Source organism: Poeciliopsis prolifica, unplaced genomic scaffold (assembly GCF_027474105.1).
Source record: "Poeciliopsis prolifica strain line A6 unplaced genomic scaffold, Auburn_PproV2 SCAFFOLD014, whole genome shotgun sequence".
NCBI lineage: Eukaryota > Metazoa > Chordata > Actinopteri > Cyprinodontiformes > Poeciliidae > Poeciliopsis > Poeciliopsis prolifica.
The window spans coordinates 5,799,547-5,871,635 of NW_026562389.1; the positions used below are offsets into that span (position 1 = coordinate 5,799,547).

Genomic DNA, 72,089 nt, shown 5'->3' on the forward strand with positions numbered 1-72,089 from the left:
AGTCTAAGAAAATATACGTTAGAAGTCCAGACCTGAAGTTAGTTTAGAATATGTTGTTTGAAAACAGTTATCTCCATCCAGTCTGACTGAACTTGACTTAATTTGCAAATGGATGGCATTTAAGAGTCTAAGTGTGTAAAAGTGGCAGAGGCTTTCTCAATAACATTTGTAGTTGCTTTTGAGATTGAAGAAATCTAGTTTTGTGTTTTAGTGTCTAGATCCAAATGATTTGGTTGGCTTTACTCCAGCACATTTTATATCTTCATTTCACATCACTGTGAAGCAAGAAATGATTTGAATAAAAAGAGAAATAGAGCTCTGTACTTGCACCTAGATGAGAGAATTTCTTTCTTTTTTCTTCCTGAGAAAAAATAGTTTTTCCCCTGTTTATTGTGCTTTATTTGACTGCTGTCACGCTTCTTTCATGTGCATCAGCATTTGAATTTCAACTCAAAACGAGAACCTCTGTGTGAACCAGAGGCTCCGCAGGATGCTCAGCTCAGGGAGGCTGATGACCCAGAAACAAACCCCTATGTGTGAATGCGAATCCAATACTCTCGGTGTTGAGATGTAAGCAACATAAAGTTGATGGAGATCAGATGAACCGTCTTTCAGCATGTTATTTGCATTCATACTCGAATGAAGAACACCCAATAATTATCCAAAAGGTATTTAAAACAATGCACAGATGGGAGTACTTTTTTTTATAATAATATATATGTCACCTTGTCAACCTAATTGATCTACAGCTAAATATGAACTACATTTTTGTCAGCTAATAAGCATCTGTTTTTATATTTTAAATTATATTTTCTTTCTGTGTTATCGCATGTCTTTGATTTAAGAAAAAAAAAACAAGATTCACATGAATGCAGATAATTTTTATTCCCACTTCCAGATTTCTGAGTAGCATAAGGTTGCCAAGTACAGAAACTTTAGATTACTTGCCACTGAATAGATAGTTTTAAATGAAAAGGAAATCACGGTTTAAATGTTTTTTTTTAATTTTCTTGTAAGTGTGCAGAAAACATTTTAACTTATGTCAGGCTTAAAGCGATTCTGAAATTCAAAGCAAGGTAAGGCTGTGCTCTGCAGTGTATTATGCTTCTCTGAAGAGAGCAAGGAGAAACATTGTTGAATACATTATTTCATACCTTCATAGACTACATTAAAATTTTTATTCAGACCACAAAGTAGGTGATTCACTGAGTGCAGAGGAAACTTTAAATGACCAGACAGAGGAAAAACAAGGTTAAAAACTTTCCAAAACACATCAAATATCTTATAGACAGTGAAAGCACATTTAAGTTTGATACATGCAAGATCAATGGACTGGAAGAAACTGCTATAATTTTTGAAGATGCTACTATATCTATATATCTATAGAAATGTGTTTAATAATTTGAAAAACTAAAATACTTAAAAAAAAAAAAACCAACAGAATTAAGTTCTCAGGGGCAAAGTAGTTCTTCACTGTCAAATCATGTGACCTCTTCTTGGCCCTGTTACAAAGTAGACTATGATTTCACTATTGTAAATTACTTTCATTCTTTGATTGTCAGTGTGGGTACAAATTATCCCTTGTGTATTACATTTCCCAACTATTTTGATTACCCTAAAAACTCGGTACAAAATGAAGGCGCTCAAAACTACAAAGCCAAGAAGTAGCAAAGAGATCTAAATGATAAGCACAACAACAAACAAATCTTCCTAGTCAAGAGAATTATGAAAGAAAAGCACTTTCACTTCAACTTTCATAAAAGGATCCGGTTTATTTTTTAATGTTTAAAAGAAACATAAAAGGAATGGGTTTCTGAAAAACCACCATTTGATTCACCATTAAACAATTTCTCCTGGCAATGCTGGTTAACTTTTGCTGTTCATTAAGAAGGTCACATTGCTGCCAAGTTCGACATTAACATTAATGATTTGGCTAAACTAGCTAAAGCAGGTCTAAACTGTAATCCTTGCTCAAACACACTTTTTTAAGCAAAAGTCTTCTGATAGTTATTTGGTTTGTAGTCAAAATACTCATTCGTACTCACAAAGACAAAGAACAGGTTGACATTCTAATCAAAATGTTTAAATATGATATGATACCATGGAAGCAGTTTATGTTTTTTGGAATTATTGAAAATTACATTTTCCAAACTAATATACTTGACTACGATTAATAATTCATAAGGGCTAATACACAGCAGCATACCACTCTCTAAATATCCTTGTCTAATCCCCTACTGTCCTTGAAATCTTTGTGTCCAGTTTCGTTAATCAAAACTGAACAGAACCTTATGGACAGAGTGAACCAACTTAATTTAGGTTCTGGGTAAACACCAATGTGTACACAGTCAACAGTGTTTAGATAGTCACTGACAGAAACATAGCAGCTCTGAGAAGAAGCTTAGAGCAAGATCTCCTGTATTTTGGAGCAGATGGCTGTCTGCCTGTTTGGGGTGAGCTATGCGCCCTTGTCTTTGACCTGGTGTCATCATTTCCCATCACAGAGGCCAGTTGAATGCCAAGGATTTTCCATAGAGTAGTTTTCACTAGGAAGGCAGACACAGTTACTTCTTTGGTCTTGGCTGTTAGAATGCTATTATTTTCTGACTTCTGCTACTTTCAAAATTGCTTTGAGGCATTTTGTGATCCTAACAAGCTATCCTTCAATATCTGCTCCTTCCTCCAGCAGCCAATCTCATCACTTCCTTTTATTCTGTTCATCTCCAGATTTTACATCTTTCTTGCATCATCCACCCATTGTTTTGCAGATTGGACTACCCCTAAGTGAAAAATGAGAAAGGTTGCTGCACAAGGAATTCCCTAACCTCTACAAATCCCTTTCATTTGAAATATTGTTTCATGTAATACACACAATAACTGCAAATAATGGCTTCACAGACTGCACTTGAAAAAGGATGTGATCATTGTATAAAATATTCATGATGCATTTAGACCAAATCCCATCTTATATTTGCTTCTGTAAATTCCTCTGACTGTTGAGCGAGGAGAGAAGAGCTGGAGCTGCTGGCTGTTGTCTCCAGAGATGCTTGTTGACAAATTCTGCTGCTATCAAAACTTCTGTGAGGGAGGTGACAATGTCAGGTGCTGCATTGTGGGGGAGTGAAAACTGCAGGCTGAGGACCCTATTCTAGACCTGCTGTTGTTTGGTCTGCAGCTTCTTCACTGCAATAATCTCTACAGAAAGCAGAACGCAGGAAAGCAGTACATAAAACTTATACCTCTAAGCGTTGGGAATACATTCACTTTTGTGGAGTCTTTTATTGTGTTGGTTAGTTATTTATTTCTACTCCTGCTTTACCAGTGTGCATAAACAATTTTAGATTTCCTCACAGCCTTTTGTCCTCTCTGAGTGCTGCTTTATTTACATACTCAAAGTATTTTACATGCTATTTATGATATATATTTTAAACTAGAGACCTATTTTCTATTGAGTAGGTCTTATTTCCTTTAGTTTTTTTGTTTGTTTGTTTTAATTCATTTCAAAAGCAAATCTGAGCTGATTCTAGGTATCAGTGTTGATGCCTTAAAAACTAATATATTTTGAACTTTTAAATTTGTTCATGTTGTGTTACAGCTACAAATCTCTGTATTTTAGAAGCATTGACCATTATTATGAAGTGGATTGTGTTTATTTTTATATAAACAAAATTCAGAAAGAGTTTTCAAATGTCTATTGAAGATGTTCTCCACTAATGTTATAGTTTTAAACGGGCACATTTTTTACTATTTCAGGAGAAAGTGATGAAGCATGTATGCATACTGTAACATTTATTCATTATGTCAGGGTGATTGTTGTCTAGTTTTTCTTGCAAAATACCTTAAGCTCAGTCAATTGGGGTAAAGGGCATTGGTGAAAATCGATTTTAATTGAAGTGCCACAGATTCTCATTTGATTTAGATCAGGATTTTGACTCACTCCATGGCAGATTTGGCATAATGTTTGGGGTTGTTGTCTTAATGGAAGGCAAACATCAACCCTGTTTGAAATCTAACCTCCTGAACTGGTATCAAGCTGCATCCCCACAGCATCATACTGCCACCACCATGTTGTATTCCAGGTGACGTACTGTGCAAGATATCCTCCACACATTCCTTTTTGCAAGGTATGTTTGATTTCATTTGACTAGGCATAATTGTTTTCTGGCTTTTGATTTATTTATGATTCACTCCTTTTTAATATTTGGATAGCTTTTATGCATTTTTAAAATCTACACATGGTGGTTGCTCTAGATTTGAAGATTAAAAGGTCTTAACTAGAAAATATTTACTCATCCTCTATCTTTCACGTTAGAGCTTTATGTAACTTTATGTTGGTCTTTTGCATCAAGTGTCAAGGCCAAAAGAAGACGTTTATCAAAGTGAAAAATATGAAAAAGTTCAGAGTATGAAGGCCTTTGTAATGTAGAATTTTAGTATATTTTATGTAACTACTATTAAGTTTAGCATTTAAAAATACATACCCCTTCATTATTTATTATTCGTTGATCTATGATATATTGTTCATAATCTAGTGCTTGTTTGGCTTATCCGAAGAAACAGACACTCAGTAGTGTAAGTCAGCTATTTCAAAAGCAGGAGTCTTCTAAGACTAAACCACAGCCAAGAAATAAAATATGGTGCCTGACTTTTCGAGTGCTTGAAGGTTAATTATTCAAGACTTTTCTCGCCTCACAACAAGCCAAGAAACAGCAGGATAACGTGGCAAGCAGCAGGAGCTTCTTCTTTATTCCCTCTGAGAGTGCCACAAGTTTAAACCCAGCGTTCTGTTTTAATTGAGATGCACATATTGTCTGGAGTCTGGCCCTTTCGAGCGCGCCAGAATAAAATGTAGGACAGGCATGACCTCAGTTATTCTGTATACTCAGTGAAGCAATCAACGATATGATTTGATCCAACAAAAATAATAATAATGTATTACAATGATGAATTGTGAGTGTGAACTATTTGCTGCTACATCTGTTTAATGATTAAAAATGTGCCCTTGCTCTCCGTGATGAATGAGCAACACATGAATGCATGTTGGTATAATTAAAGTTTTACATAATTAGTTATCTATCATATTAAAAAGCAATTAAAAACACAAATTGGCTGGAAATAAATGCTTTTACATTGCATAATAACATAGCATAATAACTGGATATGGAGAAAACCCTAGAAGACAATGCAAACATTTGCTTAATAGTCTATTAAGGCAAATCCATTTTTGCAATAATGACATGTTTTTCATTTTCCATCATTGGCAGAGAAAATATGCAGTGCAAGTTCTTCTTTGACCTCTCCCAAATTCTCCCTAGTTTTAGAGATTTTGGACTAATTAGCCATATAAAACCAACACTTGTAGGTTACAGAATAAATATATTCATTTTCATGTCAAATCACAAAATTAATTAAAAAACAGCCAAAAACATGTAATATGCTCTCTTCACTGCATAAAAAGAACTTTACAAACATCAGTATGGAAAGACTTTCAGTTTAAATTAGGATAGAGACTCAATTCCCACACAGTGAGATGTCATATTTCCCATATTTCAGGTCATGTTTACACCAGGTTACACCCACTCATTTTGTAAGATGAAAAATAGCTTCAGGGAGAATTGATTGAACAACATTCTACTTGGAAAACAGCTGCCCTAAAGAATGAACCAGAAGCAGACTTTACTCTATATCTAATTTTAGAATTATATAATGCTGCTCCTATTGATATGTCTTCAAGGGTTTTGTTGGCAGCAGAAATTTTATGTAGGTCAATATGTAGTGCAACTTAACAGAAAAATTGGCTTTTTAAAAATATATATTTTTGTCATTTGTTGATATTAACATTAATAATAATTATTGTTTTCTGTCTTCTGTGGAAAATGGAAAATGTTCATGCAATGTTGACATTATTATGAAAGTACAGCACATATAAGTTTAAACATGCAATGGTGATTTCCTTACCTAGTATATTAAACAACTCAGCTATAAAAGTCAATGTCTCAATAACGTGTCTTGTCAGCTTGAAGGTGCAGAATATAACTTTAATAAATAATATGTTTCTTTACATATTTGTTAAAACTGTCACATATAAAACACATTTCCATATGTGTTTTTGGTTATTGTGTCTGGGCTGTAACTTTCTAATTCTTGATGTAAGGTCAGTTTGATCAATTTCCACATACACCTTGAGGCAAACACACATTTTCCAATTTTGGTTAAATACCCCAATTGTTGTCTTGTTATAACCTCAAACTTTCCAGGAGGGAATATTCACCTGTTCACATGGGCTTCCATTGATTTCTGGCATCTGCTCAGTGTGTTTTGATGTCAAACTGACTACACTTTCAACATCAAAACCAGTTTTCCAGCATCTTCCAGTAAATAATAGACTTTAGTCATGGCAATTGGTGTGTTACAGCACAATTTGCACCTTTGAAAATGATAAAGTATATATATTGATATAAATGATTTAAACTCACTTTGAAGAAGAAAACTGCTTTTTTAAGGCAGCTTGTATATTTGTTGCTTGAAGGAATTCTCAATGAGCTCTTGACATGTTTTAAGCTTTACGATGACAAGTGACAAAATTCCCATGGAGCGGGCTTCCTAAAGCTCAACCAATTTCAGAGATTAATAATATAATATAATATAATATAATAATATAATATAATATAATATAATATAATATAATATAATATAATATAATATAATGTGCACAAACAAGAAATTTGGCTTTGGATTATATGTGCTCACATTGTACAGACATTCAGTACAAATATATATATATTTTAGAGAGAGTAAAATAAGGATAAAGGAACATCTAAATGTTACTGCCAAGCTTTCATAGATTAGAAAATAAAGAAAAAGATTGATGTGAAAGACACAAAATGCTTGTGTCTTCACATTAGAGTTAGAATTCTGGATCTAAGCCATTCATTGTGAGACAGCGTAAGGAAGCTCAATTTGGCAAATTGCACCCGGAACATCAATCTGAAGGTAATAGTTTTGGTGGGATCTATGGGGTTAGAAACCTTTTTCCTGACCTCAGACTTGTAGTGTTAAATGGAATATGTCACTATTGAGCTCCACAGCCAGGTTTATGTTGTGTCCTACTGAGACATAGTAAACCATCTGTAAACATTAGTTTATTCATTTTAAACCTAATCATTTTCGTAAGACTTTAACGTGACAAAAATAGTTTGTTTGAGCGGTTGACAAATTTATTTTCCCCATGTCAAATAAGCTCCGCCCAATTTGTAATGTTGCATCAGAATATCCCGGAAATGTCATCATCCCTCACCCGGCTTTCCTGTTGCTCACAGTTCACTTAACTAGCATAACTTAGCTCTGAATGTGGGCTCGTTCTTGATTTGTTATGGCTGAGCAGACTTTGGTAGAGGAAATGAATGACTTGCAAGTGGACGGGAGCATAAAGGTGATCATTTTATTTTTTCATATCGGGATAAATATACTGTTGAAAGCCAACTGGTAGCTAGCCTAGCATGTGGTAAGCATGCTGTCATTTAGCTCTTTGCTATGTGGCGCTAACGCTTCGGCTAGCTGAGTTGTAAGTGACAATATCATAAACGCTCTTCTACAAACTTTTTAACGTTTAATTTATGTTTAAATGTTTCCTGGTGGGTTGCGAGAAGTAACTTTCAGGTACTCGTGTTTCGTCTGTTTGCATGATTTTTCGTAAACCAGCCAAACTCTTGTTAAAAATTTGAATAATTGTTTATTTCATTGTCATTTGAAAGATTATTCAGTGTGTAACAAATTTTAAACTTTTTTGTGGAGATTGTTCTGGATTCACAGTATGAATCGATTTGCACCCAAAACCTAAATGTTTTTCATTTGACAAAGGTTTCATTATAGGCTGATAGAGGTCAAGGATTTGGTAACCTGGGGATAACAAACAATAATTAATTTGACACGTTTTTGTTTGATTTCCGTATGGTTGTCAACTACTACCAAAAGGTAGAACTTCTGTTACGATATTAACATTTGCACTTGTCTATGCCCTCCATATGCATTTTAAATATAGATAGAAAAACAGAATATATATATTGTGACCACATGTCATTATTATCACTTCCTTCATTGTGGTGTTTGGACAGGAGTCAAGTACACCCAGTAAGAATGGAGGGAAGAAAAAAAACAAAAATGTTTCTGGGGACTCGGCAGGCAAGACTGAGGTGAGTTAAACGTCATACGGGTTTCTTGACCTGACAGCATAAGATAATGGTGATTAACAAGTATTTATTTATTTGAAATACCCATTGTTTTGAGGTGACACTGACACCTAATCAATGTTATTCTTCTCAAGAAGCAACATTAACTTCTTGTTAAAAACTACATGTTATGAGAGCTGCTATTTAAATGAGATACTGATTTCCATTATGTATAAGATAAGTTCTTTGTTGAAATCGTGTTTTCTGGGAGAAATTTTTTGGAGAATTATATTGGTTGGTGGATTACAGGTTGCATGAGGTTTTCTCTGCTGTGTAATGTTTGTTTTTGAAAATCTCTTAACTGTACAATAGTTGTACATTCACCTGGATTATTCAGCTTCCTTAAGCTATATATATGTCCTGCGTTGTGTGGAAACACATTTGATGTCTCTGATTGAATTAATAAATTTGTTCCCGAATGGTACTCTAACTTAGGTGATTGGCATTTTCACAGAAGAATTACAAACTGGAATCTGGTCATTCAGGTTAGAGAACTTTAATACTGGGTGTGAACAGTCATATTTACAGTTGTCATCTTGTATCGAAATCTGCCTGGATGTTTAAAACCCAGTCTGAACAGGACGTTGTCCTGGGTTTGTTTAAGATGATCTATTTGCAAAAGAATCATTGCATACAAAACATGTTGGACTAGACTGTAAAACAGGGTCCTAACATTGACAAGCTTTGATGAAAATAACTACCTTTATCAGGTAGTTATTTTAAGAAATCTAAAGAATTTAAGACTTAAACTTCAAGATGTTCAAGTAAATGCAACATGTTTAAAACCAGTTTTGAAAATGAGTACTTAATTATTTTAATGAATGGGTCTCAACTTTTGTTCAGATGTCATATATTATATCACATATGTGAAATAATAACTCAGAAATGTACGTTCCTCGTGTACAACCTTGTGTGTGTCTACTAGACAAAACTACCTTCTGTGGCAAAGATCATTCAATAATTTTGTTTTTACATCGGGCTTTATTGTGAAACGTATATATGTAGCTATATATATATATATATATATATATATATATATATATATATATATATATATATATATATATATATATATATTTATAGCAAGTATTACAGTAGTCAAATATTTTCTACACTTAGCTTTTAAGTATTGACTATTTTTAATTTCAGTTTTTTTTTTCTTCTTTTTTTGTTGGTAAAATCCCTTAAAGTCTCATGTATCACTATGTAGTGCTTCATTCTAACGGTCACCAGTTTTTGATTTAAAGGCAAGCAGATCTGCTGTTCTGATGAACCCAGTGCATTTATTAAACACTGGTAGCCTATTAACTGTTAGCAGTCCTTGTACTTACAGCCTGTGTTTCCCCCACAGTTGTCACCACTGCCCCAGTACATCGACGACCGTCTCACTTTGTATGCAAAGCTGAAAGCCGAGCACGACGCTCTGATTGCAGAGAGAGCTGCGAAGGATAGCAAGCCTATCAAGGTGACCCTGCCTGATGGGAAGGTGGTGGAGGCGGAGTCCTGGAAGACCACACCGTACCAAGTGGCATGTGGAATCAGGTCAGCATAATGATAGCTCTGCTGTAATTATAGTGGTATTAACAGTTAATTCGAGTGAAGCAAATAAAAAAGGGGGCTACCAAAATTTGATTGCCAAAAGATGAACTGTGATGTGTTGCTATTTAACATGTGATTATTGTTGCTCTCATTTAAATAGTCCACATCACTTGTATAATTAAAAGCAGAAGTTGCCACCAGCCAGTCTTGTGGTTGTTTTATTAATAAGTTGATTAAATCATCTGGCCACAAACGAGTAAAAAAAAAAAAGGTAAAATATTTTGTGCATTTGGTATTCTTTGGTTATCTTAATCAATGATTCAATATAGAGTATATTTCTGGATATCAAAAAATCTCCACAAACCAAACTTTCTGTCTCTGATGTATTTATTGAACATACACTTTAAAATTCAGTATTTTTATAGGAAATCAAAATAAACTCTAAGGGAAAGCTTGTTTACTCTAGCTGCTTGTTAATATATCCCAAATTATAGCTTTGCAAAACAAAAGCTCACCAACTTGACTATATTCATTTATAATGTTTATGTTGTATAAATTGTTTCTAAGTTTAATATTGTGGTTTAATTTGTTTTGTTGCAGGCAGTAGATATTTCTAAGTAGAAAATGTAATTAGGAACACCCTGTGACCGAGGGAGCTGGAGCTTTCATTTTTCACCTGCCATTATCAGCAGAGTTTAAAAGGGATTTCTATAGGAGCCATTCCCCGGTTGATATGTTCCTGTTCTTTACTTTGATGTGGAATATTTTATGTTTTACGGTGCAGCCAAGGCCTTGCTGACAACACAGTGATTGCCAAAGTAAACAACAGTGTGTGGGACCTTGACAGACCTTTGGAGGGTGACTGCAGCCTTCAGTTGCTCAAGTTTGATGACGAAGAAGCTCAAGCCGTAAGTTTAAATCATTAATGGTCCTGTTTTTGGAGTAGTGGTAGAAACTGATGCATATAAATTTCTGCATGTGGTTATGAGTACAAGAATCAGTTTTCTTGCTTTTGACTGAATCAGATTTATTTATTTATTTTGGAGTAATTTGGACATATTTCAGTGTTATTTGTTGGGAGCATATAACACTCCCAAACTCTTCTTTCTTTTTTCTTGTACATGTCATAAGACTTTTCTGGCAATTATGTTACTAGATGTATCTAAGGATAAAATTACAGTTGCAACAACAAGTATAAATAGATTAATATTTTTTATATGAATTAATTTGCTAATGATTCAATTTCAGTTTTAACAGTATCCATTAATTTCAAACAAAACTATGTTTGATCAGTGATTCCTCCTAGAATTGCTTAATGGTGCATAAAATGCTGATCATTGTTGGAAAAATATTTGTATTGTAACTGTTGTCAAGACGTTGTTCCCTTTCAGACTTTTAATCATTCAAAATGTCTTTACTGCAATCTTAATAAGGACCAGAATAACATTGTTCAAACATGAAGTTTGGCAATCCAGTCAGATAAACGGCAACATTCTAGAGCTACTTTCTGTTTTTCCTTCAATAAACATCATGCTGTTTTGTAAAACATATTTTATTTAAGAAATTAAATTAGAAAAACACACATTTTTCATCACATCAGTTTTATTCGCCTTTGTATGTTTATCAATAATATAAGAAATATGTATTTTTAGTATATAACTGGCTGACATTTTATGCTAACATTTTAGGTTTACTGGCACTCCAGTGCCCACATCCTTGGAGAAGCCATGGAGCGTGTGTATGGAGGCTGTCTCTGCTACGGACCTCCTATTGAGAACGGCTTCTACTACGACATGTTTCTGGATAACAATGAGTGAGTTACTCAAGTTTTGGCCTCAGTTTTGTCAAGTAGTTTTGGTCTCAGTGAGAGTGTTTTGGGTGTAACGTGTGTCTAGCAGGTTCTATGAGATTGGTGACTAACATACCTCAGAATACAGGTAGTTGTTGAGTGGTTCAGGTAGTTGAGTTGTATTTTTCTTGGGTGTGTTTCAATTTAGCTTTAATGTGTTAACAGTTTTCTGGTGAATAATTTTTTCATTTGACTTTATTTTTTGCTACAGTTGCTTTTCGTCCTGCTGCAATGATGTTTTTCAAATAATTCTGCAACCCACTTAATGAAGTCAGTTTATGCTAATGCCCCTACTGGATACAGTTGGTCTAAGGATATTTTGACATTGCTGAAGGGCTAAAGCCAAGGACTTGTGGTGTTTGTTTTTGCTTTGTCTAAATATGACTTTGTTGGTGGACACAATTTCTTTTTTGCAGAGTCTGGGGCTTTTAGCTTACAAACTGGTTATATTTTACAACTTTATTCCTTTTTAAACAAAACAATTAAGCATTGTCTTTACACATTTAAAGTCTGTGCAGTCTAGAAATGTGTGCTATGTGTGCTATAAACTTAAATGTTATGAAAATTAGGAAATTTGACAAGTTGTGCATGGAAATACGCATAAAGCTAACTAGATTTTACTGAATTACATGGTAGATTACTTTTAATTGGGAAAATTAAGTAGAATATAACGCTTCTCTGTAAATAATGCTTAAATTAGGCATCATGAAGCGTTTCGACTCATTGCAAAACTGTATTGATACTGTGTCGATACTGTGTCACTGAATACTGACACCTGCTGGTGTCTGTGGGCTTGTTGCATGCGCATCGGTGTTGCCGGACCCATTGCTACTATTGTTTTTTTAACAGGGGTGTATCAAGTAATGACTTTGCAAGTCTGGAGAGCCTTTGCAAGAAAATCATGAAGGAGAAGCAGCCGTTTGAAAGGCTGGAGATAAAGAAAGAAACTCTTCTGGAAATGTTTAAGGTAAGGCGATGGATACACAAGTAAATACAAAGCAAATTCTAATTCATTATTAACCCTATAATGTTTTTTTAAAGTACAACAAGTTTAAGTGCCGCATTCTGAATGAGAAAGTCAACACTCCCACCACCACCGTTTACAGGTGAGTCCAAAGCTGGATGGAGTAATTGTAAAGACAACCTTAAGTTTGCTAGCCAAATTTGATCTGTTGTAAACATTTTTTGCACCAGAACTTGTTAACATACAAGTTCTGGTATGTTAACAAGTAGGTTAACATACCATGCTGACCTACATGACCTGAATCAGTGACATCTGTCATCTGAATTGGGAACATTGGGTTCTGTATATTAGATGAGAAATCCTCACAGGTTTCCCATGTAATATGTGCAATACTTTATATCTGATACTTCAGACATTTTTAAAGAAGAAAATATGTTCATATGTATTATTTTCCACAAATGTTGTGTCATTTCAGATGTGGTCCACTAATTGATTTGTGCCGGGGTCCTCATGTGAGACACACTGGAAAGATCAAAGCCCTTAAAATACACAAGGTTAGTCATAGAGTATAAAACTATGATGTGACACTATTTGTGTCACATCAACTATATTTAGTTTGTTCCAACTTCTGGAACAGAACTACTCTGTCTTACACTCATGGGATTTGGTGGACTCTGGAGAACGGTGAAGTTTTACACCCTCTCCCTGTTTTTCTGTTGTGCTAGAATTCTTCTACCTACTGGGAGGGAAAAGCAGACATGGAAACCCTCCAGAGGATCTACGGAATCTCCTTTCCTGACCCCAAAATGCTGAAAGAGTGGGAGAAGTTTCAGGAGGAAGCCAAGAACAGAGATCACCGCAAATTGGGCCGGGTAGGAACTGAAATAAAAAAAGCAGTGTCGGCTAGAAAGAGAGTAAAATCATTGTGTATTCTGAAAGGTTGAATATATTAAAAGCAGTTATTTATGGGTCTACTGCTATTCAGTCTACTTGAAAAACTTTTTTTAATGAAAGAATTGATTTGACTAGGCAAACCTACTTTTAAAATGACTGTGAAATTGTTTATTATAATCCAATTTTTCTGGTTGTCTTTAGGAATGTTTATAAAAATAATATTGATTATGTTGTTGCTGGTAATACAACTGATTTTATATTTTTCTTTTTGCATCAGTATAGAAATTGCTAAATTTATGATGTAACTTTTCAGATGAGTCACTGTTGATGCTAGAAGAAAAAAAGGAGTTATACTTAGCTCTGTTAAGCAATTGTTGCTACAGGGCGTGTGTCCTTATGCCTGTCTGCTCCATGTAATCATGCTTATGGAAAAACAAGTTAAACAGGAGCACAAATACAGACCAGGATTTGTATATAATGAGGTGTTGCATTATGTGAAAGGAAAATCTAGTTTTGACCTTGGTTTTACCCACTTAAATTTCCCATCACTTTAACAAACCTTTTCTTTTTTTTAATTCAGGAGCAGGAACTGTTCTTCTTCCATGAACTGAGTCCAGGGAGCTGCTTCTTCCTGCCTAACGGGGCCTTCATCTACAACACGCTGATTGAGTTCATCAGAGTGAGTTCGAGCCGACAGGCCCACAGTGGATAATTGCTTTGATCTCGCTCCAAGCTTTGAGGGGAAAAGTCCAGGGTTTGAGGCAGAAAGTTTAGTTTCACAGGAAAACCTGAAGAGAATAAAATGATCAGAATAGGCACTACTTGTTCTGTACAAAAGTAGAAAACGAAGACGTACAATAGGATTCAATATTTAACATGCATATTCTTTTCTCCATTTTCTGCCTTTTTTTATATTGCATACACATGCTTTGATAATAAAAAGGCAGTTTACAAAGCTGTTCTTTTCAAACAACATAAAAAAAGTGACTTACGCAATTATTCTTTTTGTTATAGATGGCAAATTAATGCATTTAGATTGCTCTAAAATAATAATTGATACATTAGGGTATGTTTAGTGGGTTTTTTTTCTATTCTAATATATTTTGCACCTTTAACTGTGCAAAATATATTAGTTATTATATATTAACTGTTCACATAAATATGTATCTTCACAAATTAGATGATTAAATTCGGTTCAGAATTAGACTTGTATATTATGCTGGTTAATTAAACACAAAATGCTATATTTCAGGTGCATATGAACCGGTGGCATCCTAAATTGTCACAGGCTGTAGAAACTTAACACTGATTTTCATCCGCTTCACTTTTCTTCCAGACTCTGGGACCTGTAGTTCAAAATTAATTTTAATTTCAAAAAGAAACTTTTAACAACTAAACAACCTTTCAGTCCTTTTGTTCTTAGCTCAAGAACTCTCCAAATATTGTATTTGTGCAGAATTACTTAACACAGCAACGTACTGCAGCCTTAATATGTTGTGTGTTTACTCTTGGAGCTCTGTGTCCAACTGGAGTCCATTCCTTGTAAACGTCCCCAAAACTCATGATTAGGCTTTGCGTCTCAATCAAGGCTGTGGTTATCTCTGTCACTTGTACACCTTTTTTCAACCACACATTTTTTTCCCCACTCAACATTCTGTGAATGTGCATCAATACTTTTTCAGCAATTACATTTTGATCAGCCACTGTCTGCTGGAAAACTGTCAAAGATTATGTAGAGTGTAACTGTTCTGTTATGACAATACATTTGTTCTTAATGTTAAAGTACACAAGTTTTAATCAGAAATAAACACAATAGTGCATTGTTTGCGTGTAACAGTTTTCAGGTAATACGGATATTACAGCAAAAGTTATGCTGTTCAAAACATAAATAAATAAACTAGCCAAAAACAGCTTCACAAAAAAGTTATATACATGTATATTTTTTTTAATTTTATGACTTATCTTGAACAGTAGGTTTAATTATTTCTACCTTTCTGGAAATTGATTAGTCTGCTAATTAGTCTAATGTTGGATTCTTCAGAATTTCACATCAACACTCTTTATTTTGGAAGTGGAAAATTTTAAATGTCTGTTTCAAAACTCAGGACTAACGACCAGAACAGCTCCTGAAGACTTAATCATTCAATATAAAGTCAGACATTTCCCCACCCTCCTTATCATCGACATGCAGTTTTACTTGAACTGTTTTACATTACCTTCTGTTCAGATAACAAGCAGAGTTGTAAAATCCTCAAATGAAACGTTTTGCTTGTCCCTATTGTGCGTTTCAAACTTCCTGTTTCAGTCCAAATATAATTCCTGCTTTTCACTTTGTTAGACAACCCCAAATCAAACTAAAGTTTGTAAGTCAAATACCGTTGCTAGAAGTGAACTAACCCTTTGAAAAATAAATCAAAATATGTAAATCAGATTAATTTGACGGCATTGAAGAAAAGTTATTTCTCTATATTGTAAAGGGTGAGAAATTGCTTTTCAAATCTTGATTCTCAGAGTGTGCACTCGGTTAGAAAAAAACACTTTAAGAAATTTCACTATAATGTAACAAAATGGATTTCTGACAGAGGCGATTTCGAGAAACGAAATTGGGTTTCATAAAGAAGCCCTGTCTGCACAAGCTTAAACTCCACCTCTGTCAAATATAGTAATCAGTCAGTCAAATACTTTAATGATGAAAAAAAATCCCATCAGTTGCCCAAGATTTTATTGTGAAAGCTCTTTCATGGCTAGATTTTGAAGTGTATCACCCAAGTAGACAAAGCAAGCCAAGATGTGTTAACACATAAAAATGAGACACAATAATCAATATAAATCCTCTCATGTGAATATGGCATATCAGATTTCAAGGAGTTAAGCAACAATAAAGCATTTTTTTCATTTAATTTAGTGTTTCTAATTTCCTTTATATAAAAAAATTGAATGTAAAGTTCCTTCCACAATTATTTACAACTCTGCTAAAACCTAAAGTAGTGTTAAGATTAATTCAAGATGCTGCTCTTCAACAACTCTTGCTGCTCGCTAGTGTTTTTCTAGTGAGATGCTAGAAAAATTGTTTTTAAGCATTGTCAATAACTACTGATTATGGGTTTTGAGATCCTTATCAAAAGAAAAGTCCAATAAAGCTAAAAAAGGCTGTAGCATTTATTTTTTTAGGAGTCACAAATATTGTGGAAGATGTTTATTTTTTGTTTTGTTTATTTATTTTTTTTAAATAAGTGTTTTTTACTTACATGTGGGCAATAAATATAATTTAATTAAGGTTTGGATTTTTTAAAATGTTCCACCAATATCTTTTGTATGTTATAAAATTTATTTAAATGTACTTATTTGAACTTTTTTCCTCTAATTAAAAGTGGAGGTTTCTTTTTGTTTGTTTTTAATTTCACCTTTATCTCAGTGAGAGATGTTCTCCCTTTTTCACAATATATATTTTCTCTAATTGTCACAGAAATTAGATTTTATGCAATGTTACTGATATAAAATATGAGTTGAGTTATGGGTTTTTTGGGGTTTTTTACACTATCTGTTGTAATCAGGTGTGGAAGGTGCTATTTGTTAGCAGAAGTCCTTCCCTGTGACAGAAGACTGTTCAAATCTTTATTTATAGTGCAGATTTTTTCTGCACTATGAATGCCTTTAAATGTCCTTCAAAGGCGCCATGTATCTTATAAGGAATACTTTGGCATGTCCTTCGCAGAGCGAATACAGGAAGAGGGGTTTCCAGGAAGTAGTGACTCCCAACATCTACAACAGCAAACTGTGGATGACTTCGGGCCACTGGCAGCACTACAGCGAGAACATGTTCTCTTTTGAAGCAGAGAAGGAGACCTTTGCCCTGAAACCAATGAACTGTCCTGGGCACTGGTGAGACATGGGCATTTTCTTACAGGAAATTGTATAATTTAGTCTGGCAGAGAGGGGAAAAATGAACATTAATTTGATAAATGAAAACACCCTGTAAATGACACAAATAATTTTGTTTTCCTCCTGCATAAAATGAAGTACCTTCATGCAAAATAGCTGTGATGTTAAGCTCTGTATCTTTTTGTGATAAACTGTCGCTGCAGCAGATTTTCAACCAGCACGGCTGAAATTGGAATGGCTTTAAGACCTTGTAGTGTTTTCAGATGGAAAATGTCCCATTTCTGTTTCCTGCTGAATGCTGAATTGCAGGATAAATAGAAATACCCATTTGGATCTTTATTTTAATATCTTTCATATGTTTATTTACTGCTCCAGTCTCTTATCGCTTCCCAATAAATCACATCATCATCTGAAATGACTTTTACCTTGTTTACATCAGTTGCATCAAATCTTGCATTTACTCTCAATGTTGTTTTGAATCAGTGTTTTATTTTTTATAACTTTAGATTGAAATCGCATTGTGTTTTCACACTTTTTTTCCTCCTCTCTGTTTGGACCCAGCCTGATGTTTGATCACCGTCCTCGCTCCTGGAGAGAGCTTCCTCTCCGCATGGCCGACTTTGGTGTCCTGCACAGAAACGAGTTGTCTGGAGCCCTGACTGGCCTCACGCGAGTCCGCCGCTTCCAGCAGGACGACGCGCATATCTTCTGCTCAATAGACCAGGTGAGGACTCTCTTACAAAAGCTCATTTCTGGAGGAGGAAAAGCTGTCTGTGGCTAATAATTTGCTCAGAATGACATTGCCTGCGTTGCTGTCAGCTGAGGTTAAAGAGTACAAGTTGGAAAATAAACTATGCTATTCTGAAATAATTTAAAATTTCTACACCTCATGTGTCAGGTCGTGCTGTGTTAATAATGAATGTGCAGCGTTTGGACAAGGAATATAAATTTATTCCTGATTCTGCTGCTTCATATTTTAATTGTCAGAAGTAAAACTGCGATGCCTGTGTGGCAGTTGTGTTCAGTGTTGTATTTTCGTCACAACACTGCTGCATTTCAGATCTGCTTCTTGTGGGTAAAGATTTAGTTTTTTTAATTTGGTAAAACTACAAATTGAGTCAGCTTTCCAGGGGAACACAATAAAAACGCTGTGTGTAAAAGCACAGTGTTTATTTGCAGGTGTCAAACTTTTACTACAACACTTTCTGGCACAGCAAACGTGTTATTAATGATGAATTGTTTGTCGTATTCCCATATCAAAACTCCAAATTCTTCTGCTCCATGGTGAACAGTTTGGAGACAAGGTTATTGCCCCGAATCACTTCCAGTATCAATTAAAGAGACCAAAAGTTCAAAAAGTGAAGCAATTTTATTCATTAGCATACTATATATGAAGATGCGGCAATATACAGCCAGATTGATTGTGATTGTGTATTGTGAAAAACGGCTGGAAAAAATACAAAGATCGTAAAGCCTTTAGTCCAAGGCGGCTCGATTTTAGGAAAATATGTGATAATATAACAAGCCATTAAAAGTGTACATGTGTTTCTGCTTTGGGTTCATTACAAACAGACCCTAGATAATGAGTGGAAAAAAATAAAATCTTAATTTTTCCATCAAATTTTATTGAAAACGAGAATTTTAGCCAACTTCTTTTTGCTTTGATACTGAGAAAAAAGTAACTGTTGTTTCTTAATGGCTTACCCGGTACACCTGATGTGGTCCTATTAAAATGCACTGGACTATGTATCATTGGTATATTACCAACAAAGAACTAAATGTATGTAGTTCTTGGCGTACTGTAACATTGTCATGCTTACAATAAATTGGGGTAAAAACACAGATAAAAGCTTAAGAACTGTAAAAAATAACAAAGCTAAGAATAGAAACATTAAACTGTTAACGCTTGTATAAATGATGTTTCACTAAATTTATGTTTTCAAATATTAATTTTCTGTTATTGTGGACCCCAGATTGAGGAGGAAATTAAAGGCTGCCTGGACTTTCTGCGTACAGTTTATGAAGTGTTTGGCTTCACTTTCAAACTCAACCTTTCTACAAGACCAGAGAAGTTTCTGGGAGAGCCAGAGATCTGGAACCAGGCAGAAAAGGTAATTTCTGTTCCTCTCAGTATATCAGAAAATATGAACACCCAGAAGGTGCTGTTAGAAAGTATTGGCTGAACAGAAGCAGAAGATTTATATTTTCTCAAAACGGCCTTCGGTTCGGTGGAAGAAAATGCTTTTTTCCTCTTCAGAGATAATATTCACACTTTGCTGCTTTCACTTCCTCTTCTGTCCCAGCGAGTTGATTTACAGGAAAAGCAGCAATGTTTCTGTGATTATTTTTTCAACTTAAAGCCTCAATTGGCTAAATTATTATGTAAAGCAAACAATGAGATGAGTTAAATTGAGCAATAATGACTGTTTAGCCTATAGATTACCACAAAACAGAACCTTGATTTAACTACTTGGAAGTCTGGGAGAATTTTGTAGAGTTTGTGTTAAATGGCAGCTGATAAAACAAAAGACTTTGTTTTCAGGTGCACTCGGGATTGAACTAAGGACATTAGATTGTTGGTTTTGTAAGGATTTACTCGAAGGCTTTTAGATGGATGAAAAGGTGTTTGTTGGCAGGTACACTGCTGGAATTGAGTTTTAGTTGGGGTTTTTTTACCACTTGACATACTAATCAGCACTTTTGTATGCACATTTTTCCTCTTGATTTTCATTACTTAACTTATTTATACATCAATTTTTATTCGGGCTGCAACTAAGGATTATTTTAGAAATCAATTTGTTTCACATTCTGCAAAGTTTTCATTTAACTACTTCATCTTTTTTGTGCAATGCTAAAAGATGCAAATAAACGAATACATTTATTTTTAATTAAAACATATTTTGCCTGAAATGTATTAACATTCGCCATTTGTTGCAAAAGATTAATCTGCAGCTAAATAAATACTTCTAACATCAACATGTGAAAAGCTGAGCTCTTTCTGCTTGACTTCACATCAGTGTAGAACTGATCTGCTGACTCTTTTGGTTTAACCTATTAACTGGATAGCCAAAGGTGCTTAACAAAGAGATTTTTACTTCCTATTCTGTATTTTCTTGTTACAGAATTTGATACAGAGGAAGCTATATATAAACCTGAGCAGTTCCGGGTAGAACATATTTACAGAGAAAAGTTCTTATTTTCAATCTTAAATACAAAATGTATGTAATATATGCTTTTTCCTACAGCTTTAGCTTAATTACTGTTCTGACTGTGTTCTTTCTTTTGAGTCCCTGTACTTCAGTAAATGATTGATCAGTTACTAAATTAATTAATGTTCATTTAAGCAATTTTTATTAAGTTCCCCACCCTCAAAAGTATTGTCTTTTTGTATTTTTACTGTTGTTAATTTACAGTGCTGTATTTTTTTTTATATCTGCAACTAATATTTAAAGTTTTTATTGAGGTGATTATCCAATTATCCAGAAAACTGTTGGTAATTATCCAACAGTTTTCTCTGTTTTCCTGGTATGAAAATTATCCAATAATCATGTTTTCCTGCAACCTTTTATATATCAACGTATTTCAAAAAAGTACATTTTTTGTTAAAATTTAACTCATGCATGCATTACTTGCAGCATAACATGTTTTAAGCTTTTATTATTGCTAGTTCTGATAAAAAATGGAATAAATGTAGCCTGGGTTCTTGTGAAGGATCTAAGAGAACTTGGTTGCACACCTTGTAAATCTTTGCACGCTTGAATTGGCTTTAGTTTACAATCCTCTTAAGGCTGTGGTTATTCTCGCTACTTATACACCTTTTTCTACCGCATGTTTATCTTCCATTCAACTTTTCATTAATATGCTTTCAAACAGCGCTGTGCAAACAGACTCTTTTGAGCTTCTGTAGCTTCTTCTCGTAGTTTACAGCATCAGTAATGGTCTGATGGACAACTGTCCAGTCAGAAGTATTTTCTGACATAGCTTTGGCCACAGTACAGTATTTCTGCATTAAACATGTTTTTCATTTTATAAAAATGTTCTTAAAAACTCTATGACTAAAATCAATAGAAATAGTTAAATTGGTATGGCATTAATAATAATCTTGTGTTTTTTATGTTGTTTTTGTGTTCTTATTTGTGATGCACCTGTAAGACACAACAGGTTGAGGTTAAAGGTCATGGTATTATAGCATATGATTTTCTTCCTATTTTGCTGTTTAATTTGTCTGAGAATTATGGTGTTTCAAGCTGCTATATATATTTATTTCTTTTTAATCTATTACATTTTTCTATAGGAAAAACTCCTGGACTTGATTTCTTGTTTAATGTTTGCAGTGAAACAGATGGAAAATGACATAAACCAAAAAGACAGATAAAATGGGCAGAATGAGAGGCAGAAAGCTCTGTGCTTTCTCCTCCTCATTTTATTGCTCAGAAACAACCATAACATAACATGGAGGCATTAGCAGTTCTCAGCTCAGTGATTTGTCCCAGATGAACTTTCTTGCTGTGCTTAGCAACACTGTTTACCTGGATATTGCTCAACCATGAATGTTGTTGTAAAGCAATATTAATCATTTCTGTTTTCGCAGCAACTGGAAAACAGCTTAAATGAGTTTGGGGAGAAATGGGTCCTGAACCCGGGTGACGGAGCTTTTTACGGACCCAAGGTGAGCGCAGCGCTGAAGCATTGATTTAGTTCAGCTGTAAATCAGCTGGAGGGAGGACCGCTGATCACATGTGTTTTTTATGTCTGCAGATTGACATTCAGATCAAGGATGCCATCGGTCGATACCACCAGTGTGCCACTATACAGCTTGATTTCCAGCTCCCCATACGCTTTAATCTCTCCTTTGTCGGGTAACAGCTTTGCTGCTTTTCATTAATGTTAAATACTGCTCACGATTCTTTTTTTTTTTTTTAAGTAGTTGGATGAAGTCTTAACTTCTCTTACTGCGTACATGTGATTTATGTCTTGCGTGTCTTTATTTCAATTGCATTTTTTTCAGTTTTGTTTGAATTGTTTTACAGTAATGATGGTGATGACCACAAGAGACCGGTGATCATTCACAGAGCCATTCTGGGATCAGTTGAGAGAATGATCGCCATTCTGACTGAGAACTACGGAGGCAAATGGTTCATGAACAATTCTATTTCATTTGATTAATCAAGAATATGGACAAATCCGAATGGATGGAGAAATGTTTGTTTTTATTTAAGTTGGTTTGAGTTATGTTTGAGTTATGACAATTATTGAATAATTAAAAAAAAACAGAAATGTATCCTGAACCTTTTTACAGTCTGTGTTTGTCCTGCTGCCGCCCCACAAGTCCAATAAATGCAGAAATGTTCTGTTCTTCTTCTTCAGGCCACTGTGGCTTTCTCCCGGTCAAGTGATGGTTGTACCTGTGGGACCAACCTGTGAAGAATATGCCGAGAAAGTAAGCACTCACCTCTGCTATGTTAATACAACGACACATTTCAAGGGCACGGAGTTACCCTGAGGTTGTCAAGTATTTAAATTTACCTCCAAGCTGAAGCTATTTGTCTTTTGTCTCATCCCTGATGTGCATCTTGTTTTTGGCTGGGATTCTGTGCCATACCAGAATCACAGAACTGTCTGGGAGTCTCACTGTTCAACGCTTATTACAGTCACAACAGCTTTTTTCTTCTGACTTTAAAGTACTGCGTTTTATTAGGCTGTATAAAAACACTTCTCATTTTTGTTCATTGGAACATTTTAGGAGGGATTGATGGATTCAAAAACAATAGATAGGAAAAATAATAAAGGAAGGAAAGAGGGGAGGTAGGATAGATTGATTGAAAGAAGAATTTCAAAATCTGACAGGAAGTCAAGTAAAACCAGGAGGAAGAAAACGTCATTGGATTGAAACGTGAAAGGGACGAATAAGTCGAGGGATTGTTTGGAAAACGAAAGGACGGAAAAGTTTTTGGAATTAGGACTTATTCAAAATAAGTATTGGTTTGAAAAAGGATGGAAAAAAGGAATGGCTGATTCGGGGGAAAAAAGGAGGTCAGGCTTAATTGTAAGAAGAAAGATGTGATTGGAGGAATGAAGAAATGGAGAGTTGATTGAGAGGGTTTACTAAAAGGAAGCTGGATGGATGAACTATTGATTAAGAATTGATTAGAAACACTGGTTGATGGAAAGAAGGAAGAGACTGATTGATTGGAAAAGGGGAGAAACGGAAGGTTGATTGGAGGGAGTATTTACTAAACGAAATGTTAATGGATGGAAGATTTATATAAGGCAAAGGTTTGAAGAAGGAAGGCAAGATCGGAAGGAACAATTGATTTTAGGGAGGAAAGGTTGAATGGTAGCAGGATTTATTAAATGAATGGTTGAGGAAAGAAAAATGGAGGAAAGCATCACAGATTAATGGAAGTAAAGGTCTGATTTCATTGGTTCTTCATGTCATGCTAATTTAAGCAGTTTTGTTGGGTTGGAACAAAAATATTTGGGACTTTATCTAACAAATTCTTAGTTCATCTATGATACTAAATAATTCAGGGAAACTTGTCATAAACTTAAAATAAACTCCTATAATGCTTGCAAGAGATTTATTCAGGAGATTTCAGCTTCAAAAATGTGCTTCATAAGGATATATTTGAGCTATTATTCTCTTGGAAATATAATCCCTTGCGTTTAGCATAGAAACACTTCCTGCTGAGTGACAGCATTTCACCAAGGATGTTTTTCCCCACAGAAAAATAAGTGGGTTTTTTTTGCAGTTTGCTATAAACCTAGTCTGTACTTTACATACGATTTCTGCAGCAACAGTCAACAAAATAGATTTGTGCACAAAGTTTTGGATCCATGTCAGTCAGTTGGAATAAAAGCCATGCTAAGAATTTTGAGCTTTTCTTACATCTCAGCTGCATTTCAGCTTGAACTTTATGTCAGGTAGAAGCAACATGACATGAATGTTTTACAGCTAGGAGGGCAACTTTTTTTGTTTTTTCACCACTTTTCTACGCAAAAGTTCCTATTTTATTTTGCTTTCATAGTAGAAATCAATCTTTTTTTGTTGTTGTTGTCTCAAGTGAATATTTTGGGGGTAATTTTGTAATCACAACCACCAAAATATAATTTTTGACACCATGTTGAAGTAATGAACATGTGACGCTTAAAACAAGCTTTGTCTTTCTTTGATTTACTCTGCAGGTCAAGCAGGAATTTCACAACAGCGGCTTCATGGCAGATGTGGATCTGGATCCCAGCTGCACTCTAAACAAAAAGATCCGAAATGCACAGTTGGCACAGTACAACTTCATCCTGGGTGAGTGGCAATATGGATTTATTCCTCTTTCATTGGTTCCTGTTCGTGTCTTTCCCATTGTCCGCCCAGATATTGATTAGTTTTTTTGTTTTTATTCTCTTGTATTTGTATTCTGCCTTGTCGGACAAAGTGGTGGGAGAGAAGGAGAGGACAAGCAACACTGTGAACGTGCGCACCCGAGACAACAAAGTCCATGGCGAGTGCAGCGTGGAGGAGTGCATCAATCGCCTCAAAGAGCTGAAGGCCTCGAGGAGTAAAAACGCAGAGGAGGAGTTCTGAGCTCAAACAACTTCTCTCCACAAGACCTCAATTAAATTCAGATGCTGTGTTTATGATCAACTTTTTAAGAGGGAGATGGGGAATAAATGCCTGCAAATGGCTTTATGTTTATGTCAGAATCTAGGCTTTTCTGTACCGGTGCAAAGATATACATTTTTCTGTTGTCTTCCATTTCCTGTCTCTGGTTATCACGGTGCAGCTCAACCAAACATTATGAAGTGTAACTGTCTTTCTCTTTGTTTCAAATGTAATATGGTGAGGTCCTTGAACAGCTCAGCAGAACAAGTCTGGAAATGAATAAATTGTTTCCTTAAACATTTTTCTCCAGTTTCCATATCACAAGCTCGTCGGAACAAAGGGAAAATGTTTTTTTTTAAATGTTCTTCCTCTTATCTTTTTGTTGCTCATCATTTTGTCAGGGAATTGTACATGAAATCCAATTTTGATAATTAAACAGTTTATTCTTGATGATTCTGTGCTGCTTTTTGAGGCATGATATAAGCAGGGTCTGAGTTAGAGAATGATCCTTTAAACTTGGGTCTACTTGATATGTTGCACAAAGCCGGAAAATTTGCTTTAGTCAGAAGAAAACCCAAAATGTGGAACTTAAAATCGACCTCTTAACGACTGCAATAACACCTGACCTTGAACTGGTGGATAAGCTGAGGCTTACTTAGCCTCATGTTGGCATCTTTAATTTCTTCGGTTGAGATTTCAGAGTTGAGAGGTTGCTTTTTTTTTTTAAAGCGAACAAAAGAAATGCAATTCAGCAATAAATAAATAAATCGTTTGAAGCAGAAGCATTCTGGGAGGCTCCAGCATTTTTCTTGTTAAAAATATATACACACAGATGGAAATTAACACTACACCTAACCATACTATAGTCACTTTATACTAAAATCAACTAATTTGGTAACTTTTTCTAAGTTACACAAATATTATTTGTGTTGTAGCCTATTGTTAGTTCATAAATTTTGTAGCGTATTATCTCTTCCTGCCACATGGGTCATCATTAATTGCTCCCTTGTTTGTTTGGAAGAGAATTGTGTTTAAATAATGCAAGCATTTCTCATTATGAATGGCAAAGAGGCACAGCACTTACAGATGGAGCAAAATATGCTGCAGAAAGGGCAGCAAGCACTAAACTCTGAATGCGGGTCAACAAAATTAGTTACTCCAGCTGCTCTGCACGATGGACAAAATTATAATATGTCAAAGGTCATCAGTTTGTTTATTTGATTTATTCTGCTTGGCACCAAATTGAAAAGAAAATATTTTTAGTTTTTTGTAGAGAGACACAAAACTGAATTATTACATAACCTTTGTCCTTTTGTTGGGGTGTTTTAGTGTTTTAAATTTTTATAAGTGAGTCAGATCTTTTTTATATGTTTGTTCAGAAAACATAACTCGATACGTGTCCTTATTTTTGACATATCCATATTTCATATTCTTACTTATTATTAAAATAAATTTTTTTTAATGCTTTTTTTTATTAGTCATTTTACAGTGTTACAAGTAGAAATGAAAAACAGACTGAAGAAGATTAAAATATCTGTCAGAACGTAACTGTGTGGTTTACCAAATGCGGCCACAAGGGGGAACAGCTGAAACGGGATCCTCTGTGTGGGGATATTGGGAATTGTGTTCTTGTCAGTGGAGTGTGGGAGAGAAAAACATTTTGATAAGGGGTTAATGAAAAAGTCAGTGGAGTAGGGGAGTGTCAACAGCCAGAGCAAGACAGCTTGAACTCTCTGGGGATTCGGCTGTTCTGTGGAGTCCAGCATCTCTCCGTGAATCCCAGCTCTCTCTTGTTCCGTTGGATTTCTCCTGCATGCCTGACTGACGGATCTGACCACATTGGGTCAGAATGGTTCACTGAGCTGAGCAAACTTCTCTGCTTCCATCCAACATGTGTTTGAAGGACGCAATTGACTTGTTTCACTTATTTTTAACCATTGCTGTTTTGTGTAGTTTTTAAAGATGCAAGCTGTTTCCCAGCCACAAAAAATATTAGAATCGAATATCTCTCTGAATTTATTAATGTGAGGAGAATAAATCCTGCACGGTTTTAGTATTATTCCCAATTATGTCCCCAAGCGTCTAAAAATTTTAGATTTATGGGAATCCTTTGTCAACTGCCTACGTTTTATTTTTATTTTGATGTAATTTTTTAAATACAGTATGTAGTTTGAGTTAGTTATCAGCATTCCTAATTTGTTTCAGTGTTTTTAAAATTTTTTACATTCTTTGTTACTACCACACACCTCTTTTGGGATTTTATGTGATAGGTTAACAAAAGTTGTGCAAAATTGTAAAGTGGAAGAAAACTGATAGATGATTTTAAACTTTTTTCTTTTAACAAATTTGAAAAATATCATTTAAATATTTGTTCGTCCTCTCAAAGTCTATTCTGAGGGATCTTGTCCTGCTTGAAGGTGAAGTTCTGTTGCAATTCTTTTGCAACTGACCTGCACCTGGCCAGTTTCCTTAGCGTTGCTGAAAAAAATCAACAACACCCATACATCATGATGCAGCCATCACCATCACCACAGTGTGTTTACAATGATGCACAAAGCTACATTTTCCTTCACAAGTAGCAGTAGGCATGTTGCCTATGAACTGTCAAAAACTTTCCACTTGCCAAAATACTTTCATTGTTCGATTGTGCCTCTCTGATGTACTTTGGGTATGCTGTATCATGAATCATAAATTGTGACACTGCAACACATCAGTATCTTTTCTAGGGTTGGACATTATATATATATATATTTTGTTTTTCTTTTACAAATAAACCTGATTGAGGGATTTCATCTAACAGTGCTGGGAAATTACTTTTTTCCACAACACAGTTTTTCTGATTAATGGTCTCCTTGCCAAACCTGAGTGAGGTTTTGCAATGCTTTTAATTTTCAGATGGATGCATCCCTGTCCTGTCTGCTGTGTTCCTCGGTTTTTGTGGTGCTGCTTGTTTGCTAATATTCACTAACAAACCTTTCAGGCTGTTACAGAACTGGATAAAATGCTTCCACTGCATTTTATTTAGCAGTTTTGGAATAACATGGACTTGAATACATATGAATGACACACTTTTCAGATTTCTTGCATTTCACGGTTTGCACTACAGAGTCATCTAAATATCAGGATGTTCAATAAAGTCAATTTATTTCAGGTGGTGGAACACTTTATGGAGCTTAAGTACACACAGATGGATGTTAGAAAGCCTTCACTTCTGTTAAATATAATAATTTTTCTATTATAGGTGATGAAAACATGACATTAAAATTAGAATATGATGTTAGACAAATAAAAAGAAGCATGTTTAAAAATATAAATGTTTGCCTAGTGAAAAGTCTGTCTGTACTTGCTGAAAGATTATTTTCAAAATTTGACTCATTTAGATATATATTCTAATTTACTGAATTTGACTGTATGCTGTGTTGGTCTATCACTTAAAATCACAATAAAACACATTTTAATGAAATAAAATGTGAAAATGTTAAAATTGTTTGAATACTATATGTGGTTGTATGAAAAAAAAGTTTTGTTAAGGAAATTGGAATAATGTCATAAAAATGACTTTTTAGATAAGGTTTATGGCTTTTAAGTAAAATGACACTTAAATTAATCTTCCATTGTTTAATTTTGTTTGTTATTTATAGAGCCAGAAGTCTGATTTCATTTAACATCTGTTTTGAGCCTCTTAAACTATCCTACTGCTGACATATATTGGCAAGAAATAAGAAATCTAATTTCTGAACAAGAACGTAAATGAACGCCCTTTCCTGAAACGCAGGACTGCTCTCATAAACCACATCACCACTTCTTTTCCTATCTCTGCTTTTACAAGATGTTAGCCTTTGTCATTGTATTTGTTTTCTGTCATCTCCATGACAACTGTCAGCAGCCACAGCAGTCATATCCTCAGCCTGTATGATCTATGTGAAGGGTTTTTTTTTTTCTTCCCCTTTGCTGTTTTTTTTCCTCCAGAGTGACAGCTGAAAGCCAAAAAGCCTCCCCTCCGTGACACACTGAGGCTGCTACCTACACCCTGCCTTTTCATCCTGGAGCAGTGTTGCTTCTGGGCCAAACAAATACATACTTGACTTGTTACCAACTCTTCTTTCCTCCAACACATCTCTGACTGTGGAAAAAAAAAAAAAACGCCTATCATCCTAGGACACACATACACACCCTCCTCCTGTACCATAACCCATGTGCATAAATGCAGCAAAACCCCAAATTATGGTCAGCCGCTCATGAAGTTAGTTTTGCTTGGTAAAACCAATGCTGCCAGCTTCAATATCATAATGTCACCAAATTATATGGTTCTAATTAGGAACTGTTTGATCACACTTTCTGGCAGCTGGAACGCTAGCGTGTGACCTAAGCGGACTTTTTTTTCTCATTTCAAAAATATGACCCCTGTTTCTGACCCAGCATAAATTAAGCAAACCACTTTACACCACGAAGAGGCCTTCACCACCAGTCACACCCTGCTTGCAGCCAACAGCAACAATTCAGCGTAGAAGTCTGTAATGTAGAGTCTGAAGAATATGCAAACATGAAACAGCTGCATGTCACAGGTCTACAGCACTAGTTCTACAGCAGGAGCTTTTAAGAGTGAAGATTCAAATAAATATTCCAGAAAGTGTCGGACCTCTTGCAGCTGTCCAGCTGGCAGATGTTTTGTATGAGTTATCCAACACTTCACTTGCAGTTGTATTTTTAATATCTGAATTGCTTCTACAGTTTTATGTGTTAAAAACAATCTAGATATCAGTTTGAGATGAAAAAAAAGACTAATCTGTTAATCAAGAGCTTCAAAATGGTCTGACTATATCGCTGTAGGACGTTTAAACATTTACTTTCCTGTATAATTGTTAGAAAAAAATTGTAGCAGAAGGTTTAAATGGTTCTGATGTTTAAATGGTTAAATCCTGATTTAATCTTAAACACAGAGACATGTCAGATTAAATGGGGTGGGCTGTAGCGCCCTGTAGTGACCCAAGAAAATATAACCTCTACTTAAGGCCCTGGCAAATCATGTTGCATCCTTGAATGTGAGTTGCTTGCACCTCACCAGTCTTGAGCTCTCCATTTTAGTGGATCACAAAACCCTGGACTGCACAAGGACATTCACTGAGAGCCTTTATGACCCTATTTGGAGTTACAGAATACAAAATGTACAATACACAGGCTTTGCATAAAAGGAGCCGGTAGATCCTTCAAACGAAACAGTTCCAAATAATGTCATTTTTCATAAGCTGATGTGCAAATCAAAAGATCCCCCATTATTGTTTCAAGTTCCATACAAGCTAATGTTAGAACTGCAGCACAGCTAGATGCTACAGCAAGTTAGAAATGTGTCATTTTAAGTCTGCTTTCAGGAAAGGATAATAAGTTTTCTAATTTTCTGTTTCTGTTTCATTTTCACTTTTTATTTTTATTTTTATTTTTTTTTTGCCTTATGGCAGGATTTTACCGTGCTATTGATAGCTGTTCCAGTTAAAAACAAATCATCACTGACAGAGCACAAAGTTTCTTCCAAAGGAATAGTAGTATTTGTCCAAAATAAGTCACATACACCGTAAAACAAAGACAGTAAATTTCACGGTGAAAAAATGGTAATTAACATGGAATTACAATAACTCCAAAAACATATATTTCAAGTGATTTTGACAGTCATGAAATGTAGAAAACACAAAAATCTATTGTAAAAATCTTAGTAATTGTAAAATTCATAGACAAATATTTTAATATTGCCCGCAGTTAATTACTGTAAAATTAACATTACTAATCGGCAAAAATGAAACATTTTGCTGATGCTTATGTCTATGATGTAAAACCATAAACCAGACTGCAAAAGTAATTTACAAAGACTAGAGTCCTGGTGTGAAATTTGGTTTCTTTTGTTTTTTAATGATGGATTTAATTTATAATGCCTTTTATATATCAAACTGAAATCTCAAAGGTAGGCCAAGGATTGAAATTACGGTACAACACTGGCTGCCAGTATTTTACCGTATTTTGGCAAATGCGGTATAATATTGGCAGTGTTAGTCAACAGAACTCTAACACATTTTCTGACATACGGTAAATACTGGCAGCCAGTATTGTACCGTAATTTTACAGTGGAATTTCGGAAACCCCAGCTGAGCTGCCAGTGTTTTACCGTAAACTCTACATTTTTTTCTACAGTGTAGGGGAAAAGGCAAATATATGGAAGAAATTTGGCTAGATCAGAATTTTTGAAAAGTGTCGAAAATATTCTGCAGTTTCTGCTAGATATAGACACTAAACTTACAAACAGCCAGAGCTACAATGAGATTTTTAGGTTAAAGCATCATCATGTTTTGAAATTACCCAGTCAAAGCCCAGATCTGAGTTCAATTTAGAATTGGTAACAAACTTTAGAAAATGTCTCTCCAACAAATCTCAGTTTGACATATTGAAAAATGACCAAAGAGTTGATCTCCAGATGTGCAAAGCTGGTAGAAACATATCATCAAATCATCAAATTGTAGATTTCACTCGTGAAAACCAATCTTTTTAGACTGAATATCTAAATTTTGGAACGTTGGACAATTTCTCCTGTAATTGAAATTGTACTGTTTGAATTATGAATAAAAAAATGTAAGTCTGTGGTTGGAATGTGACAAAATTTAAAAACCTCCAAAGTTGATACTGTTGGTAAACTAAGATCATTTTCCTCTTCAGTTTTGCCCAACTTTGTCAAAAAACAAAATCCAGTGGCAGTAGTGGCAGCATTCAGAGAACCACACAATTAAAACAATTTGGATTGCATTATACATCTATCAAACAGAACATTTTCTGCAAGTCTGTTGTAACTAATGTTATTTTACCAGCTTTTTAATCATGTCTGACATTCTGGATCTGGCGCTGGAGTAAAAACAATCAACTTCTGACACAGTATTTTTGACAAATCTGAAGTCTTTCTTCAAAATGCACCACCACCATTACAGTAGCAGCTAATACAATCCTTATGTGACTGAATACTGTAAATCACCCACGTGCACAACCCGCCTCTTTTCATTCCTATGTTTGTTGAAGTTGGCTCACAGCCTCAGTTCTGCATCAATCTCACAACCTCATCACAACTAAGCCCCATTACCTGGTCTGCCCACGGGGAGCAACACCTTTTTCTTCATCAAGCAGGGTATAAGGACTGTCGTCCACGTTTTACATTAGTTTGTACTGCACAAAGGGAAGATAAATCCGCTATCATGTTTACTTGATTTTCAGCATGAGCATTCAAGTATTTAAACACATTTTTAAGTTAACTCTGGTACATAAGGCTATCTTATCAGAAAAGCATTTTTTTCTGCACAGTGATTCATAAAATATTTAGCAGTTTCAGCAATAAATTCCGGCTTTCACACCTTGCTCAACACCAAGCACAGTCTCTTTCTTATTATGCAGCCATCCAGATGTTTAGGCTGGAAGTTCTCCACAGAAGAGGCCCCAGTGCTCTGCAAGGTTGTTATTTATCTAAATTCTACTTTTCTTTTTAACAGCTTTTTTCCCCCTCCTGTTCTCTCAGGGGTGGTTTACTTTAGCCCCAAAGAAGGAGGTGCAAAAAGGGTCGCTTTTGCCAGCATACCCACAATTCACCAGTTGACGGAGCTGATGAAGTTGAAGCTGACAGCTGCATAAATCACTGACTTGTGGTACTAATAGGTGGCAGCATAAAATCTAACGAAGGACCACCCATGCTGTGGGGATGGAGCAGGAGCATCAAGTCATATCTGCCGTGCGGTACAGTAGAGAAGCGCTTAACCCCCCTGTGGCCGCCCAGACTGCTCCAGTCCAAGGGGCTCTCTAAGCAACACAGGAAAGGCCCGTCTGGCATTCGCATTGCAGTGATTCATATTTGGCACTTTCATAAAGGTTCCAAGCTGCTGGAGATTTTTTGGGCCCATTGTCGAACGTTTCACTCTCAATCGCCCCTTTTGGAAAAACCTATAAACATTTCAGGGGCAATCACTGAACAGAGCCTGCACTTTTTACTTCTTTTATATAAAGATCCCAGTACATTTTCTTCTCCTGCTTTTCACAGTGAAGAAAAAAGGCAATGCTTTCACCATTATACCCTGAATTTTTTTTTTCTTTCTATATTTTCCGTGTATGAAAGAAGAGTGCTTAAGCTCTCTCAGATTCAGAGGTGCTGCTAAGAGAAGCGTTTGCAAGGCCTCTTTTTTGTGCAGTGGGAGATGAAAAACAAGCACAGCATAAAGCAGAGGAGGGCCCTCAATGAACAAAGAACAACAAAACATCATCTCTGGTGAAGGGACCATAAAGCTAAGCCTTGAAAAATGAATGCAGACCCAGAAACCTTATGACTGTTGCATAGGCTACAAAAATCCCAGCAGTGTAATTATTTTAAAAAAATGTGCTCATCTGGAGTGGAGTTCTTCATATTTTATTAAGTCAGAAAATAGTTCTTCAAGATTTTACAACTTAAACCTTCACACTTGGGATGATTTGCACTGCAAAAGTATAGGAACATTTTGACATATTACAATCAAAAGCTTCTATTTTACACAGATTTTATGTCATGAACCAACATGAATTAGTGCATAATTCTGCAAAAGAAGGAAGAAAATATGGAGGTTTCAGAATTTGAGGGGATGAATACAAATGCACATTGAAAAGTCTGAAACCTACTTATTTTCTCAATATTTTGAGGAAACTCGCTTTGCTGCAGATACAGCTGAAATTAGTCTGGGTATGTCGCCATAAGCTTTGGACATCTGTAGAAAAAAATATTTTCAGGTTTTACATCAAATTCTTGATGCAAGACCTGAAACCCCACCAACTGCAATTATCTTTTCTGTCATGATGAGAAAAACATTCCTACTGCATGATGCTGCTACCACTATGCCGCACTGTAGAGATGGTGTGTTTAGGGCTATGTGGTGTTTTCGAGGGCATTTTAAATTCTGATTCATAAAAATTTTGGGGAAAACATTTATGATTTGATGCCATTGTATCTCTGGCTTAATGTTCAGGGTTGAAGATGATGTGTTCAGATTGATGTCCAGTGTTAGTCTGCATCTATAGATAGGTTGTTCATCTGTTTCTTTTCCAGGCACTGCTCATAATCAACAACACAACATGTTTTAGTTTTTGACAATCTAACAAAGAATCAAATAATTTAAAAAAATGTAGTCTAAATCATTAATAATATGGCTAAAATTTTCTACTTAATTTATTTTTTCTAATTTTGCCACAATGAACCCGTGAAAAAGAAAAATGCTGACACCCTGATACTCATCAATGGAAAAATGTCATGTATGATTACTGACAAACATGTCAGCTCCTGCCTCTTTGGTCCTGATGCACTTAAACTTCTACAAGGTGTCCTTTATGGCCCAGAAATGGCTTGAGGTCATCTGTCATTAAACTAAAGTGTGCTACAAAATGAGTATGGGCTGTTTTTGCTCCAGACGATAAAAGCTGGGGGGCGGTTTATGGTGCCTGTCTTCACTTTTGCAGAATATCCAAGTGGGCTGACAGAGTGTAAATAAAACAAATTATGTTTGTTGTTATGTTCTTGAAAGATAAAGCTAATGTAGAATTCCAATTTTAGAGTAATATGATAAATAGCTCAAAATCTCCACTTTGCTCATTGGTACTATTTTTTATGCAGAAGTGATTTCATATGATTACAAAAAATTGACAATGAGTGACGATGACAGTAATGATACATGTGTGTTTGAGCAGAAGACTGTGAATTACCTATTGGATGAAAAACGTTCATAAGGAAAGTTTGGCAAAAAGTCAAACTTTTCAAGGCCAAACTAGATATTAAGCAAAAGAGCAAAAACTCAAATTCAAAAACAAATTAAGATCAACATGGGATTTAATGCTGTTTGACACGTTGATCCCATCCAAAACTGACTTCACACCATGATTCACACTGACTGTGGCTCTATTTCTTAATGTCATCATGGGAGAAGGTGGCTGCATTTACAGAGCCTAACAAAAACCCTCTTTGTCCCTTCGTCCACATCTGTCCAGAATCACCCCTCTTAATAAGTGAGGTTAGTCTCTGGAGTTGACAGCATAAATATTAAACTGTCAGATTCTGTCTGCTGGCAGAACGTTGCAGCGTGAGTCACCTCCGAAGTCAGAGAAAAAACAACTGTCTTTCTGTTGAGTGTGTCAGACAAGAGAAGAAGCAAAGAAGCAGGTAACATTAATTTTCACCTGCTTTTGCCTCATCAGAGTTCTTTCTTTTAATATTTGCAGATGATTCTTTGCCACTGTTATAGATTTATAGTTTGGATCAGCACATTGACATGCAACAAGTGGAGTTTAGGTCTTCCCTCCGACTTATTTGCCAACTGTCATGATGTGGATGTTTAGACAATTTTTCCAGTGGTGATACATGCAAATAGAGGTTGGACTGTTTTGGAAATATGTGATTGTTTATAAAACTGTCATGAGATGTGATTCAGTCAGCAGCATTCTTGTCAAAACAATAAACCTCATCCAATGGCAACATAGTCGATCAATCATATTTTGTTATTTCAAAAGTGACAAAAGCTGCACAGGAAAGCCATTAATCCAGCTGTACGCCCTTTAAGCTGTTTCACATTTTCACATTATAATCACAAACTTTGATATATGTCAAAATGATTTCATATGACATACCAATACAATAAGGTAAATAGCTGTGAAGCAGAATAGAGTAACATAAAGCTAATATTGGTTGGGTAATTTGCAGTGCTCTCACTAAAAAAACGCTTTAAGCTTTCAAAATACAATTCTTACTTTCAAAGACTTTATTTTTACTGTTGATGTTTAGATTGTATTTGTATGAAAAGAAAAAAGCTCCTAAATTTGCTTTGGGAATTGTCTTTATTGCAAATATTGGTAAATGGACTGAATTCATGTAGCAATTTCTAGTCATACCAAGAACTCAAAGCCCTTGTATGTATACGACAGTGACATGCACCCAAAAGACTAAAACACATTCACATAATAATCTGCATAGCAGTAGGCCACTTTAGGTTATGGTCCTTGTCTTTGGACACACTGACATGTGGAAGCTGGAATCAAATCCTCAAGATGTCTTTGGTTTGCAAGACATCTACTCTTACCATTGAGCCAACTTGGGCAACTTCAGTTCTTCTCAAATGAAAACAGTTATATGTGAGTATGAAATGTGTTTAAAAGTGTCTGTCTCCAGTATTCACATTACAAGATAATACATTTAGTTATTCTCAGTATTTTTTACACACCACTAATAGTATATAATGATCATAAGAACTGGTAAATTGGAGGATTAGAAGTCCTTTTCTGCTGCAGTCGCCCCACCTGATCCTAAGCACCTTCAGATAATCTCCTGCTGAAAAGTGAATCTACAGAATTTGGGTTGTGCAAGAATGTTTTCCTGCACCCGTTTTGGATGGAACGCGCTGTAAGGCCTAATGATTTTCCAGACAAAGCCTGAGAGTGTGTCTAAGGAAATGTTCTGTAAGCAAATCTATCACCGATGAACTTTTCAGATGTGGATGATACCTTGTGAAAGAGAAATACAGCTGTCCTGATGGGCACAAAACCTAAACAAACTCCATTGACAAGATGGAGAGCTGTGCAAATAGAAGATTAGAGGGGAGATGAAAGAAAGTGGAAGCTGCTTCAGTCAGCTGCTGCCAACACTCTGTGCTGTTTTAGGTTTCTGTATCTTGTAGATATAGCAACTTGAACTCAGTAGAATCTGGCATCTAACTTAATTCAGGAAAGTCTTGTTTATTCATTTATTTTATTTCCTTTTTTGTTTTAAATTTTCCACAAAAGACAGTGGAATTGAACAAAAAAAAATTTAAATAAATTTCAACACAGATTCTAAAGCAGTCAAGCTCCATACGATTTGTAAGGGGTTCAACTGTGTAAGCCACACTGTGACTCTGATGACCTCTGAGTCACTACAGATGGTGTTGTAGCTGATGATACAGAAGCACAAATATCGGTTCTTTTTTTTTTTTTTTTTTTTGCATTTGTTCCCCCTGCATTGTGCTTGAAAGAATGTTGATTGCATAAGCAAGTAGTTTTCACTCCAGGTCCTCAAGGTCTAATATTCTTAATGTTTTAGATGCATCTCTGCTGCAGCACAGCTTATTCAAGTAATTGCATTACCTTAGAGTGCCACCAAGTGCTGCTAACGTCTTTTAATCACCTATTAATTTAAATCAGGTGTGTAGACGCAGGGAAGCGTCGTATAATGCAGAACTGTGGCTTCTAAAGGATTGAGGCTGTAGACTCCACTGCAGGAAGGATTCAATGGAATAAGCTTATCATTTATTTGTCTTCCCAGACATAATTCTCACTGGAAGTAGAAGGTTATGTTTCTCCAGGAAGCACCATTGGGACTTGAAAATCATAGTAAAGTAATGTGCAGACCAGACTAGCAATTCCAGTCTCACTTGGTTCACAAATCACTTTCATCTGTTTCATTGTTGCCAGATTCTCCACAAATCCATAAAGTGTTCTCGCATCTGCCTCAAACGTTTTGCAGCAGCTGTACACAAGTAAGCTCCTAAGAAGTTGAAATTTGGCAAATAAAACCCCCTCCAGATAAATGTCTTTTTGGGGGAGGTTTTCTTTGGAGGAGGTGGTGAATTACAACTTAGTATGCACAAAAGCTCCTTGATAAGGTGCCTTCTGCCGTGTCATTAGAGGCATGCAAGACAATGCCTGAGTTTTGTAAATAACTTTTTTAAACCTGAATGTGATGTATTGTTTGACATGGGACACGTAATATTAAATGTGAGTTTGATTCTTTTTATGATGAATATCTGGAAGCTAAATGTGTAAGTTTTTAATCCTCTAAAATCACAAGGGCAGACCCTATAATTTATATTGCTTATTTAGCATTTAATAATACCAAATCCAACTGCTTATCCAAAAGTAAAGTAAATAAAAAACATTTTAACTATTTTTTAAATTTATTTTTTATTTTTTTGCTGGCTGTTTAATTAGAACAGCCAGCAGCAATCAACAGATTCCAAGCCCTACCCAGTAAGTCCCTACCATTCCCAGTGCACTTTGCGGCCCACATCGCACCAGATCATCACCTAAAGGTACTTCAGTTTGTGTGACATCACCTCTATAGTCGTTGCTTGTAAAAAAAAAAAAAAAAAAAATGAACCCAAAGTTATGTACTGACATCAAACTGTGTCCTCTCCTGAGGAGTTCAGGTCTGAGTGATTTATTAGCTCTCCTGATAACTCCTCTTCTTTCTTTAAGCGACAGAAGCTGCTTTCGTGTTGTTTGATTAGTTATGCTGTAACCCCCATGTCCACGGCTGCATCACATAGCAGCCAAACACAAATGAACAAACAAAGGTGGTTGCTAAACAACCTCTGTAGGCATCCTGCAAGATGAGCAGTGCAGCCTCTGGTCTCGAGGACCCCTAGCTGTGCCATGGGCTGGCTATGCCCTGCCTGCAGAGAAGTGTGACAGAGGGACCTGTCAGCTCTGATGCCTTGCCCAAGAACACGCTGTCACCATGGTATAATAGAAGCAGACTGAGTGGCCCCTGGCCTGCACAAACACCACGGCCCCTACTGAACAATTAGAAAGAGCTTTCCAACAAAGAGAGGCCGACAAAAAATCCATGTTAAATTAGGCATTTAATTCAACACTTGGTCACAAGGGCAAAATAATCAGAGGGAAATCCAAAAAAAAAAAAAAAAACATTATGAAAACAAGAAGAGACATGAGCCTGACAGATGTGAGCTAAATGAACACAGAGCTCCAAAGAGAGGTTAATGAATGAAATCCTTATTTTGCAGCAGCAAACAAAAGTCCAAAGTCTGATGTGAACTTTCAACTGGAAACTCGGATATGAGGAGATGGATAATTGCATTTGTCACGGATCTAAGGCTTAAAATTCCTCTGTGCACATCAGAGAGTGAAGCTGGATTTTCAAAATGTCCACTCTTGCTCCAGTCGGTCACTGCTCTCTGTGAAATCAAAAGCACAATTTAAAAGAACAGAGAAGCCAGCAATACCAACAACACTGAGACAACACAATAAACTGAGATATTGCTGTGATCTCAGTTTATTGTAACAGTCATTAGTCTAGTTTAAATAGCCAATCTTTATCCCAAAGTTACAGATCTGACTTGCCGACTTCCCTTAACAGTCATTAGTCTAGTTTAAAAAGTCCACAACTCTCTGAATATGAAATCAATACATTTTATTGAATTACACCTTTCCAAGGAGGCCTAGACTATATTAAGACGAGGATATTTATTTTAATTTTTATGGCATTCTTAGTTCAAATAGCTAACAAAATACTAAAAAGAATAATAAATACCATTCAGAATTAGAAATTAATATTTATGTATTGTTATAGAAAACAAGCAAAGCCTAAATAACTAATAAAAAAACAAAAATAGCAACCACACAAACGGTACTGACAAACAAGAGTGTTTGTTCGGTGAAAGTTATATTCATTGTTAAATCGGAACTTGATCTTCCACAGGAAAACAAAATCCAAATTCAGTCAGGTGTCTATTTAATTCTTAACAGCTTGTTGGTCTAATAGGGATTTTGAAGAATGGTAAACATGTTTAGAAAAGAAAAATCAAAAGGACTCAAAGTTTTGGAAGTTGTTTAGAGATCCTACAAATTGGGAAAGAACTCAAGGAACAGAACAGCACAGGGTGTGCTGTTCTGCTTATTTCATTGGAACTGTGTGTTTTTGCTCTGTGGTTCCTCTGCCTTTGCCCCTCTAGCTGGAAGGAAAGTCAGCAGAGGTCTTAGGAAGCACCGGTCTGCCAGGATGTCACCCTTACAAAGCCAACAAAGCTGGCTGCTATGTGACTTGGTTTGGGATGCCTGGAGGACCATCATTTTGATTTGGCAAAAAAAAAAAAATGCTTTGTTTTTGACAGTATGAACATTTATAAAGTGATCAGGTGTGCTCAAAATTAAGCAAGTTAGTGTAGTGTATGATGTTAAGCAAACAATTATTGCAACCACAGTCCAGAAGATAATGAGTCTTAGGTTTAAAAGTTTGGATCTGAAGTTTTTTTTGATGAAAGCTTTCACATCTCTGAACTTAATTCTTAATATTTCACTCACTCTGTCTCCTGGATCACACCAGTCAGGAATCAACCAATCAACAGCCAAGTTAGGGTATTTTATCCAGCCAATGAGTTGAGAAGCTTCTGCAGACCACTTAGCAATGTCTATTGTCTAGCAATAGACAGTCCACTTAGCAATAGACAGACTGTTAAGTGGACTCTTCAAAATAAAAATATTAAACATTCTTTGTTTTCTAAAACACTGCGTGCTTGGAGTTGATTTGCACATTAAAGTAATTTTCAGCACAGAAAATAATTTCACAGCATGAAATCGGTAAAACTTTCACGAACCATGCTGAATGATTACTGTTTCAAATAAGAAAGAATAACATGGACAACCTTTACTGTCTTGTGCTTTTACTATGATAGTCTAATTTAGTTATGAGTGGATTTAAATAAACATAAAAAAACAATAGAACAGCAGTTTTGAAACATCAGTAATGAAAGAGAATAGCTTTGAGAAAGATTGTTTCTTTAAAGTTTAATTGGTCATTGAGCCAATTAAAACTGTTGGGTCATTATTGTTTGGAAGTAAATTGTTACTCTTCACAGGGAGCAACAAAATAAAACTAAACTAAAAACTAAATAAAAATCTTAAAAGGCTGAAGTTTTTACCACATGAAATTTGTAATCTCCTAATACTTGTTAAATCCCTCTGACATGTATCAAGATGCCACCACAGGCTTGCATTTTGCTGTAGGGCTCAACATCTCTACATTAAAAATACAATGTATGACCTAACATTAAAATGTGCATCAGTTAAACAATATAGCATGGATTGTTTCCATCTTTTAAAAGGTTTGAAACCATCATTAAAAAAAACTCTTAATTTGTAGTTCTGGTTGCTTTATGATTTAATTAAAGCTCTAAGGTATAACACAGGATTTAAGTAGAAAGGAGAGCAGCTCCACAGAGTTTGTTCAACATGGGATAATTACAATGGAGGGAAAACCTCGGCAGAGTCAAAGGAATTCTGTCTAACGTATTCAAGAGTGAAAGGATTGCTTGTAATCCCTAAATAAATTCTAATTTCAGTAAGATGTTTAACATAAGAGAACCTCTGATTTCTGATGTTTGGAATAGATTACCCTAAAATTGATCAAAAGAAAGAATAAGGAAGTCACGGGGAGCATATACTGCCACAAAATGCCAAACTATACTGAGGAAGTCACAAAATGCAGAACAGGTGATTTCTTTGACTTGACAGATATGCTGTTAGATACACTCTACAAGTGTACTTTGAACATTTAAGTTATGACCACAAATGTATCTGGTTTTGTAGGGATTTTCATCATGAAAGTGAATGACATGAGAAATCACTTTCACTGCATTTACAGCTTCATGCCTTTCCCTCCTAAAGAAACATTGCCCCTGTATGATGCTGCCACTTCCATGGTGGTGTGTTCAGTGAAAGTTGTAGTTTTCTGCCACATGTTGTACTTTGTGGGAGAAAAAAGTTCAATTTTGGTTACGTCTGACCAGAACACATTGACGTTGGTGAGCTTCTATGTGGCTTATGGCAAACTGAAAATGTTACTTGTAATGTTTTATTTGTCTTTTTGCCACTCTTTCGTAAAGGCCAGATTTATAGGCTGAAAAACTAATAGTTGTCCTGGGAACATATTTTACCACCTAAGATAGAGATGAGAGTATCTCCATTTATATATATATATATATAGATATATATATATATCTATATATATATATATATAGATATATATATATATCTATATATATATATATATATAGATATATATATATATCTATATATATATATATATTTTATTTTATTTTTTTTTTTCAGGTTATTATTTGTAAAATATTTTGATTGTGCACTACCTGAAGTCTTTCACATGATTTTTTTAATATAACACTATGCATTGATGTTTGTGGCAGTAACTAACAAAATGAAGGCACTTAAATGCCTTTCCATGATACTTTGTCTACTGCAAGAAGAAAAAAGAGGAAGTAAAACAGATAAAACTTGATTGCCAGTCAGGAATGCATGTTTTCTATATCCTTTGGCAAAAACGAACACTCCTGCCCTCATGTCTCACTTGTCAAGTCACGTTGAGGTATTTATGGATTTGATTTCTTAGCTTTATTCCTGTATAGTATCCTCTAAAAATCTCCTGCTGCTTCAGCGCATGAATTGTCTTTGTTTTAAATGCCCAGCTTAATGTACAAAAACTTTTATCCCACAGCTTTATTTACACTGTCATGTTGGCCAGGCAGCAACTAACTATTTGTTTACTATTTGTAGGTTTTCTTTGCAAATTTATTTCAGGTAAATTACTCATCACATGTTTAGGATATTACCTCTAAATGTCTGGGTTGCATTTCTCCTTTACAGTATAAGAAAAAAGTAGAAAAAAATATATATTTTTGCATATGTCTGAATGAGTGAAAAAAGGAGCAAAAAGTTTGAAGTCAGTAAACTTTCAGCTGTTAGACAGAGACAAATCTGTCTGCAGCATTCGATACTTCACCAGAAACATACAGAGCAGAACTGTGAGGATGGACAGAGAAATGTATGAAAATAGATGTGTGGAGGAATGGATTAATAATCCATTTAACGTATAAATTTAATTTGTTTTTATTTTATTTCACTTCTTCACATTTGCTTTCTTATGATTTAATGCATCAATAAATTGGTTGTTCATACATTAGTTTGATCTGTTTTAGTACTGTTAAATATTGATAAACATTTCCAACATTATTAACATCCAATAAATTGTGATATAATCTGAATCTTTATTATCGAACAACAAAAATGACACATCTTTGTAAGTCTAGATGTTTGTGTGTGTGCTCGTGTGTGTTGTCTCATCATTACACAAGTTAAAACCTGCTTTGTGCATTTTAGGCCCTGAAGCTGGAAAGAATTGAGCCAAGGAATGTAAAGAATGAGTCTCTTGCTTTTGTCCTGGCTTTGATTTCATCTCCAGTCCTGTATTTTAACGTTTAATACCTGTATGGGCTTATCATTTTATGTTGGCTTCTACAAAAATTATACTTTCATTGTTCACATCTTAAATATTGTCAACTTGATATTTCATGTTGTGTTTAGCTGAGTATGACAAACAGAAAAATAGTTTAAAAGTAGTGTTATTATTAAAATTGTAGATCATTCTAAAAATTAAATTTGCTTACCTTAGACTAGGATCTTTTTAACTACCTATGCTTTCAGACTTACTTTCAAACTTAGTGAGGCAATATATATATATATATATATATATATATATATATATATATATATATATATATATATATATATATATATATATATATATATATATATATATATATATATATATATATAATATATATATATAAAACAAGTGAAGGAATGAGAGGTTTATCATGTTAGAAATACAAAACATAATTTAGTGAGAAAACGCTGCTACTTTTGTGGCCTTGTCTAGATAAAGAAGGCCAGATATTGTCAGGGATGGCCCTTGAGGCAGATTGATCTGATCATGTCAAAGGTCTCTAAGCTGCTTCTTGTGATCATCGGCAGCATTGATGGCTCAGCAGTTTCTTTCAACAGACAGATCATTCTGCACCAGCTGCTCTGTCCTGCAGGGTCACAACCTGTGCTGGACAGGGAAGAGCCTGAAGGCTCTCAATCACTCAGCAGGAAAAATCCCATCCGTCTGACTGAACTCGGCGCCTTTCTCCATGTTGGAGAATTTAACCGTTGGGTGATTCACATTTCTTCTTTTAACATCAAAACGTATTTTTGCAGCGACATATTCAACGTTGCTGCTACAAAAAGTGAGTAGAGTTGATGATCAATGCAACAGTACTGTTGTCTTTTCATTAAACTACTCCACAAAAGAGAGCTTTGATGGGCCGATACGCCAGCTTGTAATGAATATCATCAACATCTTCACACCTCCTTCTTCACACCACAGAAACGACACAATGACAATATTGCCAAATGCTCTGCATTGCAAATCCAGCTCTGACAGAAGCCGTCTCTCAGATATGATGTAATGAAGTTCACTTTAACATAAAACAAGAACAAAAACATTTGTAATGGAGTGTGTTTTAAAGAAAACTTGTCAGAGACATCTACAGAGATTTTTACTTTTTCCTGAGGTGCTCTAAAATCCCACAGCTGACATTGATTCATCTCACTCTCCTCTCTTGGATTTTATTTGATGCAATAGTTTCATGAAATCATTTCATTTCATTTAATCCTGACCTCACAGCACATTCATCACCACACTCCTTCCTCTGTTTACTCGAGGGCTTTTGGCAGATCGGGTCATTTTTCACTCCATCAGGATGAGAAGAGCGCTGTTACTCATTTTACCCAGCAGCTGTTGCACAGGGATAGCCCCTCGTCTCACTGACCCGTCAGAGAGGACGACCTCTTCACTTGAAGTCTTCATTCCCAGGTCATTCGTCTCCACTGACACGTTTAATGGCCATTAGAGGGGCTGAGAAAGACGCTTTTAGGTTTTTATGTTGCTTTTATTGGGTTTTGCTTTCAATAAACAAAATCCACTTTCCCTTGAAACTTTAAGGCAGAATTTTTTTGTTTTATTTTTTTTTCCTTTGTACTCAAAGAAAAATATATTCACTGACAATTTCAAAACTTTAACTTTCCAGAATTCAACTTACATATCATATCACTGCTACTGGAGAAACAAAAATCTGCCTACTTACAAATTTATTTGTCAGTTTTCAAGACATTCAAGTACATTTTAATATGAGATAAACCAATTAACCATAAGAACAATTAATTGCCCTCTAAATCTACTAATTGGTTGTGTCACCCTTAGCGACAACTGCCAGCAAGTGTTTTAAGTAAATATGAGTCTTAGCATTGCTGTGGAAGAATTTGGCCCACTCTTAGTAGAATTGATTGTTCTACAAAGTCCAATTATTCAACCACATTGGAGGGTTTTAGCATGAAAAGCCTGTTTAAAGTCACACCACAGATTGTTTAATTAACTGGACTTTGACTTGGCCACTCTAAATCATTTGTATTTTTGGAGTCAGTCTCATATGGACTTACTAATGTGCTTTGACTCAGTGTCCTGGTGTGTATCCTTGAGCATTTGAGCTTAAAGTTGCAAACTGATGGCAGGATTTTCTCCCTTTGTATTTTCTGACATGGCTCCATCAAATACATCAAATTTCCCAGGTATTACAGAAATTCTTGACTGCTTGACTGTAGTAATGATCTTCTTTTTTTATATATATATAAAAATGCAGTGTTAGTTTTACACCAGACATAAGACCAAAATTTCACTTTTATCTTGATACGTTATAAAATGTCGGCAGCATTCTCATTGCCGCATTTTGGGTTTACTTGAATTTTCAAATCCTCTGTTATGTATTAATTATATTTGAATTCAAGTCCTGCCACAAACATAAGTTTTTTTTTGTCCATGTTGCTTGATGAATCAGATATACCTCAGGCAATGTATTGCTATAAAAAAAGTGACTTGTTCCGTGGCAGAGATAATTAAAGGGAGCAAGGCAGGAAGATTACATATAGGTTTTATGGGTACCTCCAAATGACTCAGGAGCGCACTGTTGCACCAGCTGCTTAAATTATCCACCATTGTCACGAAACATTCAAAGTCCTTTTCTATCCTGAAGCACACCCACCTTTCCCTCTTCCTGTGTTGGTAAGCCTCCACTGGAAATGCTACAGAAGTTGCCTCGAAAATAGTTTGTCTTTTTTCATCAGTTAAAAACAAAAATAGGTCAGTCTGGCTGCTGTCAGAGCAAATGAAGCCACAACAGCCCTCCAACGTCAGGAACATCAGGGATACTAGAGTAGCACTAAAGAATTGGGCAATAACTTCAACACACAACATCTCACACTTTGCATCACAAATGAAACTTCAAAGGTAGAAATATGGTATTTATTGATGGGGCCATAATTCAATCCTCTTCTAAAGCAGGTCATATTTCATTGGATGCAGCAGAGAGAATAGAAACCAGATGATTTGGAGGTGCGGGCCTCAACTCTAGCAGAGCTTTCACTTTTAGGCCTGGTGATTGCTGGGTCAGGTCCTGATAGGAGTGAATCTGATCTTCCTTGGATCATGGGGTTCAGAGAAAAACAGTCTCTGAATTTTTGAACTTTTATCTCCAGTTTTTTGAGTGTGTTTCATATTTTTAGCACACAAGATGCTTTGAAATTAAACCATGTTTGTTTTTTCAATTTCCTTTAAAGCAAAGAAATGATTTAGAATGGCCAAGTCAAAGTCCAGTTAATTAATACTAAGAAAAGATTTTCTGTTCAAGTACTAAGTCATTTTTTTGGTAAGTTCATGAAGTTTGCAGAACTTGAAACAATGCAGCTTCTTCTCATATAATAGCAGGTCATGATAGCTTTACTTCATCGAAACAGACATTGCATGGAGTTTTATTTTATTTACCAAATCCTCTAGTGTGGCCATTCCCTTCAGTATTCTGTCTGGGATTTTTTGTTTTGAGCTCAACCAAGCAGGAGATTCAGTTGAAAATGGCATGCTATTTGTTTCAAAATTCAATTTGAAGTTTTATGTCACATGTATTTGAATCCTAAAACAGCAATATGTAGCTTTCATACCGCAGCTAAATGCTGCTTCTATCCTTTATTATTTTTCTTACCTGTTTTTATTTTTCATGTGGGTTGATTGTTGTGTCACACCAGCAAAAATATGTTTCACTGAAAGTACCTACTTTGTAAGAAGAGAAAGAGACTAGAGTAGCTGACTTGCGTGAGGCATCTGTCCCATCTCACTCTGCAAATGTTAAAGGGATTTCCACAAAGCAAACACTGGTTAGCCTCGCTATTTAGTGTGGAGAGCCACCGTAGCCAATAACTTCCCTCCCAAAAAATAGCTCAGCCTGCTGCTGATAACTCCCCAGTGCGTGTGTGTGTGCACTCTATATGTCTTTGCACAGGCCCAGATAGCTGAAGCAGTGAATAATTTTTTGGCAGTAAACCAAACTGGATTTAGTTTGACTATGAGCAGAAGATTTTCTCCCAAAGGAGGGTATGGTGGTTTGACTATCAATTACAGTGGCTTGAGCCCTGCAATCTGAGCTCTTCACTGATTCAGCCATGCTATGCTGGGATGCTATGCTGGGATGCTTGACTGGAATGCGTATTCTCCTGGGAAAAAGGGAAAAAAGCATTAATAATAGGGGTCCCAGTCTTGTCATTTTACTACCCGATAGTAATTTTTTTATGAAACAAATGGCATTTTTGAGCAGCTGCAGATTTTAAGGAGCTGAAGATTATTGGTGGGTTTTGATCAAACAGATCTAAAACAGATCAAAACGGGTTTTGATTAAATTATTTTTGGATCCAGCTTAAAACATCTGTGTCAAAGAAGGAATTGAGGTGACATTTTACACAGCGGAAAAAAACCCCAAAAACACTACAATTGCTGCCCAACACAAGCCCAAGCAGAATCAGGACTTTATATAAGGCTACCGTAAGAAATGTTGACTTTTCTATATAAACTCACTGGACAGTTGTTTAGTTGGGGGTCGTTAGCCTTCAGAACTGCCTTTTTTGCATAAATTCAAGGTACCAGAAACTTTCCTCAGAGATTTTCGGTCTCAAATGATTCTGAATCGATCACCTGAAAGTCACAGCTAAAACTAAGACTCAGGGGACTAAACATTTTTACAGTCTTGTTGTCCAATGTTGCCAAATTGCAGCCTCATTTTTCTGATCTTAGCTCATAGGTGTGGTACTCACTGTGGCCTTTAGCTGGTGTAGCCCATGGGATTCAACATTCAACATGCAGCAATGTTGTACCTCATGCATTGGCCTTTAAACGCTTTGTACTTGAAGTACTGTTTTCTTTTCATTATCTTGAACCAGTCTGTGCCTTCTCCTCTGAATTTGAAAACAAGAAGGCATTTCTGTCCTCAAAACTGCTATTTGAATTCATTTGGTTTTTAGCTGTGGGAAGTTGGAACTGAATCAGTTTTTGCTTTGTATGAATTTTAGGAACAGTAGGATATCTATATATAATCAAGATTTGTCTGTCAATTATAATTTGTCTTGTTTTATGTCAACAGCTTACCAAAGATATATTTTCTCACTATTTTTATGCACTATGTTGTTACAGTGTGAAATCCCATGTAATTATTTTCTCAAGTGAGTAGCCACGTTTACATTGCTCATTAGGGAATCAGGGCGCGAGCAAACCCCGCAGAAATGTCAGTAGCGGCTCTGTGAAACAGTCATTCACTCTGCATTCTTTGATAGCTCATTGGACAAACTGATATACAGCGAATAAAAGAAGGTCTTACACCCAGCCACACACAAAGACAACTTCCTGTCAGCTTGAGGGCCTCTTATTGTGCAGCTCAGCCATCTGTCTCCCAGCAGTTGGTCCTTGTTACCTGTTGTACTCTTTCTTACTCTGCTCATTCACCATTCCACTCTGAGTGCCAAGATTTCTTTTCAGCATCATCAGTGAGAAGTTCTCAACCAAAGTTCCTCTCAGAAAAATACGCAGGACACTAAGTATTTCACAATCATTTTTTTTAATTTTTATTTATTTATTTTTTTGTAGTTTAAAAAAATATATTTTAGTTAATTCAGTTACATTTTAGATCTATCTGGTTTATCTTGATCTTTTGAACAAAATAAAATAAAAAAAGTTTGGAAAATAACTTTGTAGAATCTTTTACAAAGGGTGAGATGGTTCCTGAGAGCAATGGGGTACAGATGCTTCTCTTTAGAGCAAGGGAGGGTTTTTTAGCCTGTGGCCCCTGTTCAGATGAGATGCTAGGTTTATGTTGAACCCATATGCAGCACTCTTAGAAGTCAGTTGGATGTCCAGACCTGTACCACATGGAATTAGTTAGTGCCGAGCCGTGGGCCCTTTCTGTCTCCGTTCGGGACCAGCAATGAGCTGTTGCCTCTGTGAGACATTTTCCAATCGCTGCAGGGAGCATAAAGCTTCAAAGATTACAGTCAAGTTTTGGGCTTTTTTTCGATGCAAGAACAAAAGCTGGCATCTGATAATGATGAAAGGACTTCGTGAGGTGTGAGAAAGACATGTTGGAAAATAGTGTCAGGTTTGGCTTTGCCACGATGGAGTAAGCAAGTTGATTCATGTATTATTTTAAAAAACTGCAATTTCAAACTCCGTGTTTAAGCTTCTTTGTCCACTTGGTCCTCATAAAAATGTCAAACCAATTGTGAAAACATAAATTAAGTTGGCAATTATTTGACTATAAACATGCAAATTCCCACAAAGGTCATTGGTCAAACCAGCAAAGCTATGAATGTGTTCTTTGAGCCCATAATAGCTGTTTGGATTTTGATTTATTAGAACTGTTTTTGTTTTTGAGCAAATCCAAAAATAGCTGTTTGGATATCATATTCTTCCTAATGACCTTCAGTTCACTTTGCACTTAATGTGGTCATTATCGTTGAATAACAGGAAGCTAATTTTCCTGTTTCTAAACTACCCAACCTTTTCTGGCCAATGACCTTTCAAAATAAGGGGTCATGGCCAATTATAAGCAAACTGCCAACAGCTCCTTAGTGAGTCCAGATGTTGTTGGCCTCAATTAAAGTTACAGCCAAGCAAATGACTGCAGCAAAACTGGAACAGGCACAACAACACACATTGTTTGCTCAGAAAAAATCTCTATTGGCTTCTGTGTTTCAGGTAATTAGGCCCGAGCAGCTAAGCGCTGCGAAGGCCTATTGTTTTCCTATTGTTTATTATTATTATTATTCTTCCACCCAAATGAATTGGCTTTTTGGGGGCTTTATCATATTCAAAAACTCACCAAACTTGGCGGAGGCCTTAAGCCTGTTTAAAATTTACGTATTTTAAAGTCGTAGCAAAAATTGCAACAGAAATGTCTCTACGGCGCCACCTAGAAATTGGAAAAACACCCTTTTTTACCCTCTGCTATTCACTTACTTTATCGTAGACACATGAAATTTGGTACACTTGTAGAACTCCCCAAGACGCTCAAAATTTACAATTAATGTCATAGTGCAAGTATCACAGGAAGTCAGCCATTTTTGATTGAAGTTCCCATTTTGACCCCATTTTTGCCGATTTTTGCCGTTTACAGCCTTTGTATTTGATCTATCTCCTCCTAGGGATTTTGATTGATCGACTTCAAACTCGGTCAGTCTGTTCATAAGGCATGTCCCATCTAAAGTTATCAAAACGGTGAGTTTTTGAGAATGCTGAAGGGGGGTTAGAGGGGTCAAAGTTCACCTACTCGCCATAAAAAAATAAACTGCTATATCTCTTACACAGAAACTCACAGAAGCATCAAAGTTTCTGTGATTGATCATCATCGGGTCTTCTACAATACCCTATGGTCGAATGATGACATCACTTAGGCCACGCCCCTGAGAACAGGAAGTGTAATGTTTTACTGTGAACGTTCGCTATCTGACCCCTTTGACCTCATCAACATGAAACTGTGCCCAGACACAGAGAACATGTTGGTGCATTGAGGATTCTAACCCAGACCAGCTTCGATGGAGCAGGTGGGCGTGGTGGCGTGGCGAAGTGACCTGTAACGCCATCGCCATACGTTTGGCTCTCAATTCCACATTTTCGGGCCCAGCTGCTGCAAACTCATAAGGATGGACCCTCATCCACTCCCCAACAGGAATCCATCACAATATTTGGTGGGCGTAGCCTAATTTCTCTATAGCGCCCCCTAGAAAACTTTAAATGATCAGCCCCAAGCCATGCTTTAACCTACAAATACGAAACTTTGTACACATGTGTACCTTGTCAGGACGTACAAAAAAGTCTCTTGGAGCCATGGTCTAAACCCCCAGGAAGTCAGCCATTTTGGATTCAAGTTCGGTTTTGACCCCATTTTTGCCGTTTACAGCCTTCGTATTTGATCTATCTCCTCCTAGGGATTTCGATTGATCGGCTTCAAACTCGGTCAGTCTGTTCATAAGGCATGTCTCATCTAAAGTTATCTAAACGGTGAGTTTTTGAGTATGCTGAAGGGGGGTTAGCAGGGGTCAAAGTTCACCTACTCGCCATAAAAACATAAACTGCTATATCTCCTACACAGAAACTCACAGAGGCACCAAAGTTTCTGTGATTGATCATCATCGGGTCTCCTACATTACCCTATGGTCAAATGATGACATCACTTAGGCCACGCCCCCTGAGAACAGGAAGTGTCATGTTTTACTGTCAATGGTTGCTATCTGACCCCTTTGACCTCATCAACATGAAACTGTGCCCAGTCACAGAAGACATGTTGGTGTATTGAGGATTCCAACCCCGACCAGCTTCGATGGAGCAGGTGGGCGTGGCGGCGTGGCGAAGTGACCTGTAACGCCATTGCCATACGTTTGGCTCTCAATTTTATTTTAAAGTTTTATTTTTTTTAATAATTTTGTTTTGTGGGTTAGAGTACAAACATTCATTAATTTTGGCTAGAATAATACAAACATCGTCATTCAGCAAAACCTTTATTGTGTTACTCAGCTCCGCTGAGTAACACATTCTGGTCAGTGTTGATGGAGTACGACTGGCCCCTGGTGGCGCAATACTGGTACTGCTGGCGCAATACCATTATTGCGCCAGCAGGAGTCACTGGTACTCCATCAATGAGAAAACAAATCAAGTTCGGTTTTTTTCGGACGGCCGTGAAAACGTTTCCAGCGCGTCTGCCGTGAGATTTCCAAAAGGACAGCGATTACATTTAACCTGAAATGTTATATGTAAGCCCTAAGATAATTTTTGTTGGCTTAAAACACGGAGTAAAAGTTTTGTTAATGACTGTTATTTCCTACCGCAAGTAAGCATCATTTCCCTCTCTGCCTTAATGGCCAGTCAAGGGCAAAAAAAATTTAAGCAATTTGTTTGGTTGAGAAGGACTGCACGTTCTGTAGCTGTGCTAATACTTACTGTAAGTACTGGCAGTCGGCAGGAGACCGTACATGGTTGAGGTTCGGCGCATTACGCTGTGGACTGTACATTTTTTTTGCTAAACTGTTGGAGCAGCTAAGTTTTCCTGAACATTATGCCTGGTTTATGGAGCCACAGAACCGGACCACGCTAACGTTTGCTTCGGTTTTGGAGCTGCAGACCCGAATGACGCTCATGAGCCGGAACGGTCTGTTGGAGAGGAGTTTTATTGCCGTTCGTCTTAAAAGTGGTAACTGGAGATGCGGTGAGTGAAGCTCAGTTCACACTACACGATTTTAGAAAAGTCGGCCAATTCTGAAAACGTGAGAGAACACACACTAGCCTATTTAAAATCGTAGGTGTAACGGGTTCGTTCTAAGAGTGTGAGGTTTCACTCGAACACATTCTAATACCAGCTACGAAAATACCTTCAAATTAAATTCTGCACTACCACAGCTGAATTTGGAGTAAACAAACAAACATGGACAACGACGTTGAATTGGTAACTTTAGTTTGCGGACTTATTTTAACCCAAAAAAGACGTAACCAAAAATCAAAGCCTTGGATTAAGAACTGGAGATATCGTAAGCAAGGATTATATTTGTTGCATCGCAACATGGAGGTGAGTTTTTTTTTCATAAAAATACTGTTTTCAATGTTTTTAGAAAATCAAATGGGAGTTATCCTTTCTCCCCAACTGACCGCGAAAGCTTAACGTAGCCTATTCCAGCTCCTTTCATTGAAACTTATTATATTGTTTAAAATTGTATTATGACTGCAGAATAAAATCAAATGCGCCATTTCAACCAAAGATTGGAATGTGCTTCTCAACCAGATGTACTCTGTGCAATAATTTTATAATTATCTTTCATTAAAAGATAAAAAAAAAAGTCGGAGGAACACCACAGAGATTGGATGAATGAGCAAAGATGATTAAAGACAGTCAATATCCCGATTTTAGATCAAAGCGGTCCCGACGTTCCACCGACTGAACTCGATCAGTCGTAACACACCACACACTACAGGATGATCGGTTACGATTGTTGGGAGCGACAATCTTACAACGTTCTGGGTTCTTAAGACTGATACATTGGGGTTGTAATATTTACTTGGACCACTTGCTGTGATTAATACCTAATTATTGAGAGAGATTAAACCTGTGCTTTTGTTCTAATGTACTGAAAGTTAACTGTGCTCTCTGAATGTGCATTGCCCTTGGTTTATTACTCATCAGAAGGGTTTATTAAACTGATACATCTTAACCTTTACCATTTTCCTGACTCATTTTAGGAAAATGTTAAAGTTGCACTGCATTTAGATCTCAGTTGCAGTTAACATCAAAGCATGTGGGTGTGGCTTAGTGTAAAACTTTCACTATTTGCCATGAAAAAACATTAAAAAACTTCCAAATGCAAGATCACAGCTGCATCACACTTCCTGTGTTTCTCTATTGAACAATCCTGAACACATTTCCATGGTCACTTGATGAAATCACCCTAGCCCCGCCCACTTTTCAAAGGCAATCACCAGTTTTTTCTCCTGTGAGTTTTACTGTTATTCTATCATATATATGGGTTTCATCATGTGAATACTGACTTAAAACGACAAGATGATGAACTCTGTGAATGCTGGCTGCTGACCAAACCGCATTGGGGTGTAGAAATGGCGAACTGCAGTTCTTCACCATGTGCATATGATAGGCTCTAAATGATACGTTGATCATCCGACTGGCGCCAAATTGGATATGTATGACCTTTGTTGACCTCTAAACACCCCAACAACATTGAAATGTATTTTGACTCCACTGCGCCAACTACATTAATACGCCAGCTATATCTCCTCGCTATATCAACGAATCTGCACCACATTTTTTGTGCGTCGTCAGGAAGTGCTGCCGAACGCATCGATGCGTACCGCCTGGTGGACGGGCGCGGAAACCGCGCAACGACTTCTGTGTTAGAACGTGGGGAGCGTTGATGGAAACGAAGCAACAGTTTCCGCGGTGCGGGCGGAGGTGCTGAAAACTGCTGAGAGTATCTGTGGTGGCTGGCGTCGGGCGGCGGTTGCTAGTACCCTGCGGTGGCAATAGGCCGGAGCGGCGCTTGGCTGCGAGGGCCGCTCGAGGCTGCTTGCAGCTTTAATCTTATATTGCTTTCTTTTTTGAGAAGCGTAGTGTGGCAGTTTTGCAATAATATTTGGAGAGTATCTTGTCATATTACTTCAACGTTGCTTCAAATTTAAATAAACCATTTGGTACAAAAATAGACTTTAAATATTGTATGCAATATTTAAATGCTATTCAGAGCAGTAAAAGAGAGTTTTCATAAAAACAACATGATTTAGTGAAATTATTGCATTATGGAGTAGTTCCTCAATTATTTGGCAATTTCCATAAGCAGCAAAATCAAATCGCAAATCAGCTCATGATATCACACCTACTCAAAACATTTAATATTTAAGGTGAAAACAACTTACAGATGTTTAAACTGAAGATCAGAATGGGAAAGACATGAGCTTTAAAGATGTTTTCCAAATGCAGTCGTGACTCAGAAATTCTGACTTTCCAGTTAGAAAAATCAACTGGATGGCCCCAGAGAAGGATTTCCCACTCGGAAAGTGAGAGAAACTACATCTACACTCAGTTAGTTGGAAGTAATTGGGTGTGGAACAGCCAACTTTGCCTTTCAATATGGCCGTTCTTTGCATTAACAGTGGTGAGCTGTGGTGGAAACGTGTTTATTTTACGAATCACACGTGGATCTAAAATTACTACAAATTTTGTCAACGCAGGTGTCGACATGTTGATTTTTATGTTAACCGATACGCTCTTACCTCAAGCGTAATATAAAAACAAGCAGCAAATTCTGACGTAGCTGGAATGCATCACTGACGATTTGATTGGCTGGTCTGAATATTTCGGAAATTGATGATACCAAGATTTTGATACATAACTAACCCTAGATTTGCCAAAAAAAAAAAAAAAAAAAAAAAAGAGAAGAAAATAGAAAAAGAAATAAAATCTACTGAGGTCAAGTTTTGTGGACCACAAAACTTGACCTCAGAAAACTTGCTGATGTTAGAAGTGAGAGGAGAATAATTTTACTGGTTTGAGATTAACTAATTAATCACAGTTATTTACTTTTTAGACAAAGTAGGCAATATTCTCAATTCAAAATCCCTTTGTGCTGCTAAATTATTGAATATGTTGTGATGTGAGCTGAACAAAGACATTGTTTATATTACGTTAATTAGGATAATTATCCATCACATTGGTACAAACCCTTTTTAAGCAACATTCTTGTAACTTCTTTTGAAAAAATATTTCCTTAGAAATTTGGACTGTCAGAGTGTGCTGTGGTGGCGCAGGGGCAAAGCACGACCCACATATGGTTGCAGGTTCGATTCCTGGCCTGGTGACATTTGCTGCATGTCTTTCCCCTCTCTTATTACCCTGCTTTCTGTCAAACTTTATTCAAATAAAGAATAAAGTCCACTAGAGCCAACAAAAAAATAAATAAAAATTGGACTGTGGACACAGACATTAGCATCGGGGACATCTGTGCTTGCTGCTGCTTGTTTATTGCTGATATTTTACAATAATGGTATTTTAGGTTTGAAAGCTTATAGGTCGTCTTCTTTTTGCACAACTTGCACACAACAATAGTCTATTCCAGCGTTCAAACAGAGTGTTATTGTTTTGTTGTCTGCAGATGTCGCTAGCATGTCATGTTTATGGGCTTACCAGAAAAAAGCAAATACAAAGGTTCTGCTCCAAACCTTTTGATGTAAAAATAACAATAATAATTAAAGTAATAAGTCATGTTTAAATGCTGCACATAATTTAATGGGATACCGCGTTCTGTCTGAACACTTTATAACACTGTTTTTATTCGTTGCCACCTCATCCTCACATGGATCAGCAGAATATTATGAAATACGATTAGTTATAAAACGTAAATTAAAAGACCTAATTAAAATCGAGCAATGCCTTGCTGGCAGATATTATTTTTTGGAGTCATGTAACCACATTTGATTTAGAAGCTAAAAGCACAGTATGAAAAATTTCTTTTAATAATTAGTTTTCCACAGGGAACAAAATGCCCCTCCCAGTGGGTACAGCTTAAGATCTGCTCAGAGTGAAGCGTACAATGGCAACAAGTTATTTCATGTCCCAGAAAGTGGACTGCTGGATGAACTGGGCAAAATGACCAACATGCAGGTTTCTGAGTACTACTGATTTCGTTGGAGCCTTCACCTCACCAGTTCTTTTTCTCACTTCATGCACCTGCAATGTTGGTGACGTTGTGCCAGAAACCTTTGGATCTCAGCACACATCTTTAAAGTTTTTGTAGTTGATTGATCCCTTCTGTTCCTCAAACACATCTTCTAATTTACCCTATCAAAGTCAAGAAGCTGGATTGAATACTGTTCAAACAAATGTTACAATATAATGCTTGTGTATTTGAACATTAAAAAAAATTACATTGCTGCTTCATTGTGAGAAAAGTACCTAGCAAATTGTGTCATGAAATATATTTGTCTGGGTCCAGTTAAAAGTCTAACTAGGTTTTAGAGTGACAAACCTTTGTTCCACAATTTCTAAATCTTCAGAGGTTTGCTGAAAGGATTCGTCTGCTGGACGTTTGTCATGCTAGATTCTTGCAACAGAGCTGCTTCTAGGGTTTGGGCTTTTAAAATGGTACTCCATGAACAATTTATGTGCTTTTTCTCTTTCTTTTTTTTTTTTTTTTTTTTTTTTTTGTATACTGTGGTTTACCATCCATAAAAATAAAGTCAGCTGAAGGAATCTCTCATGCTATCCCAGAATTTCCCTTGGATTTTGTCTCTCTCACACTTTCTTGGCTTTCTTGGGTTGTCAAACCCTCCGAGTCATTTGGACCGTCACACCCACCCTTGGCCTGAGTCTGAAATTAATTACTGACTAAAAAGGCTCCTAGCAACTGCTTTGCGGCAATCACATATCAACAGGTCGTCACTTGTGATATCAGGCAGTTTACCTCCTCTGAATTATAAGAGCTGACAGTAGTAAATGATACACCAACACAGGAATTTACATGATGTCACTGAATGAGCCCTTCTATTGGAAAGAACATACTGTACAATAGGTCGCATTGACACATTGTAAAGCCAGGAAGTAGGCTTTATAGATAAATACTGCTCTTACCAACATTAGAGAGGAAATTACAAAATAGTGCAGATTGCTAGCTGTAGCTCAGAAGACAGAGTTAGTGGTTTGTTTCACTGCCTTTCAAATCCAAAGGCTGGAGTGTGATTGCAAAATAGACCAATTAATCAGAGTAGTATTGTATCCTGAATATTACTCATCATGCAATAAAAATTAGAACAAAATGATGATGAGTTATGTCTCCCAATAATGAGAAAAGCAACTAGGCCCTTACAGGAACTTTACAGATCAACAGTTCAGGGGAGAAAATCTATTGCCAAAGGAAAACATACTTGGAGTTTTCAACAATGACAGGACTTTTTTACAGAAATGTAAAATACTGTGTGTGGCTGTAAATCAAAACTGCAGATCACCACGATAAAACATGGGGGAGGCAGAACCATGCTGTGTTGTGCAAGTAAAAACTTGTTTAAGCTGCAAAAGAATTGCGGGGATGGTCTTTTCCCAACTGAAGATAGAGCCATGACTAAACGGATGAGCTCAAACAATATGTATTAGAGTGGCCCTGTAAAATCCAAATAGGAATCTGAGATGCTCTCAATCCAATTTCCTTGATCTTGAGTGGTTTTGCAAGAAAGAACAGAACCATCTCTGGAGAAAAACCCCACTGACACCTTGTATCAATTTCCTTTCACGTCAGAATACTTTGCAAATGCACAAAGCTACTTTGTAGCTTTTTATTGGCATAAAATATGTATGAAAATGGGTCTGAATACTTTTTACAAGATGAGCAGCTCCACTTACTTCACAGTAAATACAAAGACAATCTTGTTGCTTTGTAACAACATACCAATCTCATCTTTGTCGTTTCTTTATGCTTTCCAAGAGTACTTTGTATAAGAGTACTTAGTGACCAAAGGAGTGTTGTGAGATTTTCAGCTGCATATCATGTGAATTTCTGCATTAAACTTGAGAAACAAAAAAACTTCCACCCACAAATCTTTGGTGGAATGGTTCCATCTTAGGGAACCATAATAAGTCTGAGATATCCCACTTACAAGAAGCAGCCCATTGTCAGATTTTTCTAAACTAATTCAGTCATAGACAACTGTTCATCCCATTTTAGTCATTATCCTGTTGTTAGTTGTGGGCTCAACTTATTTAAACCAGGTCAGATGTCAACATAATAAAACTACAAAAAGGAAGTACAAAAGAACTGGAAGAGTCACATTTTCTCAAATGCAGTGAATAGGATCAGCTTTCTAACAAATGACTTAATGATGTCACTCGCTCTTTGATGAGAAAATAAAACTTTTTTCTGCAATACTAATTCCAATGCGAAACCAAGCCTGGTGCCAAACCCCCCCAAAAAAAAGAAAGAAAATAGAAAAAGAAATAAAATCTACTGAGGTCAAGTTTTGTGGACCATAATGTGTTGCTGATGTTAGAAGTGAGAGGAGAATAATTTTACTATTTTTTTTACTGGTTTGAGATTAACTAATTAATCACAGTTATTCACATTTTAGACAAAGTAGGCAACATTCTATTTTTTTTCCTGAAAAAAAAAAAAAAATATATATATATATATTTTAAGTGTTGAACTGATTTTCCTTGTCATAATTAAAATGAAACAGAAAAACTGCATGAAACATATTTGGTAACAATAAAATGCAACACATTACATTTAACGCAGTAAAAGTTTAAACATAGACGGGTCATCATCCTTCTGGTAGCGTACCCACAACCCCCATCAACCTGGGAATTTTACTTTTTCTCTGGTTTCTCCAGATGAAAGACTTTCGGTGTCTTGCCTGCCCTAATATTTATTTTTTCATAAATGGACTTTACTGTGGTCTGATTTTCCCACAAAATTAAGAGTGGTCACAGAAAAGATAAACCACAGATGAACCACAGCTTCATTTCCACTTAGAATTCATATTTGAATCAGAATCAATCAAATGTAGCGAAGAAGGATGTAAACGACAACTCTCAGGAAAGAGGTGAAAGAGCAGAGCAGACCTAAGTAAAATCAGTAGGACAGGTCTGTAGCGGTGAGCTCACATGAAACATGATGCAGCGCAGAAATATTCTCAGCGCCTTGATGATCAATCCTTATGCACGGTTCAGCGCCAGAGGAAACAGCCATGGCCCTCATTCTGTCTGGCGTATGACTCTATATTCCATCCCTATATTGGCTGGAAGCCTTTGGCAGAAACGGGGAACACTGAAACAATTGTGCACTGCAACGTTGTTGGGGAAGGGAAAAAGCGTGCTGGCTCAGAAATGCTGCTTAAGGCTATGCACAGATTCACAGAGCAGCAGGCAGAAAAGATTTACACACCGAGTGAAGACGGAGACAGATACATGTTCAAGCCAAGGCAAACCCACACTCGTGTTTATGGACATTTTTTCTCTCGCAGACCACAAGCTTTCCGGCGGTGGCTTTGGATAGGGCCAATATAACTCTGTTTATGTATGTGTGTGAGTGCGTGCGTGTGCGTGTGATTACTTACAATATTTTTTTTTCCATCCTCACTCTCTCTAATCAGGATTTAAATTCTAATTGCCTTTTCAGATATTGCAGGGCTTTGATGTTTAACTTTGGTGGAATTTGAGGGGAAATAAGGTCATTACAAATTTTCTACTGGCTTGTAATCAGTGCAGAGCTTTTCTTGTACAGCTGATTTTATGCAGCAGGGTGTCACCTGCAGCACTTTGACTTGAAATGGAACAAGAAAATACATATCAAGCAATCAAAAGCTTAACATGCAAAAACATTTTAGTCGCTTTTCATTTCACCCTTTCAACAATTTGTGAAAGGGAGAAATAATAACACCAGAACGCCTGCATTCAGATGTTATTTGTTAGATTGATTCCTTACAGTTTATCATGAATGAAGTATAGAAAATCTATTTAGATTTCTGGATTTCTAATTGATGACATCCCACCTAGATGTGCCTGAATTGATGCATGGTCAGTATGAAATGTTGATGGCAACCAGAAATGGTGATATTTTTAGCAACTGACTAAAAATTGTGCAAAGTGACCAACCTTCAGTCCAAACTGTGACCAGAAGTCAGAACATCAACATAGACACATGAAAGTGTAACATAGACAACAGAGCTTAATTAAAGTACATGACAGGCAATATTTAACCATTTGTAGTACCATTTATCCTTTTTAGTGCATTTTCACCAGTCTTGCAGAGTCATTTGATTGGAAAGCTTAGTTTATGTGTTGTGGTCTGAACCTTCAATTAAACAATACATTTCAAGGAAGCAACCACTGGTTTGCCATTAAAAAAATATTTTTGGTGTGCTTTGATTAAACCAAATGTAGAAAATAGACTACAATGCAAATCAAAACAAATCAAGAAATGTCTATCAGTTGGACATGGAGTGACAAAGAGCAGACAGAAATATGGTCAGATGACAATGTGAAATACAGCTGCTTGTAAGCACTCATACAAAGTTATGATTTTAAAATAATTAGCAGGAAAATTGAAGATCTGGGATTTACACAGAAAAAGAAAATATCAAATTTCCTTGACATGAAGAACTGAGTCATTTTTGGCATTTTCAGTGCCACCACAGTCAAGGATGGAAAAGTTTAATTTAAACACTCTAATCTGACAATCCTAATCAAGCCCTATTCTGTCTACCAAATATGGAGGCAGAAAAGCCTATAATTTATTACAATACGCCATAGTTTAAGTACATGGGTGCGAAAAATAGTTTTATAAGTGAACACAGCAGGAGGGGATGAGATATGAAATATAGACATCTAATGTTTGGTTCACACTCAACCTCTGTCTTCTTTAAGAGGCACAGGATTTATTGGCATGCAAATTGCAGTTTATATCTTTTAAGTAAATAACTTTTTTGCCACTGTTGATTTTATTGACAATTAATTAAAATACTGTGTATTTTAAAGAAGTAAATATTTCAAATAAATTACTGTTATGTTTTATTTTAAATTGATTTAAATCTGCAACTGCTTCCTAATAATTTATTTATCTCGATGATATTTGTAAGCTTAAATTTGTTATTTTATGTCATACTGTTCATAGGGAGTTATTTATGGTGAACTTCCAAATAAGGTCTTTCCATTCTGTGATTTTAAACATGCAATTTTAACTGAAACCATGACAGAAACTGTGACAAAAAAGTGCCACAAAGTTATTACCGTATAAACCAAAACATAAAAAAAAATTAGAAATGTGAAACTTAGTCTGGTGATGGCTTAAACATGTCGGGGAAAATGTTTTTTTTTCTTACTTTGTAGTGTTTTCGCAGATGGCCAGCTGCTTGTGGTTTGGTTGGCCATGGGAAAGCTCTTCCCCCATTAGCTTGTCTCCTGGCCTTAGTCATCTCTCTTATCTTCTGGCTGAGCTCACAGAGGAAACAGCCCTCTGACAAGTGGAGAGAAATATTTCTTCATGAATAGAGCTATAGATAAAATCCTTCCCCATGATATCCCAGAGCACAGCTCTTCTCCTCTGGTGCTACCCTCAACTATCATTGCAATATTCTTTTCTTCGAGCAACTCAACTATTTTAATTAATGCACAATTAGAGCAGTTGGGAGGTTCTGCTGAGGCCTCAGGGTGCAGCTGCTTTTCAAGACATACATTTGTCTCGATATCTAACAACATCCATTTCTACCTCAGTTAGTTGTTCACAAAGCAAAGTTTCAGTTCAGGTTTGAACGAACAGTTGTATTTTAGTTTTAGTTCAAAATACCCAAACAGCATGCTGAGATGATAACGTAAATTAGACCATAAGTCCATGTTGTTGGCTGCACTGTGGTGAAGGGCTCAGCACTGTGGCCTAGCATCAAGAAGGTGTTTGGTTCAAAACCCAACCTCACTTTTTGGGAAAACAACATACTTGAATACTTGAAAAAATAAATTGAATCCTTAGAAAAAAAGAGATCAATAGTAACTGTTTCTTATGTTCTTCTTTAATTAGTCAAAAGAAAGATCTCACAAACACAAAAATTGTCAAGATAATAGATATTGTTAATATAATTATTACTGGAAAAATTAATTATTTAGAGATATTAATTAACACCCAGATAGATATAACTGACCCATTTTCATTTGCCCGACTTGTCTCACTTTATGGAACAAAAGAGACACTCACCTGACCAAAACCATTTTTTCCTGCCACAGGTTTTAAAATCTACTAATCACATCCAGAAAGAAAGAATAAACATATGAGGCCCTTGTTAGTCAACAATTGTTCTTTGGTACTTTCCGTATGACAGCAAGTCTAAATTTCTCATTTTCTCCAGTCATCATGACGTCTCTGGACCTTTTCAGCAATGCTGTTTTGATTAATGCAATTACGAAATCCACATCAGTATTTATCTGAAGTTTTTGTTGTCCCAGAAAATAAATGAGTTGGTTAGCCATAGTGCTTTTTAAAGTTTGGGAATAAAATACTTTATAAATTGGTCTGTAGTTATTTGGAGAGAAGTTGGGTTTCACAAGAACTGGTTCAACAACAACATGTTTAATTGAGGAGGGGCAGCTTGATTATATCTGCTATTCACATACCAGCACAAAAAACATTTAGAAGTAAAAAAGTTAGTGAATTGAAGAGTACTCTAATAAATGTACAGAGAATAAAATTGTGATTTAAAAATTATGACTGTTGCGCCTCTTTTCCAACTTTTTGGTCATCATGCAACAATTTCAGATCTTCAGAAAATAGCTTTAATTTTACTGAAATTAAATTAGACACACGATGACTCACATTTCAAATTACAGTAGATGACTTCTGAAAATCTTTTATTTGCAAACTGATGTATGGAGATCATAGCAGGAACCTGGAGATCCAACATTTGCAAAGGTTTTCTCAGAAATGTGTCTGAACTTGAGCTGAAATGATCAAAGGAAGAGTTGTACAGCTTTCGAAATATGCTTTACATTATTCAGCTTCAACAAACTCCAATACCTAAGTCATGAATTAAGTGCATAGCAAGATCTAAACCAGCATGACAATAAATCAAAATCTAGTCAAAACTGTACACACAGACAGGGATGTCGTTCCCTATTTGAAACATGTTTTGCCTTTGGGACTGTGTGCCAGTCACAGTTTATGAGCAGTTCTTTGAGCAAAAATGCAAGTTAATACAAAAAAAAAACCCTAACCCCTTCAGGCTTTGAATGTAGGCTTTCCAAATGCCAGACTAAATTGTTTTAGTTTCCGCCTCCTTAACTTGTATGAGTAAGTTTTCAATTTCCTACCATGAACATTTGAGCACAGTCAGCAGACTGTAGGGCACATGTTATCTTGGTTAGGTTGGCAAAACTAAATGACTTTCATGTGTTGCATTTCATTTGAGTTTGCTAAAAGAAATGTGAAATGATACTTCATCTAAAGTAGTAGGCATGAATTCAGATGTTAGTTACTATGCACTTTACTATACATAACTTTTATTTTAAAAAGCATATATATGTATTTTTTATTTACACTGGGGATGATTGGGTTTACAGGACAGACTTTTGCAACACATTTATTGCGCAACACGATGCCATATAACTCCTTGTGTTGCAAAGTTTTAAAGTTCAGAGTTATAGAGCTTATATGTGAGAAGAAAAAGTATATCATGTCTTGAACTAGAATGATTGGGTTTGGCATTGGAACATGGTGATGAATTACTAAGGAAGACTTCTTAATGTTTTATAGGACATAAACCATTAAGAAGTGGTTAATTGGAAATTGTTCTGAAAGAAACAGGTAATTTTGTCCAAATTTATTTGCAACAACTTAATTTTTCGTAACACTGATTTTTGTGTTGATGGTTTTATAATTCTTGTTTCTCCCCATGAGAGATTTTACATCATTGCTTATTCTTTTATTTTTTGAGCAATAATACTTTAAAAAAAGGCACAAAAGTCTTGTGGGTTGAAATTTCTCATTTCTGTATATTCAAAGTTTATAAGAAGATAAAGATTATGATGAGTGATTTTGAGATTAGAGTGGCTTGAATGTGAAAGGATGGGTTTCATGTTGTGGTCACTTTATTTGATCACAGTTAATTCAGCTGAGTATCATTAACATGGTTTCCTTTGTTTATAAACTGTGAGTGTCAAAAAGCACACAAAAGCTGCGTATTAGATAATAGAGACCGCTGAGTGAAGGAATTTAGATGAGCTAAATCCACATTGCACTGCATGTACTTGCTTAAAACTTGAGGCAAGGCTTCACTAAAACAAACATCACAAATAATGGCTTGTGTCTGAATGGCTGCAAAGCAAACATCTAAAATATCCTGGACATAGCTGAAAAGACAAACATGGTGACAAAAGGTTTTATCCAATGGGCTGAGATTATACAAGCAGAACATTAGAAAGTTAAATGTAGCTTTGTGGCCTTTGCTCTTCTCCTATTGAGGTTTTGTTTGTTTAAGAGCGTTAGATCCTGGAAGCTCTTCTGGTGCTTAAGAGGGAGGGCAGGCTGGGTGTCAGGGGGGATGTTCCAGCTCAAAAAAACAACCAGTCGCTTTTGTTATACAACTTTTGGCTTGAGACAAAGAGGAGGATGAGGTTTCATATTATCTGGATTTTAATTTCAGTAATTTGAAGTTATGAATCTTCTACTTGGAACATTTCTTTCGAGTTTAAAGTATAATTTAAAATCATTTGAGTTTGAATTGGCAAAAAACAAAAAAGTCAAAATATAATATTGAGATTTTTGGGGGATTCTCCCAAAACCCTCAAATGAATAAGTTTGTGTGTATGTATTGGGTCTTTCGTAGATCCAAAAGTAGCTCAGTGCATTTTGTAAAACCACAAACTATTTACTGAAAATATGAATTGTAATGTGATTGTTCAAAAGTGTAATATTAAAATAATCCATAGATATTGGTTAAAACAATAACAACAAAGAATGCATTATAATAATTTAACTCGATGACTTTTAAATAACACAATGAAAATTTCAAAAACAGGCGTGACAGAATAAATATCATTAATAAGCTAAGACAAAAAGTCTCAAGTCAATTGTAGGGAAAGCAATTGCAGACATATGCGGTACAAACTTTCAATAATATGAGTGTAAATATGAATAAATTGCTCATAATCGCATCCAGTTACTTACACCCACCCCAAACCTCTTCTATTGTCTTACACTCTGTGGAACAGCTGAGCAGGGCGGAGATTCCTCAGTGCGCCTCGCCCACATTGTGCAATGAAATGTCTTTTCAAAATTAATTTAGTTGAGTTCTGTTTATAAACCTTTTCCTGGGACACAAGAGATGAAATAATATTCCACAATCTTACAGTTAGTATTTAGACTTTTTAAAAAGTACCAATATATTTTTAAAGATCTTACATACATGCACGCATATTTGATAAACTAGATGTTATATATATCAGTCATAGCTCGCTAGAAAATCTGGAGGATCAATTATATTATATGTAACATCCTTCCCTTTTTTGTAAGAGCTATTGTAGAAGCACTGTGAAGTTTTTTTTTTTTTTAGGAATTTCTGGATTGGATACTGTTCGCATTGTTTTCTAAATTTGTATAAGCATTTTGCTACTAGTGGTACTAAAGACAGAAGCTCTGACATGACAAACTTAGTGCAACGTCGGCCAGCAAAGACCATCCCTGCTGCTATTTCCAACAAAGAGCATCTTCAGAGAAAAATCAACATTCGTATGCGTTTTGCTGAGGAGACTGCACACCTCATCTCTCAGCAAACGCAGTGTGACTCCAACGTCTAACGAACAACGGCAGAAAGGCAGTCAGCAGTCCAGTTTACACGCTTACAGTGAAAGGGAGGAATAGGTTCCCTTCTGATCCATCAAACAGAAGACACTATGAATTACAGAGAGTTATTGCTCTCATTAGCTCAGGTTTAGCATCATCTGGTGCTAAATCGGCTGGATCCAGTCGAGGCTTCCAAGATGTATGAACCTGGTTCTTCCTAAGGTAGAAGGGAAATGAAGGGAAATGAACTATTTCAGGCTGTCACTCCAATGCAGTTTTTCTTAAAAATGTCGTCACACAGCTGTTTTTTCTCATAATAAATAGCTGATTGCTGCAACAATTATAGTTTGCACATTTTTCATTGTTTTGAAATAATCAAATATGTCTTTCTAATATTTTTCCTGTTTCACATTTTTTCAATTGTTTTTATTTTGCACCTTTCTGAACTCTATATGACACTATCAGTAATTTCAGGTTGTTAATGTTTAGTCTGAGCTCAGCTCATGAGTATGGTTCTGAAATGGCAGGATAGATACATACATGTTTGTTCTTATTTTATCGACATTTCTGTTGTATTTACTTTGAAAGTTTACGCTTTCAAGCAGAATTTTAGCACATAGTCCAAGAAGCAGACCTGTGCATTTGAAATGCAAGATAACACAGAGAATAAGAAGAGATCAAGTGTGTCAGTTTATCTGTTTCTATGCATCAGGTTGTTTTGTCTCTTACTGACGGGCTGAGGTTTTTCCTGGTTGTTTGAGGTTAACTGTGAAGCGCATAAAGGATCTACAACTTCATTTCCAGGCTCTGTGTCTCTGACTTAAGAGTTGGGGCCTTTGACTGCTTCTGCCTTCAAAAAAAAAAAACATTTAAAGCCAATGATTGATCTTTATCATTTCTTATAATTGTTTTCGCTACCCTTTTATAGCAGTATCTTTCCCTAATGCTGGTTAACCACTACCAACCATGCTCGGCTTGGTTTTTTATGACAAGATAAAACATTGTGGTTTCCCCCTAAAATGATGACACATCAAACAGATCATCATCTGAACCTGCATGAAAATGCTCTGCAATTAGTTTGTGTTTTGTTTTGATGATCTTTTGTGCCCTGAGGCTACTTGAATTATGAGATAAATTTGCCCGTCTCACTTCATCATAAAACGCCAGTCTCTGGCAGCAGCTTTCTAGGTATAATGCTGCAATAATAGTCACAAAAAAGTAGAGTTCTTCAAAATATATTGGATTTCTTATCACAGAGAAGGAAAGAATCATAAATTCTTCACACATTTTTAAACAAATCTTCAAAGATTTCATCAGGTCTATTTCAAGGAAACATTTAAACTTTTACACAGAAAACACAATTCTGGTCTACATTTTTGCCATCATAAGTAGTGCTAATTAATTTAAATCCCTGTTTTTAGGGATTTAAAGCATAGTTCATACATTTTCATCAGAGTTTAGATCAACATCTTTCATTAGCCTGTTTGAACATCTAATCATGGTATCCATGTGGGGTTAGAGGAGTTGATTTAAAGTTAATATGTAGATGTAATTAAATGAAGTTGAAAGGTTGAAACATACTGCACATGTGATTCCAACCACTGTGTCTAGTGCACCACGAGCCACTCCTTGACTCCTCCAAATATTCTCCTTATCATTGTTGCAAAATAACTGTCTTTTCTCCAGAAGGCATCTGAAGTTGTTGGGGTGTATTCGGGTGTTTTGAGTTTATAATAATCTTACAAACTAAATCTTTGTGAAAGTAGTAGTGTTTTACTCAGACCAGGCACTGAGAAATGCAGCAAAGGTCTGGAGGCCAGGAGTCTGGAAGGCCATGTCAAAGAGCCTCCTTACATGGAGCACATGTTCTATCGCTACACCAAGCCTCCCCTGAGACTCATTTTGGAGTAAAATGGGAAGTTGTTATTGGGTTGTTGATCTATTACCCTGACAGGTTTAACGAATAGAGTACTCATCAGAAAAGGGGTTAGGAAAGTCACAGACAAGATACTAAACAAACTGGTATTGTGCAACAACAGAGCCTAACAACACTGAAGTGGTAAGCAGATTTGAGCTTTTGCATCTGTTTGAATGACAGGGCAATTTCTGTGAAATCTGGTCTGCCTTTATTCATCCACCAATCGAACAGGAACCAGAATATTTAGATGGAAATGTATACTGTATAAATCTTTGATCTCTTTGTAGAGACAGAAAATGCATCACTTTCACTGATTGTTTTGGCACTATGACCAGAAAAGTAACTTAAACACTGCAGTATTTACATGGCTCAAATTTACATTGCTTATGCTACACTGATTCGGAATTTTTTCCTCAATTTTCAAAACCAAGAAACATTGTCTAAAGGGTTTATTCCAAACCTTATATTTGGTGCTATGTCCAAAAACACACACAAAAAATTCTAAGTTTTCATAATTTTCCAAACTCTTCATGTTATATCTGCTCCACCATCAAAAGCCACCTGTCCGAGAGGCCCAGTGGGAGGCTGAAGGCCAAATCTCCAGCAACATGTCAGATTCTATGATTAACATTCCTGCCCGGGTCTCATTTAGCAGCTCTGTCAACAGGTGGACGCAGGGCAAGAGGCGGCTCTCAGACACAATAATTGGGGGGAATTCTGAGCGTGTCCTTCATCACTGCTAATAATGAGACAGGTGAAAAAAGGAGCAGAATATGTCAGTTTCTGTCTGTTTTCAGCCCCTTTCCAAGATCTTCTCTGGTGAAGAGAGAGATGATAGTGCATGCAGTGTTTCCGTACATCAGAGGGATACAATGAATTAAAGACTACAGGTGTCACCAATGGAGCAAAAAAATGTGTAACTGGTGTCAGTTGACGTCCTTCTTTCTGTTAAGGGTACTTTTCACTTCTTTTTTTTTTTAAATGAGAAAAAAACAAAGAAAAGAGAGAGATTTAATTTCATTCCAAGGACCTGGGGTTAGAAAATCCTCTGAAAGCAACAGCTGTTGTTTCCTTTGCTCCGAACAAAGACCCAGGACCCACTGGAAACTGATATGCCAGTCAGAGACACATGCAAAACGAAACGGCTGCTGAGAAATTAATCAAATCTTACATCTGTGATAATTTGCTGCTTTATGCAAGCACAGACATTTTTAGCCCTTTTGGTTTCACCTCAGAAGCAGAAGAAAAAAACATGTATAATCAGACAAAGAACAGTTAATTTACTCAGCTCGGTGGCCAGCAGGGAGGTGAAAAACAAACAAGTAAAGAAAAGCACAGAAAATGTGACACGCATACAACAAAGCTTTGTAAACTTGTGTTTTTGATGCAATTCACAGCTAATGATTTAAAGGGAGGGGAGTAACTTATTCCCCAAACCACACGGCATCATTTTCACTTCACAAATATACAAACTTTATTCCCAACATTTTGTTTTGAAAATCTGGAAGTAATTGTCTCGCTCATAAATCCAAAGACAAATTGAGGAAGACCTAATGCTACCACAACTACAGAAACTGTCTTCAGACCGAATGTCGCTGTCAAGTGGAGAAAAATAGCTTCGCAGTGTGGATGATGTAATTTCAGAGTTGAAGTCACGAGTTGGATCCTAATCCAAATATTTACATCTTTCTCTCTGCAAATCCAGTTCTGGAGTCTCATGTTTGACTGTTTTGCTAAATATTCACACGACTCCAAGTCAAACAGACATTCATAAATTCTCCACTGTGTTGTGTCATGGTTTTTTAGTATAAGTACAGGCATGATGCCTGTACTAGTAACCAAAAGAACCAAGAAAGAAAAGAGTTCTGAATGCAGTAACTAATATAACTACAGTGTCATATCTGACTCTCCTTCTGCATATTTTATACGATCAAAGCCAAGGTTCATTTTATGGGTTCTGATTATATTTTCAGGAGGATTTTATCAATAATTCCCAACAAATGAGTGGAAGGGAAATGGTGCATGGTTTCATTGGAATCTTTTTTGTAAAGCATAAATCCCAAACCAACTTTAAAGACATCTTCTAATAATCTTTTTTCAGGGAGACAAACTAATGTATGATTAAATTCTCCCTGTTTACTGGCTCAGATCACAGCATCTGCTTCCCGTATTTACTTTTGATGCTCCTGCTTCAGACTAATAAACAGGCTGAACGTTCTCACATGGATTGTGGTGACAGATTTTGGTTCGCTTTGAGTTTTTTCTGTGTGAAAAGCAACAAAACATTCCAAAAAATGTTACACGTTAGCAAACTAATCAACTGCTTTGGACCAAACTAAACAAATTAGAGGTGTGAAAATGTCCTCACAGAATGTTTGTTAATGAAGAGGAACTAATCCTGGATGACTTGACAGTGTTTCTGCAGAATTTTAGGTGAGTAAAATTTTGATCTACTTTATCAGATTAAAACTCATTGATGCCTTTTTAGGCCCACAATGTTACTGTATACTTGGAAAATTTAAGTATGGTGGAGGCTTTTTCTCTTGCTTATTCTTCAAAGCACTTGTGGAGCTGTGTACAAAGGCACTATCAGCATAATTTCCTTGGTATGTGCATGTCTTTTTGCTCTGTGTTACTTTTGCTGACAAAAACAACCCTCCCACTACCTTGCCAGAACTGCAGTCTGTTCACTTTCACTCCTGATCGTCCCCTCCCCCCAACACATACATGCAAGCACACAAATCCTGCTTCTAGCTCCAGACATTACGAACTCCTAGTTTTACGGCCCGCCCTCCTGTGCTGTTTCTACACTGTCCTTAATGTGACATATAAGCGGTTCAAGAAAGGACTCGCTCAACTTTGTGTCTTCACTAACAGGCTCATGAACTGGATTTTTATCTGTGGGCTCAAAGAAGAGTAAACAGGACGGTGCAAAAATAAATAAACCTGACTTTGACTAGATTATGGTCTTGATCAGTTATGTTATCTTTTTTTTTTTTTGCATAGTTCAGTTGTTTAGTCATGTCCCATTCTCTTACTATGTACCACTACATTGTTTATTACAAACCAGCGCTGGAAAAGTGGGGCACCTATTTATGTTCAAATTCTTTCAGATATGAATCCCAAGGACAAGTAAAGTTTGACTGTTTTCAGAATCACAAGAACAAGGAACTGCAGAAAAAGTGAAACGCCTCTGTTCTGCATTTTCGGTTTTCTTGTTCATGGATTCAATCTCGCTCCCTAAAACAATGCAGATGCGTCTGAAAGCCTTCCTGCTTCATTATAAAGTGAAGCACAAAGAGAGCTTTATTCCTGACCCTGAATCACCAGTTGCTTTGCTAAACTACACAATTGTGTGTGCAGCTATTGGTGCCTAAACTGGATAATTCATTATGGGTTCAAATCATGTCAGCACAGTTTATTAGAAATTCATCACATTTAGAGATGTATGGATTAACATATGTAACACAGAGACAGACAGAGTTGGAGTGGGGAAGATGTTTAAAGACAACAGTAGCTTCTTGTTGTCTGTTTTTTGTGCTTAGCAATTACTGGAGAAATAAAATAAATTGGCATCTTATTATGAAGCATTAGCAACAAGAAAAAAAAAGGAAATGCCTAAAAAAAACATCACTTTTTGTTTATTTATCTTGTATTTTCTGTTTTTTAAATCAAGTGATTGCTTCCTGTTCCAAACTGCACTCAGCACTTCTTGTACAGCCACTTGTTGGACTTCAAACGCAGACGTCCTCTGCCCTTTCGGCAGAGAAGTGAAGAGCGGCAAGTCGAAGGCTTTTGCATGTGTTTGCTCTGGGGATTTCACTTAAAGATGTTTACAAATGCCTCTGCAGGAAGCTCAGCACAAAAAGAGATCTAAAAAGCAGTGTTTAGAAGGTCACACTGAGCCTATATGGATCATTTACTAATCTGGTGAGTACACAAAAACCCTACAGTTACTGAACAGCATATGTATATAAATTGAACTTGACCTAAATGAAGATATTATTTAAGCAGGTTTTTTTTTGTTTTGTTTTGAATCAGGTTTTGTTTTATATGCTGTCCAAATAAATGCATAACTCACAAAAAAAAAACAATGGTTTCAATGTTTTAAGAATTAGCGCAATAAAAATGAAGCATCTTGCAGTGCCTTGCAAAAGAATATTTGCCCCTTAAACACAAATACTGTCTTATTCTCAATATAACTATAAATTGATACCCTTAAGATGTTTTGCTTAGAAAACTCAGTTCAGCCCCCCACTCCAGTGCAATTCATTTGTGAAGATGTGAATATTGCAACCACACTAGGGTGTACACCAAAATAACCATACTCACAACATATGCTCTCAGGAACA

The 72,089-nt window shown here is 36.1% G+C and overlaps 1 protein-coding gene across 1 annotated transcript; it reads left to right on the forward strand.

Moving 5' to 3' along the window:
* Window positions 1–7,289: 7,289 nt before the first annotated feature.
* tars1 (threonyl-tRNA synthetase 1) lies at window positions 7,290–25,403 on the forward strand. The gene is made up of 19 exons (XM_055039861.1): window positions 7,290–7,432; window positions 8,115–8,192; window positions 9,580–9,770; window positions 10,552–10,675; window positions 11,456–11,580; window positions 12,466–12,583; window positions 12,658–12,722; window positions 13,056–13,134; window positions 13,306–13,452; window positions 14,055–14,153; window positions 17,190–17,356; window positions 17,918–18,080; window positions 19,330–19,467; window positions 21,948–22,025; window positions 22,115–22,215; window positions 22,387–22,491; window positions 22,724–22,796; window positions 24,542–24,656; window positions 24,787–25,403. The coding sequence occupies exons 1-19, from the start codon at window positions 7,373–7,375 to the stop codon at window positions 24,933–24,935; spliced, it is 2,175 nt and encodes a 724-aa protein (XP_054895836.1). The 5' UTR covers window positions 7,290–7,372; the 3' UTR covers window positions 24,936–25,403.
* Window positions 25,404–72,089: the final 46,686 nt, after the last annotated feature.

Coding starts and splice junctions, on each gene's coding strand:
- tars1 (XM_055039861.1), top strand. CDS start 7,373: ATGGCTGAGCAGACTTTGGTAGAGGAAATGAATGACTTGCAAGTGGAC. Junction 18,081..19,329: donor TCTTCTGCTCAATAGACCAG/GTGAGGACTCTC, acceptor TGTGGACCCCAG/ATTGAGGAGGAAATTAAAGG. Junction 24,657..24,786: donor ACAGTACAACTTCATCCTGG/GTGAGTGGCAAT, acceptor TGTCGGACAAAG/TGGTGGGAGAGAAGGAGAGG.